The following is a 72,089-nucleotide window of genomic DNA, read 5'->3' on the forward strand; positions in this document are numbered from 1 at the left end:
GCCCACTACCTCAGCTCCTCAAGGCCCCCGCCGGCCGCCATTTTGTCTTCCTTCCCCCGCTTTTTCAGGGGTGCTTTCTCCGGTTTTCTCCTTATCCCACTCCTGGTCCGGACCATAGGACCGTTGGGGTCGACTCCTGACCTCTTCCCCCGTCGGGATTTGCCACCACAGCTCCGTTGGGGGCCCTGAAAAGAGCCCCAAAGTCCGTTCTCAGCGGGAGCTGCTGAATGTGCGGCTTAGATCCTCATTGCCGCCACCGGAAGTCTCACAGATCCCTAATCCCACCCACACGCCATGGGACCCGGTGGGTTACAGATCTCTAACCTCACCCACGCACCGTGGGTGAACTTCCCCAGGGATCAGATCGTCATCCAGAAACTTCCCCCAGGGTTGGATTATCATCCAGAAGCTTCCGCCCAGAATCGGATCATCATCCTGAAACTTTCCCCAAGGATCGGAACGTCATCGAGAAACTTCTCCCAGGAATCGGATCATCATCCTGAAACTGCCCTCAGGGATCGGATCATCATCCAGAAACATCTCCCAGGAATCGGATCATCATCCGGGGATCATCATCCAGAAACTTCTCCCAGGAATCGATCATCATCCAGAAACATTCCCGAGGGATCAGATCATCATCCTGAAACTTGCCCCAGGCATCGGATCATGATCCTGAAACTTTCCCCAGGCATCGGTTCATCATCCAGAAACGTCTCCCAGGAATTGGATCATAATCCTGAAACTTCCCCCAGGCATCGGATCATGATCCTGAAACTTCCCCCAGGAATCGGATCATCATCCTGAAACCTCTCCCAGGGACCCGATCAACATCCTGAAACTTCCCCCAGGAATCAGATCATCATCCAGAAACTTCCTCCAGGGATTGGAATGTCATCCAGAAAAATCCCCCAGGAATCGGATCCTCATCCAGACACGTCCCCCAGGAATCAGATCACTATCCAGAAACTTCCCCCAGGAATCAGATCATCATCCAGAAACGTCCCCTAGGAATCAGATCATCATCCAGAAATGTCCCCTAGGAATCAGATCATCATCCAGAAACTTCCCCCAGGAATCGGATCATCATCCAGAAACTTCCCCCAGGAATCGGATCATCATCCAGAAACTTCCCTCAGGAATCGGATCATCATCCAGAAACTTCCCCCAGGAATCAGATTATCATTCAGAGGCTTCACCTGTGGATCAAATCTTCAGGGTATGGGGTGGCTTGTACAGGTCTGAAGGAGTATGGGGGCACGGGCAGAGGCCTGTGATTGATGTGCTGCACTTTGTCCAGAAAGGTTTTGATGCAGTACCCCCCTGCGTGGTGAGCTCATCCGGATAAAAGGTCAAGGCTCAGAAAAGCATATTAATTGCAGAGCTTGCTGGTGCCCTGAATACCTGAGCCGCTTCCTCCACTCCCTTCCAGCTTGTGAACTCTATGTGGAAGCATGAGGGAGGTATATGGCCTTTCCACCTGCAGAGTGGATGGATTGCAATGAGGTTATGAGACATTAGCATATTGTGTTGCCACTGTGGCCCATGGACCCTGTACCATTCATTGAAATGAGCCTGAGCAGCTGAGGATTCACTTGCCCTTGCGGTGTGGGTGAGAATATTTTCCCTCTTGCGACATTGGAGGGCAGTCCTCTGCTGGAAGCCCTGCACACTGACTGCCCTGGAGACTTACTCCCATATAGAATTTGTCTTCCTGCTCACTCTTTTCCTTCCATCAGCTGGATACAAGATGTCCCTCCTTTCCTCCACCTGATCGAGAATGACGCCCAGTGATGAGTCAGAAAACTTTAGCAATACAGGTTCTGGTCCCCTTCTTGCCATCTTTATTGGATAATTATTAATAAGCTGTTGTCTGGGAACCTTAAATGTTGCCCCAGTATGACAGACTGCCCCACAGCATGATACTTCAGTAAACCCCCAGCGATATAATTAACAAGGCCAGGGTCATACGATATGGCACAAATTCCTGGCAGTCCCTGCGGCAGGAAATGCTCCTTGTCCCCATCCCACCACGGGACTTGGTCCAGGGTGGAAAAATTCTGCCCAAGGTTCTCAATATGCTAAAATATCAGGGCGTTGACATAATGTTTCATAGAACAGTACAGCACAGAATAGGCCCTTCGGCCCTCAATGTTGTGCCGAGCAATGATCACCCTACTCAAACCCACGTATCCACCCTATACCCGTAACCCAACAACCCCCCCCCCCCCCCCACCCCAACCTTACTTCTTAGGACACTACGGGCAATTTAGCCTGGCCAATCCACCTAACCCGCACATCTTTGGACTGTGGGAGGAAACCGGAGCACCCGGAGGAAACCCACGCACACACGGGGAGGACATGCAGACTCCGCACAGACAGTGACCCAGCCGGGAATCAAACCTGGGACCCTGGAGCTGTGAAGCATTTATGCTAACCACCATGCTACCGTGCTGCCCCCATGCCACCGTGCTGCCCCCCATGCTACCGTGCTGCCCATGCTTTTCATGCTTTTCAACAGTGGTTTTTGTACATCTTGAGAAGTTATAAAAATTATAACTGTGTTACAAGCCTTGTAAGATTCCCATAGGGAACTCGCTATTGACTTTAATGAGAAACAGCAGTTGGGGGATAGAAAAGAGGAGGTTTGTATGCAGGACACATTAGCAGTAAATATGAAATTTCACACTGGGGAAATCTTTGAAGCCTATAGTGATCCTTACTGCTGGCCACAATTCTTTTCTATTTGCTGTGTTTTAAATTGCAAAATTGTTTATTTTTTTGACAAACATGTTCAATTTGCTTTATTACCGATAACGGATGGTTTCTTTACCGTACAAAAGGGTAACAGACTTATATTCTGTGTTTTTATTGTCTCAGTGCATCACCTGTTTGTGTGCATATGCTCTGTTTTCAGTAATTAATCAATTTTAACATGCAATAAAAAGCAGCCCATTAAATTTATAAAACAGATATACCCGTCACATCCATATCAGGAGAGGCTACTTTGGCACAATAACATTCATTTGTGTCTCAGGTCATTTGATCCTGCCTTTCATTCTTTACATGAATGACCTTGATGACCTTCTTCAATTTGTAAAACTTCTTTCAAGCCTCTTGCTAAATCTTTGTGTTACAAATCCTTAATTCACATGGTTTGTTGCGTGAAGCTATACTTGTGTCTCCCGTGTATTGACGTTAACCAACCTGGGATACCACATGCGTCACTTCTGTTCTCAATCACGTTATCTATCATCATCTCTGTGTCCCATAAATAAATCACATTTTACAAATTGGACATCAAGTTAGGGAGTGACAGAGTTCAGCCTACTGTAACTCATCTACACTAGAACATAAGAACTAGGAGCAGGAGCAGGCAATTCAGCCCCTTGAGCCTGCTCCACCATTCAAAACAATCATGGCTGATCTCATCATGGCCTCGATTCCACTTTCCCACCCGTTCTCCGAACCCTTCAACCCATTACTAATTATAAAAATGTATTGACAGATAAACGAACCAAATATGCACCATGAATATTGGCGAGGCGGCAATATTATTACGTGTATAAGGAATAAAAAAGATGCAATTACATTGCTCAGTGGCCTTCAGACCACCAGCTAGTGGAATGGATGTAAAGGAATAAATCACCTGGAAATTACACAGTGGTGCACAAACTTACAGGGTAGTTATAATGGAGGACATTATTATCTGACTAGACTGGGATAGTGCAGTTTAAAGGGCAGTGAGGGACAAGAGTTGCTAGAGAGTGTTCAGGGAAACTTTTTGTAGTCGTACATTTCCAGTGCCACAAGAAAGGAGGCGCGGCTAGACCTAGATCTTGGGCATGACTATGGAAAAGGACAAAGAACAATCGAGGGTAAAAATAATGAACTTGGGGAAAACCAGCTTCAACTGGGCAAAGATGCAGCAGGGACGAACAAATAAAGTGCAGGCAAAGATTGGCAGACTTCGGAACATCAATGGCAACCGACTGGAGCCGAAACGCTTTCATCGGCTGGCTGTGCGAGTGCTCCACCAGTTTCTTCATCGTTTTCCGTTTTTTCTTCTTCTTTATCGTCTTCGTCTCCTCATCATCCTTTGAGAGGGTCTTTGGACTTTGGCGAGGAGGAATGTAATAACCAGCATGGAATATATGATGTGGGACTGATTGTTTCCCCGTGCCCCATGGGGAGTTCGAACTCCCCCTCTAGCAGCGGGGTAGCTTATCTGTACCTGTATAAAATGTCGGCCAGTGTGGGAGGAAGGGTGGGGGGAAAGCACCCGGTGAGATTTAACTGGGCCTCATGTTTATACTGTTGTTCCAATAAATGGTTTTGCTTAAACTCACTCTGGACTCCCCCCCGCCTAATTAAAGATTGGTGGCCATTAAAGTGCAAAAAAAGTATTAAAAAGTTATTTTAACCAGAAGATAAAACTATCCACCAGACCTTTACAAATAATAAGTGATGCAAGTGATAGTTTCATAAACCAAATGGCCCTTTAATCCTTAGAAGGTTGTCGTATATGTCTGTGGTTGTGTTAAATGATGATGGGGTTGTCACCTAGATAAAACTGTTAGGGGTGCGAGATGAAGTTAACTTTTACCCATATCAAATCAGTCTTGTAGAAAAGGTCACGACTTTCTGTCTGGGGCCATTAGAAGTTTTTTCATGTGAAGGTTCAGCATTCATAGACACAATGTAAACCCTCTTTTCTGCTGTCAATCTAAAGACAGCTTCTGGCTCCACTGGTTCCCAAACTCCCAGGGCAATGCACAATATTTTGCACCACAGAACTTTTTCACATGTGCAAAGGCAAACCATACGCTCAATGCCAAATGCAATATTGATATGAGGAAAAACCTTAGGTTGTCTGATTAAATCCATACCTTCAACAGAAGTAGAACTTGGAACATTTTATTGATTAACATTGATTCGTTCTGTGATTGCCACATGCAATGTCTTTTTATTAATTCATTACTGGTTTGTTTTTCTCTTCCTGTCTGACGCTCTGTATTATTGTTTGCATTTAGAATCCTGCGTTCCTTTATCTTGAGTGATCTAAATAAATAATTCTTTCCTCTCTGCCCCTTCCCCACATCCAGTAGGCCTTTGTAAATATTTTCAATAACCGCTGGTCAGTCTTTGTCAGAAATCAAATACAGATGATTATTTTAAAAAAACAATCAATACTCATCCAAGAAAATATTTTAGTTGATTGTCAATCTAATATGAACTGGCATGAATGCACGTCAATAAACAGAATGGAATAAATAAGAACACAACAATTGTTGGCAATCTGAAATAAAGACAGGTATGTCAGGGCTTAACAGTTAGCCATGAGCATCTCCAAATTCTCAGTTTCATGATGGATAGGGGATGATGTAGAGCCACATGAGAGTTAACTATAGATTATGATCAGATATGATAAACAGCATTCTGTTTGATTCTGTGTTCAAAGTGCATGTCCAGAGGGTGCTTTATTAAAATGCTTTTTAAAATAAGGTCAAAGTTTCCCAGTGGTTAAGTTCCTGGTGTGCTAATCAGTTTCAGCACAGGATAATCCAAGACTATTGACCCCATCATTTTTGTACAGATATAGATCAGAGGAGCTAGTGTGGCGATGATCAAGAAGGATGTTGGTCTCTGGTAATTTAGCTACTATCACCCAGGGAGATGGTGGAGCTGCTAAAATTATGCCAAGCAATGTTGGGCTGGAATGTAGGTGTGGGATTGCTCATTTATAGGTATCTGAGCTAATGGATGTTGAATGATGATAGTATTAGACAGAGGTCATGTGCAAAACAGAACAGAATTCATTACATTGGCTGACAAGTTTTTAAAAAATTAATTTACATGATGTGGGCATCCCTGGCGAGGCCAGCATTTATTGCCCATCCCTAAGTGCCCTTGAGAAGGTTTTGGTGAGCTGTCTTTTTGAATTGCTGCAGTTTCTATGATGTAGGTACACCCACAGTGCTGTGAGGGAGGGAGTTCCAGGATTTAAAGTGAAGGAACAGTGATATTTTTCCAGGTCAGGGTGGTGAGTGACTTGGAAGTGATAATGTTCCCTAATGTCCGCTGCCCTTTTCCTTTGAGACGGAAGTGGTCGTTGGTTTGGAAGGTTCTGTCTTTTTTTGGGGCCAAGCAGTTGCCATACCAGGCTGTGATGCAGCCAGATAGAATGCTTTCTTTTTTTTAGAAAATATTTTATTGAAGCATTTGTAATGTTCACAGTTTAGCAAATTTAAGAAATTAACATTCTAAACAACCGAGCAGCCCGACGAACGCAACCGCATCACAATAATATACCTAACTACACTCCCGCCCTAGCTCCTAACTCCCCCTATATTAGATTCCCTGTCCTTATTTTACACTGCCATGCCTCCCATTTTCCACCCCCACCTTTTCCTCTTCCCCCCTGTTCCGCTAACGTTTAGTTTTCCTTAAAGAAGTCGATAAACGGCTGCCACCTCTGAGCAAACACCTGAGTTGAACCTCACGGCGAATTTAATCTTCTCCAGCCTGAGAAACCCTGCCGTGTCGCTGACCCACACCCCTGACTTTGGAGGCTCCGAGTCTCTCCATCCCAGCAAAATCCATCTCCGGGCCACCAGGGAGGAGAATGACAGAACATCGGCCTCCCCCTCACCCTGGACCCCCAGATCTTCTAATACCAAATATATTGCCATTTCTGGACTCGGAGTCACCCTCCCTTCCAGGTTCTCTGACGTGATGTCCGCAAATCCCTGCCAGAATCCCCTCACCTTCGGACACGCCCAGAACATATGCACATGATTCGCTGGGCTTCCCTGCAGCGTCTGCACCTATCATCCACTTCCTCGAAAAACCTACTCATCCGGGCTACCGCCGTGTGGGCCCTATGTACCACCTTGAACTGAATCAGGCTAAGCCTGGCACACAACGAGGATGAATTGACTCGCCTCAAGGCCTTTTCCCATAGTCCGACTTCCAGCTCCCCTCCCAACTCCTCCTCCTACTTCCTGTTCACCTCCCCGATTGGGACCCCTTCTGACTCCATCAATTTCTTGTATATCTCCGGGACCCTCCCTTCCCCAACCCCCGTTTTGACATTACCTTATCCTGTAGTCCCCTCGGGGGCGGGGAGCTTGGAACCTACCTCCGGACAAAGTCCCGTACCTGTAGGTACCGAAACAAGTTCCCGCCCGGCAACTTAAACTCCTCCTCTAAAGCCTCCAGGCTCGGAAAGCCCTCTTCAATGAAGCAACCCCCAAATCTCTCAATTCCTGCCCGCTGCCACTGCCTAAAGCAACCCCCCCCTCCCCCCCCACCCCCCCAGAGCAAACCTGTGATTATTACAGATCAGTGACCACACTGATGCCCCCCTCCAGTCTCATGTACTGTCTCCATTGTCCGAACACGCTCAGGGCTGCCACTACCACTGGGCTTGTGGAGCACTGAGCCAGCGAGAATGGCAGGGGCGCCGTTAGCAAAGCCTCCAAACTTGTACCCTTACAGGATGCCGCCTCTACTTGCTCCCACACCGACCCGTCCCCCACAACCCACTTCCCAACCATCGATATGTTGGCCACTCAGTAAAAGTTCATAAAATTCGGAAGGGCTGAGCCCCCCTCGCCGCGTCCCCGTTCCAAAAGTACCTTCTTCACCTTCAGGGTCTTACCAGCCCATACAAAACCCGAGATTATCGCATTCATCTTCCTGCAAATAGCCTCAGGGATAAAAATTGGAATACATTGAAAAACGAACAGCAACCTCGGGAGGACTGTCATCTTCACAGTCTGCACCCTCCCCGCCAATAACAGCGGGAGCATGTCTCTTTTCATATGCTTGCCTGCCCTGCCCAGATTTAACTTATGGAGCTGACCCCAGTCCCTACCCATCTGGATCCCCAGGTACCTAAAACTCATCCATCACTTTGAACGGTAACTCCCTCAGTCTCCTCCTCTGCCCCCGTGCTTGGATCACGAACACCCCGCTCTTACCCATATTTAACTTGTAGCCTGAGAACCGACCAAATTCTTTCCAGTATCTCCATAATTCCAGCCATCCCCCCAACGGGCCTGTTATATACAGGAGCAAATCATCTGCGTCGAGCGAGACACTATGTTCCACCCCACCTCTCACTATCCCCTGCCAAACATTCGATGACCTAAGGGTCATTGCCAAGGGCTCTATGGCCAGGGCAAAACAATGGTGGGGAGAGCAGACACTCCTGTCTTGTCCCCCTACACAAACTAAAGTACTCTGACTGGACAGGGTTGGTCTTTACATTCACCACCCGTGCCTGGTATAGCAACCGGACTCAGTCCACAGATCCCTGCCCGAACCCAAACCTTCCCAAGATATCCCACAAGTACTTCCACTCCACCGGTCAAAGGCCTTTTCTGCATCCATGGGTACTACCACCTCAACCTCGCGCCCCTCCGGTGGCATTATTATAACATTTAGGAGTCATCAAATGTTGGACAACAGGAGCTGTCCCTTCATAAATCCCATCTGGTCCTCCCCTATTACTCCGGGACACAGTCCTCTATATGTATGGCCAGGATCTTTGCCAGCAACTTCGCATCTACATTCAAAAGAGAGACCGGCCCATACGATCCACAGTTCTCTGGATCCTTATCCTGCTTCAAAATAAGAAAAATCGATGCCTGCGATGCAGCGTGGAGCTCATTCATGCCACCAGAGGGAGTGTGTGTGTGTGTGTGTGTGTGTGTGTGTGTGTGTGCGTGTGCATGTGTGTGTGTGTGTGTGTGTGGGGGGGGGGGGGTAGGGCAGTGTTTGGGGCATGATATTAAGGTTGGTGCCCTGCATCGATCCCGATTTTGCTCCGATGCCCAATTCACTGTCGCATCGGGAACGTATTCTGGGCTGTCATGGCACGGAGAATCCAGCCCATTGTGTTTAGCTTAGTCAGATGATGTAGTTGGGAGGAGCCAGGGGTTGAAGCAGTCAGGTGTTGAGTTTTCAGTTTTAAAAATCAGTTTTAGATTGGGATGTGGACAGAGAAGCAGCTACTCTGAAAACACAGAGTTTTTACCACTGTGATCAAGAGCATTTTCTCTCAAAGCAGTGAGTTAAAGATGTGCCTGTGAACAGGACAGGAACAGTTTCTCAAACGTTGGCAGTTTGAACAGTACTCTGTGCTACTGACACCTGGTCAAATCCCTACAGTGGCTAAAATACTGGCCCAGAACCGTAAGGGTTTTTTTACATTTTTAAGACTGTGCGGAAAGATCGATTCTCTCCAGGAGTGATTGCATAAGAAATAGGGTTTGGTTATTTTAACAAACAAAACTTTATTAAAACAAAATAAAAACAATATTTAAACTTTTAAACTTCAATACCTAACAAGAACAGTTTACATGCATGTTTTAATCCGAACACAATTTCCCATTAAACAGCATGTAAAATGAACATACAGCTCTCAACTCCACTTATGCCGGTAGGCAAAAATGATACTTGCATTTACAGAACATTTCCTACTGATGGTGCAGCACTTTCCGACCACTTTCCGAAAGCCTGTCTCTGTGGCAGTTTCTCATGACCTCTCCCGGTAGCTTTCCAAACGCTTCTCCCTCCACCTGTTGGAACAGAATTCTTTTATCTCTCTGAGCTCCGCCCAGCCCCTGAAAGATAGTTCTGTCCAGGCATGTCCAGACTTAACACATGAGCGTTATCTAAAATTCCGATTGCCCACTCCTGTTTGTGCAAGCAACCTCTAATTTATGGGCAAAAGACGACATTAAAGTTTGTAATGGGCCATGGCTGGTCATACCAGAGTGTCCCGGAGGACATTGTCCCTGATGGATCTTGAGTAAATCACTCCGGCTGAACAGGAGTATCCTGTTTATTCCTATTAACAAATTTAACATTTAAAGTTTAAATAGTACATTGTAACGCAGGCCAGATATGGACGTATTCTCTGATTCAGCAATAGCAGTTTTACCCTCAGTCAATCAGATTCCGATGCCAAAACCGAGGCGGGCGCCAATTTGACACAAAATCACAATTCACCGTCACCTTGACAGCGGCGTCAATGCATTCTGGAATGAATTTACAGTAATGCATACAGCATGCACAGCATGTCATTAGCAGGCCTGGCCCGGTATTCTCTGGGACCTCCGCAATTCTCAGACTCCAATGGGCTGAGTCCCCATATGGTTCACTTGCACTTTTAACGCGCCATGGCTAATGAGAGTGAGAGAGAGAGAGAGAGAGAGGAGGTAGGACACAGAGAGTCGCAACTATGGGCTGCTGGGTTGGACACTGGCCGGGCTGGCCACTTGGCTCTGCCAAGGCCAGAGGAGGGGGGTTGATGGGGAGAGGACTGAGTAGCCAAGGTGACCCCCCACGGGACTGGGGTAGTGTCCAGTCATGGACCGCCATTACCGTGGCAGCCATCTTACTGTACACCCCACTGACCACCCACCTTGGCCCTTGGTTCTGTGGAGTGACACCGGTCGTATGGGTGCACCCAACCCTCACTCCCGCATCCAAATCTCTGCCATATCCCTCACCCTGCCATCACCCACCGGCAGGGCATCAAGTGACCCACCCAGGGGCATCGGCCATTGTAGCCCATACAGGGGTGCTGGGCGGGGACGTGGTGCAAACCGTTGGCAAGGGCAGCACCAGCTGACGGTACACCTGGCATCAGGGGCGAGTGACAGGGCCAGACGCCCCCATGGTGCCGACTACCAATGGGGCTAGGGCTGCGGAGATGGGGGGAGAGAGGGGAGCGGGGGCATGGGGGGGGGGGGGGGTGCGAAGCACGCAGTGCAAACCGGTGCCACTGTGTAGCCTTTTGGACCTGGTTGGACACGATGGTGCACACCATGCCAATATGACAGTCTTTCACCCTCTATAGACAATGGATATTGAAATTGAACGATCAAAGGTGGCCTTCCTCCTAGTTGTCGCAGCCCAGGGGGAAGCCATCTGGCTCTACAAGCTGAGGCTGCTCAAGGAGGAGGAGGAACAGGTGGCAGCCATCCAGGGTGGAGAACTGGCTGCCCAACAGTCTGAGGAGGGGAGGTGCCAAGGGACACCGCATGAGGCCTCGTGTGTACAGGCAGGTGCCTATCATTCGAGGACCTGCCGGACCGGGCATGTCTTGGAAGACTCCGGCTGAGCGGAGAGAGACAGTGCGACACATCTGCCAGATCATGGTGCACCTGGCACTGCAGTGGTATGGGGGAGGACACCCGCTCCCAGTGCCCGTCAAGGTGACTGCTGTCCTGACCTTTTACGACTCAGTGTCCTTCCAGGTGCCGAGTGGGGACCTGTCCAGGATCTCACAGACCTCGGTGCACAGGTGCATTTGCGTCTTTACAGAGGCCCTATATGCCCAGGTGGATCAGTACATCCACTTCAATGTGGATCAGGCCCACCAAGATGCCCGGGCAGCAGGGTTCGCTGCCACCGCCAACATGCCCGTGTCCGGGTGGTGATCGGCGGGCTGCATGTCTCCCTCCGAGCACTTGCAGATGACAGGCCGCTCTATACAAATTGAAAGGGGTTCCACACAATGAACTGATATCTGACCATCAGCTGTGCATCCTACATGTTTGCATCCAATACCCAGGCAGTGTGCACAACGCCTACACCCTGGCACACTCGAGGATTCCTGACATGTTTGAGACGCCACCACCCGACGGCCCTCTCCCTCCCACCCCCGGGTCAGGGGTTAGCTCCTGGGTGGCAGTGCTCATCCACAGCGGCTGTGCCTGATGACACCTATCTAGAAGCCACAGACCGACACAGAGACCTGCAACAACAATGCCCATACAGCGACCAAGTCCATGAAAAAGCAGTGCTTCGGCCCCCTGAAGATGCGGTTCAAGTGCCTGGACCGCTCTGGGGGCCCTCCAGCATGATGCTGAGAGGGTCATCCGCACTGTGACGGTCTGCTGCGTCCTCCACAACATTGCACAGCTGGAGGAGGAGGATGAATGGCAGGCCTCGTCCAACGAGGAGGATGTGGGGAAGCAGGAGGATGGGCTGGACATGGGGCCCAGGTATGCACGGGAGGCCGCATGATGTGTGTCCAAGGGCCAATGCACAAGGGACGCTCTGATCACCTCCAGGTTTACCCACTAGGAGGGGTGGATCCCCAGGGGGAGAGGGAGAATAGGTGGCGAGGAGCGGCCTCCGACGCCGTCGTGAACCTCTCCGGGTTTCACGACGGCGTCGGGCCTTGCGGAGAATTCCGCCCCAGGTGTTTAATGTAACCAAATATATTAAGATACGAGCACAAGCCCCTATAACTAAACTGTGCCTTGTACCTGTGCCGACTAAACTGGTGTCTTACTTTCTAGCCTTACAGGCCCTAACGGTATTTCCAGGTGGATCCCCAGACGGTACAACAGGAGTGGAGGTAGACGGCTGTGATTTCCGTTTGTGACCTGAGTTTCCATTGGTGTGCGTCTCCTGGGGCGACCCGGCCTGGATGGGCCTGGCTAGGCCTGGCTGCTGCCCGGGTGTCCCGGGTTGCATGGTGCCGCCCTGTTCTACTTGCTGCCCACTAGATGCACCAGGAACAGGAGGGGGTGACCGAGGTGCTGCGGTGTTCCGGCCCCTTCCCCACCTCACGGGGATGGCCCCATCACCTCCTCCACTCTCGGGATGCCTGATGCCCCCCCCCCCCCCCTGGGCTACTCCATGGGACAGGGGTGTGAACGGAGCTAATCCCTGAGCCCACCCCCCCCCCCCCCCCCCCCCCCCCCACCTATCGCTGCCAGTTCTGGAGGCCTGCTATGGTCTCGAACAGGGTCTGCCTTCTCACGGCCATGGAGCACAGAGAGTGGAACATCTCCATCTGGTACTGCGTCACATTACCCATTGAGTGTGCCAAAACCTTCTGGCTCTGTGTCACATCAACGAGTGACTGCGCTATGTTGGTCAACGTCTGGGCAATGTCGCCGATGTTCCCAACCATTGCCCGCTGTGACTGGGCTACGCTCAGAAGCACCGCTGCGATGCCCAGGTGGCTCTGGCACATGGTCGCCTGTGAGGTGGCAACCCTGCCCTGGGCCTCGGCCAGCACCTGCTATGAATGTCCCAGGCCTTGGACATGCTGATCCATAGCCAACACTGATGCCCCCCAATGCCTCCACTGCGGATGCCGTCCGTGTGGTGTTGGCCTGGGTGGCATGCATGACCTGCACGCGATTGGACTCCTCCAACTGCATCTGCAGGTACTGGGTGCTCGGCGACAACCCTCAAGTAGTCCCAGGCTCTGTGACTGCATCCCCACAATCGATGGGACTGTCCGTTCCAGAACCCAAAACTCATCTGGACGGCAGCTAGACTCTGGGGTCGGCCTGCCTCTGACCGTCCGTCCCCTCAGGTGTTCCTGCCTCCACCTGATGCACTGGAGCAGCTGTGTGCACCTGATAGTGTCCCAGGATCCTCTTCACTAAAGTGTTCGACCGAGATGCATGTCTTTGGAATGGTGGAGGGTGTTGGAGACAGCTGTGACGGAAAATCACTGTCATCCTCTGACCCGAGCTCCGGAGTCTCCTTAGTCTCGGATGGAGTGCTCGGCTCACGCTGCGGGCTCTGGCTGTGGCACTGGCTGGGGGCAGGGGACATCGGATGGACCCACCCCGTTTCCAGTTGCTCCTTCAAGACACAAGACAAGATGCATAATTAGGCCATGTGCTGTGGGGTGGTGGATGTAAGCCTGTGGGTGGGGAGTGGTGAGGTTGGGGGAGGGTGTTGGGTGAAGGGGTGAGGTTGGTGTGGGGTGAGGGTGCTCGGAGGTGTAATAATATGTATAATCTAAGGAGAGTAAAGGGTTAACAAGATGATGTTCATGTACATCAACGCTAGATGGCATCACTGAGTAGTCTTATAAAAGGCTGCGTCTCTAAGCATTCTGGGAGAAGCTTATGGTGAAGGATAGTGTGAGGTTGAGTTAGAGTGTTGGTTGTATTAGAGAGATAATTAATTGCTGTAACATAGATTCAATGCTATTATTTTGTTGGCTGTTACTCAGTAGAATGTGCAAACCATTTTAAGTAGTGTAAAATAAACTAGCTTCGGTTTAAATATATAGCTCAATGTTCTTTGTAAACATTGTGACTTTGGCTAACTTTGGCTATCCGATTGTATTTCTTTTTTCAAAAATAATTTTTATTGGAATTTTTTACAGAAAATATAACAAAAAGTATAGCAAAAAGCAGTAATATGCAACTAACAGCCCCATAACACCCACAATTCCCCCCCATACCGTAACATCACATGTATCACATTCCCCCCCCCAAACAAGAGAACTTAACCATAAATTAAAATTAGATAAATCAAATTTAAATAAAATAAGCTAACATAATCAACGCCCCCCCCCCCCCCCCCCCCCCGGGCTGCTGCTGCTACTGTCCCAGTACCCTATCGTTGAGCCAGAAAGTCGAGGAAAGGTTGCCACCGTTTAAAGAACCCTTGCACCGATCCTCTCAGGGCGAATTTAACCTTCTCAAGCTTAATGAAGCCCGCCATGTCATTGATCCAGGTCTCCACGCTTGGGGGCCTCGCGTCCTTCCACTGTAGCAAAATCCTTCGCCGGGCTACTAGGGACGCAAAGGCCAGCACACCGGCCTCTTTCGCCTCCTGCACTCCCGGCTCTACCCCAACCCCAAAGATCGCGAGTCCCCATCCTGGCTTGACCCTGGATCCCACCACCCTTGACACCGTCCTCGCCACCCCCTTCCAGAACTCCTCCAATGCCGGGCATGCCCAGAACATATGGGCATGGTTCGCTGGACTCCCCGAGCACCTGGCACACCTATCTTCAGCCCCAAAGAACCTACTCATCCTCGTCCCAGTCATGTGGGCCCTATGCAGCACCTTGAATTGGATGAGGCTAAGCCGCGCACACGAGGAGGAAGAATTTACCCTCTCCAGGGCATCAGCCCATGTCCCGTCTTCGATCTGTTCCCCCAGTTCCCCCTCCCACTTCGTTTTCAGCTCCTCTACTGACGCCTCTTCCTTCTCCTGCATAAGCTTGTAGATATCGGATATCTTCCCCTCCCCGACCCAGACCCCCGAGAGCACCCTGTCACTCACCCCCTTCGCGGGAAGCGCAGGGAATCCCTCCACCTGCCGTCTAGCAAATGCCTTTACCTGCAGATATCTAAACATGTTTCCCGGCGGGAGCCCAAATTTCTCCTCCAACTCCCCCAGGCTCGCAAACCTTCCGTCGATAAACAGGTCCTTCAGCTGTCTAATGCCCGCTCTATACCATCCCCGAAATCCCCCATCCATGTTCCCCGGGACGAACCTATGGTTCCCCCTTAACGGAGCCTCCATCGAGCCCCCCACTTATCCGATTGTATTTCTGAGGGTAGTCCATATCTAGTAAATAATTTTAGTAACTCCTCCACAATCTTTTTTAGCTGTAATATTATGTACTGAAATGGTCTCTGGAAACCTAGTAGATACATCCATTATAGTCAAAAGGTATTGATTCCCACTTTTCATTTTAGGAAGCGGTCCTACGCAATCAATTAAGACTCTAGTAAAAGGTTACCCAAATGCTGGAATGGGTATTAAGGGGGCTGGTTTTATCACCGCTTGAGGCTTCCCTATCACCTGACATGTGTGACCTGATCGACAAAATTTAACACATTTTTTAAAGGGAGAATGCCAGGACAGTTGGCTGGAATGGTGTGTGTGGGGAGTGAAGTGTGTATACTTCACTTCCCACTTGTCTGGAGATTGTCCGCTTCCTGAGTGTCAATCATGAAACCGGTGAGTTCGGCACCATTTCTCAGTGGAATTGATTGTGTTCCACGTGGCGCCGGTGCTAGCCCTTCAACAGTAGCAGAATCGGTCCAGATGCAGCGCCAGTTTTGCTGTTGGCAATCTCCACAAATTCTGTGTTGGTGTCAACACATGGTTTCAGAAACGGAGAATCCAGCCCTATATCTTTGAGCCATTGCTGGATCCACTTTCCTAACATCTCCCATTCGTCACATCTAAGACAGGCAAAATTCTGCAGGTTGTTTCCTGACCAGGTTTTTCTCTTTACAACCAGTTTTTTTTAAAGGATCTCTATGAAGCAGGTATTCCTGGGTCTGCTAACTGTATTTAAAAGTGGATTTTGACCTGAGATGAGTGTTGTTAGAGTGGAGATAACGATAGCAGTTAGGAGTTGTTATTTCATTGTATTGTTAAGCTTTTTTTGACTGGTAATTATAAGCTATTGTCTTTATTATATCAAAGTTAATAACACTGTTATTATTAAAGTTTGTTGGAATACACCATATTCCTATTTGTTTATGGAATCATCCTGGAGTGAAGTATCCTTTCCTCACCGTTCTTACAAATTAAATAAGATATTGTGATTTGTGTCCAGTATCCTAGCAACTGTTGGGGCCTGTATATACACCCTTTTTGGCAGCTGGTAGCTTATCCAGTGTAAATCATCCATCTAAAAAATTTGACCAATGGATACAGGACAGGTACTCCAAATGTTAGGGTGGTTAATACCCCCCCATTTTTGCCACTGTTATAACCTGCCTGCTTACCACTGGCTGGGGACTAATGGCAATCCCACAATCCTTTGGGAGTATGAGCTTCCACAATGGGGGGGGGGGGGGGGGGGGGGGGGAGAAATCATTAGCAGGTCCCTGCATAAATAAAGCTGGCCAGTATGGAACCAGCTAGAGAGGATTGAGCAGCAAGGGTGTACTGCTGCTATTGTATGTGTGTAGGGAGTACTGGTGCTATTGTATGTGTGTATATATATATGTTATTGTAAATAAATGTTATTTCCTTCGATTCTACAACTTGTGCTGGATTCTTCGTGGCCCTCACAAGGGTTAAAGTGAATAGCTGTCTATTCTGCTGAAACCACCTCTCTGGATTTTTGTTGGATACAGGTTGGAAGTTGTTTTCTGTTACCCCATGCCTCTGTATGGACATTTGGATGTCTTTGATGCTGCCCTGGAAAGTTGGAACCAGTACACACAACGGATGCGTTACTATTTCCGAGCAAACAAAATCACCGAAAATGAGCGGCAAGTGGTCATTTTGCTCATCGCCTGCAACCCATATACGTTTGGGGTGATAAGGATCCTGACATACCTAGCTGTGCCAGACACCAAGACGTTTGATGAACTTGTGACCTTGGTGGGGCAACATTTTAACCCAACCCCGTCCACGATAGTCCAGCGTTACCGGTTTAATACCGCTGAGAGGACCCCAGGAGAATCCCTTGCAGAGTTTCTATCCAGGCAACGCAAGATTACGGAGTACTGTGACTGTGGTGAGACCTTGTCAGAAATATTGCACGAACGTTTGCTTTGCGGTATTAACAATGCGGCCACCCAGAGAAAGTTGTTAGCTGAGCCAACATTGACTTTTCAACAGGCCATTCAAATAGTATTGTCCCGAGAGTGTGCAGAACGAGGAGTGCAGGAGCTACAGGGAATGGAGGTGCACGCCTTGGGGCGCCACACCTTCCATTCAAAAGCGTCTCCCCGCACGCCTGCGGTACCTTGGGTGGGGCGGCGTCCGGATTGACGCCAGTGGCCACCGGACGTTCCTCCCCGAAGGGAGCCTTCTCCAGAATCAATGGATGAGGAGCCATGTCAGTGTCCGACCTGTGGATGCCAACCCTGTCGCGTACGCCATTTCTGGGGGCGCCAGAGGCGCCGTCGTTTTGACAGAAACTAAGGCCAGCCCAGGGCCGTACCTTCCATTTGGATGAACCTGCAGCGACTACTCCCGAGGACGTGGAGACGGAGGACGACTGCCTGCCTGCAGCTGCATTGTGTGGCAGCTCCCCATGTGGCCCCCATTCAGGTGATAGTACGGGTCAATGGTCACCCGCTTGAGATGGAGTTGGACACTGGTGCAGCGGTCTCTGTGATCGCCCAGAGGACATTCGACCGCATCAAGCCGGGTATACAGCGCGGGCGGGGGTGCTTGAAGAGGCCACAAAAATAGCAACGGGGCCCCGCTAGTTTGTCAGAGCGACCTGCAGCGCAGGCCTGGGGGGGTTCGGGGTCCATGGAGGACGGGGGTGGCGCGTGCCATGAAGTCCAGGGGGTTGCTGCGCGGCCATGGGCGTATGCGTGGGCGTTTAGGTCAGCAACCTCCAGGGAGGTTGCGAGGGTCCGTGCCTCAGCTAGGCTGAGGGCGTTCTTCTCCAGCAATCGTTGGCGGATAGAGGAGGATTGCATGCCGGCAACATAAGCGTCTCTAATTAAAAGTTCCATGTGCTCAGTCGCCGAAACTTGGGGACAGGCGCACATTCTCCCTAGAGCTGTGAGGGCCTGGTAAAACTCGTCGAGTGACTCAACAGGGAACTGTTGTCTAGTCGTCAGGAGATGACGTGCGTATACTTCGTTGACCGGCCGGAGAAAGTGTCCTTTGAGAATCTCCATGGCCGCATCATAATTGCTTTCGTCCTCAATCATTGAATATACCGCCGTGCCCACGCATGAGTGGAGGATGTGGAGTTTCTGCTCCTTGGTGGGCTTGCTGGCTGCAGTTGTCAGGTAACTGTTAAAACACGCCTGCCAGTGTTTAAAGATTGCAGACGCATTTGAGGCATGCGGGCTGGTGCGGAGGCAGTCAGGCTTGATGCATAGCTCCATTCCAAAATTCCAGCTGATTAAATTGATGTACCATCAATTGGACTCGAGACACGATGAAGATCCAAACTGTGGCTTTAATCAGCTCGTTGTTAGCCCGGTGGTCGACTACAGAGAAAGGCCGACCGCCGGGAAACCTGGGTACTTATACCCCGCCTCCGTACTTGCCTCTCGACCAATTGGTGAGCAGTCACATGACTAGTCCCAGCCAATCGGACGAGAGGCACATGGCCAGCCAGAGCCAACGGGAAACCAATGCTCTGCACCAATGGCAGTGCTCACATTCATACCACCACACCACCTCCGGGTGAACCCCTGTACAGAGCCCCTCAAGGCGAACTTAATTTTTTCCATACCCAGGAAACTCGACATGTCCGCAAGCCACAACTCAGTCTTCAGGGGCTTTGAGTCCCTCCACGCCAATAGTATTCGTCGCCGGGCTATCAGGGAAGCAAAGGCCAAAACATCGGCCTCTTTCTCCCCCTGGACGCCCGGGTCTTCCGAAACCCCAATAATTGCCACCCCTGGACTCATCACCACCTTTGTTTTTAGCACCCGGGACATGACGCCCGCAAATCCATCCCAGTACCCCCTGAGCTTAGGGCATGCCCAAAACATGTGAACGTGGTTCACTGGTCCTCCTAGCGCATTTGTCCTCTATCCCAAAGAATTTGCTCATCCGAGCCACCGTCATGTGGGCCCGGTGAACGACCTTTAATTGAATCAGCCCGAGCCTGGCACATGTCGCGGTCGCATTTACCCCTACTCAGGGCCTCTGCCCACAGCCCGTCTTCCATTTCCCCGCCTAGCTCCTCCTCCCATTTAAGTTTCAGTTCCTCCGTCTGGGACCCTTCCTCCCTCATAAGCACTTTATAAATATCTACCCTCCCCTTCTTCCTCCCTAGAGACTATTCTGTCTTGGATCGCCATTGGCGGGAGGCGTGGGAAAGATGGGACCTGTCTATGAACAAAGTCCCGCAACTGTAGGTACCTAAAATCATTTCCCCTTATCAGCCCAAATTTCTCCTCCAAGCTCCTCAAACTCGCAAAGCTCCCTTCCAGGAACATATCGCCCACCCTTCCCACCCCCGCCCGCCGCCATGCTCGAAACTCCCCATCCATACTTCCGGGGGCAAACCGATGGTTGTCGCAGATTGGCGCCCAAACCGACGCCCCCGTCTCCCCTACATGCCTCCTCCACTGGCCCCATATCCGCAGGGTCGCCACCACTACCGGGCTGGTGGAGTACCTGGCCAGCGGCAGCGGTAGAGGAGCCGTGACCAGGGCTGCCAAGCTGGAGCCCCTGCATGAAGCTGCCTCCACCCGCTCCCAGATAGACCCCGTACCCACCATCCACTTCCTTATCATAGCGATGTTGGCCGCCCAGTAATAATTAATCAGACTCGGCAAAGCCAGCCCTCCCTCGCTGCGGTTCCTCTCCAACATCGCCTTCTTCACCCACGGGGATTTTCCCGCCCAGACAAAGCTTTTTTTTTATAAATGTTTTTATTCAGTTTTCATATTTTATATTGAACAAATTACAAATTGTTAGGAGAGAGAAAAAAAAACAAACACGCAAAAATTAACATACATATTTACAGGTAAGCATCTTCGTAGTAGTAACTGCGCCCCCCCCCCCCCCCCTCAACATGTTTATTTAGTTTGGTTTTGGGCCTTAGCTAGCCATCGAACCCCCGTACCGAACCTGTAGCCCCCCCCCTCCCGCTACCCTTCCCCCGACTATTCTTCCTCTTGTACATTGGCCACAAATAGGTCCCGGAACAGTTGCATGAATGGCTCCCACGTTCTGTGGAAGCCGTCGTCCGACCCTCGGATGGCAAATTTGATTTTCTCCATTTGGAGAGATTCCGAGAGGTCGGACAGCCAGTCCGCAGCTCTGGGCGGTGCTGCTGACCGCCAGCCAAACAGGATTCTACGGCGGGCGATCAGGGAGGCAAAGGCAAGGGCGTCCGCCCTCCTCCCCAGGAATAGATCTGGCTGTTCTGAAACCCCGAAGACCGCCACTATCGGGCATGGCTCCACCCTCACTCCCACCACTTTGGACATAGCCTCGAAGAAGGCTGTCCAGTACTCCACAAGTCTGGGGCAAGACCAGAACATGTGGGCGTGGTTGGCCGGGCCTCTTTGGCACCGCTCACATCTGTCCTCCACCTCCGGGAAGAACCTACCCATACGGTTTCTCGTTAAGTGGGCTCTATGTACCACTTTTAGTTGCGTCAGGCTGAGCCTTGCGCACGTGGAGGTGGAGTTGACCCTATGCAGTGCTTCGCTCCAGAGTCCCCACCCTATCTCCATCCCCAGGTCGTCCTCCCATTTCCTTCTTGTTGCGTCCAGTACGGTGTCGTCCCTATCTACCAGTCGGTCATACATGTCACTACAGTTCCCTTTCTCTAGGATACTTGCGTCCAGTAGGTCTTCCAGTAGTGTCTGTCGTGGCGGTTGTGGGTACGTCCTTGTCTCCTTTCGTAGGAAGTTTTTTGAGCTGCAGGTACCGTAGCTCGTTCCCCCCAGCTAGCTGAAATTTCTCTGTCAGTTCGTCCAGTGTTGCGATCCTGTCGTCCGTGTATAGGTCCCTGACTGTCAGTGTCCCCCCGTCCTGCCTCCACCTTTTGAAGGTGGCGTCAGTCAGTGCTGGTGTGAACCTATGGTTGTTGCAGATGGGAGCCCTGTTCGACATTTTGGTCAGGCCAAGTTGCTGCCGCAGTTGGTTCCAGGATTGGAGGGTGGCTGTCACCACTGGGCTGCTGGAGTGTTTTTTGGGTGGGGATGGGAGTGCTGCCGTGGCGAGGGCCCGGAGGGAGGTTCCCATGCAGGAGGCCTCCTCCGCACCCACCCACTCAGCTTCTGGCTCCTGGATCCATCCCCTTACTCGCTCGGCTGTTGCTGCCCAGTGGTAGAATTGTAGATTCGGGAGGGCTAGCCCTCCCCTGGTTTTTGTTTTTTGTAAGACCTTCTTTGGGATCCTAGCATTTTTACCCCCCCATATGAACGCCATGATGAGTTTGTCCAGCGCTTTGAAAAAGGCCCTGGGGATGTAGATCGGAATGGATCTAAACAGGAAGAGGAACCTGGCAGTACGTTCATTTTGATCGTCTGAACTCTCCCCGCGAGGGAGAGCGGGAGTGTGTTCCATCTTTGCAGGTCCTTTTTAACTTCCTCCGTCAGGCTGGTGAGGTTCCATTTGTGGATCCCTTTCCAGTCATGGGCTATTTGGATCCCCAGGTAGCGGAATTTATGTCGGGCTTGTTTGAACGGCAGCCCCTTTAGTGCTGCCCCCCCCCCCCCCCCCCCACCCCCCCACCCCCCCCCCCCCCCCCCCCCCCCCCCCCCCCCTTGCGGGTGTACTGGGAAGATCTCACTTTTGCTCATGTTGTGTTTGTAGCCCGAGAAGGCTCCAAACTCTTTCAGGAGCGCGATGATTCCGTCCATGCTGCTTTGTGGGTCCGAGATATAGAGGAGCAGATCATCCGCATAGAGTGAGACTCTGTGCTCTCTACCTCCCCTTCGGATCCCCCTCCAATTTTTTGCTGCCCTGAGCGCGATTGCGCCCAGACAAAGCTGATGATCATCCTGTTAACTCTTTTGAAGAAGGATTGTGGGACAAAGATCGGGAGGCACTGAAAAATAAACAGAAATCTAGGGAGGATTGTCATCTTTACAGTCTGCACCCTCCCTGCCAGCGACAGCGGGAGTGCATCCCATCTCCGAAACTCTCCCTTCATTTGCTCCACCACCCTGGCCAAATTTAACTTGTGCAGCCTGCCCCAGTCTCATGCCACCTGGATTCCCAAATACCGGAAATTTTCCTCAACCAGCCTAAACGGTAGCCCTCTCAATCTGTTCTCCTGGCCCCTTGCCTGTACCACAAACATTTCACTCTTGGCCGTATTTAATTTGTATCCTGAAAACTGGCAGAATTTCCTCAACATTCCCAGTATATTTCCCATCCTGGCCACTGGGTCCGACACGTACAGGAGCAGGTCGTCTGCGTAAAGAGAGACCCTATGTTCTACCCCGCCCCACACCATCCCCTTCCATCCCTCTGCGGCTCTCAGCGCAATCACCAGTGGCTCTATGGCCAGCGCAAACAGCAGCGGGGAGAGTGGGCAGCCCTGTCTGGTCTCTCGGTACAGCCTAAAGTACTCCGACACTTCTCTGTTAGTCCTGATGCTGGCCTTTGGGGCCTGATATAATAATTTGATCCAATCCACCAATCCCTCCCCGAACCCAAACCATCCGAGCACCTCCCATAGATAGTCCCACTCCACCCGGTCAAAGGCCTTCTCGGCGTCCATCCACCTCCTCTATCCACTACCTCCACCTCCCTGCCCACCGGGGGCATCATTATCACATTAAGTAATCTTCTCAGGTTGGCCGCCAGCTGCCTACCTTTCACGAACCCAGTTTGGTCCTCCCCAATCACCTCCGGTACGCAGTCCTCCATTCTAACCGCCAGTACCTTTGCCAGGAGCTTGGCGTCAACATTAATCAGGGAGATTGGCCTGTAGGACCCGCACGCCTCCGGGTCTTTACCCCGCTTCAATATCAGAGATATAGTGGTTTGCGACATTGTTGGCAGCAGGGTCCCTCTGTCCCTTGCCTCATTGAAAACCCTCACCAAAACCGGGCCCACCAGCTCAGAAAACTTCCTATAGAACTCTACTGGGTATCCATCCGGCCCCGGGGCTTTCCCCGACTGCATGGCCTTTAGGCCCCCCAATACCTCCTCCACTCTAATCGGGGCCCCCAGCTCATCCTCTCGCCCCCCACCCGATTGCCTTTGTTGAGCGGCCCATGTCGACCCTTACAACCAGTGAGATGTTTGCAACCCTAAATTTTATGGACACCTTGCCTGTCACGGCATCACAGATCCGTGAGTGGACCCAGACAGATCCAGTCCTGTCAAAGGTTCGGCACATAGTCCTGTATGGTGGGCAGCATAGACAGCTTCCTGGCGGGTTGCGGGCATTTTCCTTCAAACTGTCAGAATTTAGCGTGGAAGATGGTATCCTCTTGTGCGAGTGATTGTCCTGGAAAAAGGACAGGAGCTGATACTGAGAGACTTGCACAATGGGCATCCAGGTGTGACCAAAATGAAAATGTTGGCCCGGAGTTATGTCTGTGGCCAGGCCTTGACACCAACGTTGAGAAGGTGGCCCAAAACTGCTCCATTTGCCAGGAGCATCAGAAGCTTCCGCCGGCCGCGCCCCTACATCACTGGGAATGGCCAGGGCGGCCTTGGGCGCGTTTGCATGCGGATTTCGCCGGCCCTTTTCAAGGATCCATATTCCTTCTATTAATCGATGCCCAATCTAAATGATTAGAGGTGCATAAGATGGGAGGCACAACGTCCTGCGCAACAATCGAGAAGATGCATTCGTTTTTCAGTACGCATAGCCTCCCCGAGGTGCTCGTCATGGACAACAGCACTCCGTTCACAAGTGAGGAATTTGCGAGGTTCATGAAGATGAATGCCATATGCCATATCCACACCGCTCCATACCATCCGGCTTCAAATGGGTTGGCGGAGTGCGCAGCGCAAACATTCAAACAGGGCCTAAAGAAGCAGTCTTCCGGGTCTATGGACACGAGACTGACTCGTTTTTTGTTTTCATACAGGACCACTCCAGTTGCGGTGACTGGGGTAGCTCCCGCAGAACTCCTAATGGGCCGGAGACTTCGCACCCACCTTAGCATTGTTTTCCCAGACATTGGTGCAAAAGTACGCCGCACACAAGAACGGCAGGGACATGGTTTTTCTCGGCATCGGCCGATTCGGCAGTTTGCGCCCAGTGACCCAGTGTTCGTTCGGAATTTTGCTGGTGGTGCCCAGTAGGTCCCTGGCATTATCTTTCGCCAAATGGGCCCTATCTCTTACGAGGTGCAAGCCCAGCGTCGTCTCCAGCGCAAGCATGTAGACCACGTTCGGTCCAGAAGACCAGCCCTTCCAAATATTCCCCGTCCCCGGAACTCACTTCTACAGTCACAGGGACCAGACACATGGAGAGTATTCCTCACATTCTTCCTCTGGTGCCGCACTCAAAGCCTGCGTAGGTCGTTGCAGAACCGCGTGGAGATAGGGACGCCGAGATAATGGAGGCAGCGGACTCCGACTCCGAGATGGAGACACAGGACACCTCAGAGGGGGAGTCCTCAGGCCCACGGACCGTGGATGTATAACCGTTACACCGTTCATCATGGAAACGCCATTCTCCATCTCGTTACACGCCGCACGATCCGGTGCCTCGTGCAAATGGTGTCCGGCCTGCGGCAAAACGAGTCCAATGCCCTCCTTCGCCAGGGACTTTGGTGGATTCCTTGGACTTTGGGGGGAAGGGATGTTATAACCTGCCTGCTTACCACTGGCTGGGGACTAATGGCAATCCCACAATCCTTAGGGAGTCTGAGCTTCTTCAATGAGGGGGGGCGGAGAAATCATTAGCAGGTCCCAGCATAAATAAAGCTGGCCAGTATGGAACCAGCTAGAGAGGAGTGAGCAGCAAGGAGTTACTTCTGCTGTTGTATGTATATGACATATATATATATATATATGTTATTGTAAATAAATGTTATTTCTTTCTGTTCTAAAACTCCTGCTGGATTCTTCGTGGCCCTCGCAAAAGTCACCCTGCTTTTTAGTTTACATCCTGCTCGAGGGTCTTGTCCTTTCTAAATAATTGCGTAGATACGAGGGTACACAGGACACCACCCTAAAAGCTTAGGAATGTCAACATGGCAGCCTGAACCAAGTAATCTTGTTTCCAAAGACAGTTTTTAAAAATTGCCATTTTCGAAAGGGGGGGGGGGGGGGGGGGGGGGGGGAGTAAAATTAAGTAGCAAATGTCTTTGCATTGAAGACTCTAATTTCTTCCTGTTTCGTTGGGCACTTTTGCTCCTCCTGCACCCCAAGGAATTCTTTCAAATGTGGCTTCTTCTGGTCACTCTACCATCCCTCACCAGTTTTCACTGGCAGCTGTGTGGGCCACTTTAGATTTGAAGTCAGAACTGTGCTGCAGCATTGATAATGTCATTGGTTCATAATGTTCATATTTTTATTTTGAGCAGCCTTCGTCCTACCAGCATCTCGGCAGATATAATGACAGATTAGAGGATGGCTGAAGGAATACAGGTGCCTCCGCCATGGTGCCATTTTAAGCATTGACCATGCTCGCTGTGTGCTCCTCGTTAAAGGAAGTGCAACTTGTCATTACTATTTGTATAAGTGTGGCAAAAACTTAAATTTAATGGCACGATGTTTAATGGCAGGATCTATGGGTAGCCTTCAGTAAGTTTATGCAGGCAGCAGATTAATTTGAGAGGAGCTAGTTTGGTGATTTAATTGGTAAAAATTATGTTCCTGTGTCATACGCGCGCTTTTCCCAGGTCCCTGCGCATGCACGCCACGACCGAGGGGACGATGAGACTGACGACTCGACTGCGCAGGTGCGTATGTCGATCGATCGCACTCCACATGCGCGATGGCACACAGAACGTGCTGACGTTGGCGTCATGACGTGTCCGAATTGTGGATCCTCCCATTTAAAGCGGCAATGTCCGGCAAAAGGATGCCGGTGTCTATGTCTACAGTATGGCAAGCTTGGCCACTGCGCAGCCCTTTGCAGATCTGCTCCACCGCTCAGCAGCCAGCGATCCCAGCTGCGGTGCAGAAGTGTCCGTTCAATACAGCAAGGAATGCCAGATTCCGATCCCAACAGACCCTGATGCTGAGTGCCTCAAATCCCCATACCGGGTGGGCATCAAAACAACGCATGCGTTGCCCTTCACCACGACGGCGAAGCGCCTCTCGATCCGCAGTGTGGATCCCGACGATGAGTGGTGTGCTGTCCTCACAGTTAACAAGGCTCGCATCCGGTTCAAACTGGATACCGGCGCATCGGCGAACCTCATCTCGAAATCCGATCTCGACACCATCCGCGCCAGACCAAGCATTCTTCCACCGGCCTGCCAGCTCCTTGGCTACAATGGCAATGCCATAGCTGCCAGTGGCTCGTACCAACTAGGGGTTTCCAATAAGGTGATCAAGGCGACGCTGTGGTTTGAAATCGTCGGGCCTGACAGAGCATCCCTGCTCGGTGCTCGAGCCTGCAAGCTCCTGAAACTGGTTCAGCGAGTCCACACCATGTCATCGTCACCGGCGACAGCCTCACCTGATGGAAACTTCCAAGCTGACATAGATGACATTATCACGCAGTACCACAGCGTATTGGATGGGATGGGCACGCTCCCACAACGATAGAAAATCCTGCTCAAGCCGAACGCCACCCCTGTAATTCATGCACCACGCCGGATGCCGGCACCCCTCAAGGATCGTCTGAAGAAGCAATTACAGGACCTCCAAGACCAGGGCATCATACCGAAGGTCACAGAGCCCACAGACTGGGTCAGCTCCATGGTCTGCGTCAAGAGGCCGTCAGGGGAGCTTCGAATCTGCATTGACCCCATGGATCTAAACTGCAACATCACACGGGAGCATTACCCGATACCAACACGTGAAGAGTTGACCAGCGAGATGACTCATGCCAAATGCTTTACAAAGCTGGACGTCTCCAAGGGTTTTTGGCAAATACAGCTGGACGAGTCCAGTCGCAAGCTGTGCACGTTCAACACCCCGTTCGGTCGCTACTTCTACAACCGTATGCCTTTTGGCATCATCTCTGCCTCAGAGGTATTTCACCGCATCATGGAACAGATGATGGAGGGCATCGAGGGGGTGCGAGTGTACGTTGATGATGTCATTATCTGGTCCACAACACCCCAGGAACACATCCCTCGCCTCAAGAACGTATTGCAGAGAATCCATGAGCATGGTCTCCAGGTCAACAGGGCCAAGTGCTCATTTGGTCAATTGGATGTTAAGTTCCTAGGTGACCACGTCTCACTGCAGGGCATGCGGCCAGATGCCGACAAGGTCTCGGCGATCAATGCCATGAAGACCCCGGAGGACAAGAAGGCGGTCCTCCGCTTTCTCGGGATGGTCAACTTCCTTGGGAAATTCATTCCCAATATGGCATCCCACACCACGGCACTCCGCTATCTCGTCAAGAAGTCGACGGAATTCCAGTGGCTGCCCGCGCATGAAGAGGAATGGTGTGAGCTGAAAGCGAAGCTCCCCACAGTCCCGGTTCTGCCGTTCTTCGACCCAACCAAGGAAACCAAGATATCAACTGATGCATGCCAGGACGGCATTGGGGCGGTGCTCCTTCAGCGGGATGACTCCTCGTCCTGGGCTTCAGTGGCGTATGCCTCCAGGGCCATGACGCCCACTGAGCAACGGTTCACTCAGATTGAGAAGGAATGTCTGGGCCTCCTAACAGGGACAGTAAAGTTTCACAGCTATGTTTACGGCCAGCCAAAATTAACGGTAGAGATGGACCACAGGTCTCTAGTCCACATTATCCAGAAGGATTTAAATGACATGACGTCTCGGTTACAGCGAATTCTTCTCAAGCTACGCCGCTACGACTTTGAACTTGTCTACACGCCAGGCAAAGAGCTCATTGTTGCAGATGCCCTATCCAGGTCCATTACCACACCGTGTGAACAAACTGACTTCATCTGCCACGTAGAAGCGCAAGTGCAATTGTGTGCCACCAACCTTCCGGTCTCTGACGAGCGGGTGGTCCAAATTTGTGAGGAAATGGCCAAGGATCATCTGTTGCAGCATGTGATACAGCACCTTACCAATGGCTGGCAGAGGGACAATGTCCCCAGTTCTACAATGTAAAGGATGACCTGATGGTGGTGGAAGGCATCCTCCTGAAGCTCGACAGGATCGTAATTCCTCAGAGCATGCGAGCTGTGGTGCTGGTCCAACTCAATGAGGGTCACCTTGGGGTCGAGAAATGCTGACGCGGAGCTCAGGAGGTGGTCTATTGGCCGGGCATCAGCCAGGACATTGCCAACACAGTCCTCAACTGCCCTACCTGTCAGAAGTTTCAGCCAGCTCAATCCAAAGAAACGTTGCAGCAACACAAAACCGTGACCTCCCCATGGTCCAAAGTCGGTGTCGACCTTTTCCACGCCAAGGGGCGTGACTACGTACTCCTGGTCGACTACTTCTTCAGTTACCTAGAAGTGGTGAAACTGTCCGACCTCACGTTGAAGGCGGTCATCAAAGCCTGTAAAGAAATGTTCGCCAGGCATGGGATACTGCTCACGGTAATGAGTGACAACGGTCCTTGCTTTTACAGCCAGGAATGGTCTGATTTTGCACAGTCCTCCAACTTCCGTCACGTAACCTCCAGTCCCCACTACCCGCAGTCAAATGGGAAGGCCGAGAAAGGGTTCCATATTGTAAAGCAGTTGCTGTGCAAAGCTGCAGACTCAGGCTCCGACTTCAACCTGGCAATGTTGGCATACATGGCAACCCCACTGTCCACTGGGTTGTCTCCAGTGCAGATGCTCATGAATCGCACTCTGAGGACCACAGTTCCAGCCATCCATGTTCCAGACCTTGACCACCTCACGGTCTTACAGAAAATGCAGCAGTCACGGGCCCAACAGAAAGCCACATATGATGCTCATGCCACGGATCTACCCGATCTGGCCGCAACTGATCATGTTCGTGTCCAGTTGCCTGAGGGCGGCTGGTCAGCCACAGCTGTTGTGGTCAAATAAGTGGCCCCAAGATCGTTCCTTGTCCGCATGGCTGATGGCTCCCTGCTACGGCGCAACAGACGGGCGCTGCGAAGAGTTCCACGCACGCTACCTGACGGAAGTGCCCCACTGCCCACGATGCTTCCTCCGGATGTACCCTACCACGAGGCCACCGATCTACCAGCAATCCTGCCAGCCCACGCGGCCACCGTGATGGCAGCGATCCCGCCTATCCAAGTGCAGGCGGCCCCTGATCCACCTCTCCGGCGGTCAACAAGAATTCGTCACCCACCACAAAGACTAAATCTATAGACTGAACGTTTGTACATTTTGTGACCTCATCGATTTGACCTCTGTAAATACCATTTCATTTGCCATGTATCTGCACTATCGACACCTTCCGATGTATATACGTTCATTTCGACGCCTTTTGTATATAGTCAGGCACATATATATATATATATGCACGCACACCTTAATATTTATTTATCTAAAAAAAGGGGGGAGATGTCATGATATCCACTCATGTATATAATGAGATGCAGACGGGCAATGATTGACACACAGGATGACCAATAAGCACACAACACAGTGCAGCCAATCACCAGACAGGACACAACCACTATAAAGCCAGAGGACACAAGGTTTCCCACTCTCTCTGGACCCAGCCACTGAGACAGTCAGAGTCCACGAGCTAGCCAGTGCAAACACCATGCGGTAGCTAGTAAGTCAGGTCAGGCTAGTACTAGGTCTCCTGTCAGTTCAGTATAGTGGCAACCCCACAGCTGAGCATGTGTATTAGTTATAATGTTGAATAAAATCGTATTGGATCTTCTCCAGTGTTAGAGGTCTGTCTCTCGCCACACTCCATCAAGTCGAACCAACCTGCCTAACACATCACTGCCCACTTTTTCCAGGCAGTGGGAAGTGTAGATGGAGTCAATGGATGGGAGGCAGGTTCATGTGATGGACTGGGCTGTGTTCACGACTCTCTGAGGTTTCTTGTGGTCTTGGGCGGAGCAGTTGCCATACCAGGCTGTGATGCAGCCAGATAGGATGCTTTCTATGGTGCATCTGTAAAAGTTGGTAAGAGTCAATGTGGACATGGTGAATTTCCTTAGTGTCCTGAGGAAGTATAGGTGCTGTTGTGCTTTCTTGGTGGTGGCTTCGACGTGGGTGGACCGGGACAAAATTTTGGTGTTGTGCACCCCAACGAATTTGAAGCTGTTAACCATCTTATAATAATAATAGTCGCTTATTGTCACAAGTTAACGGCCTCACGGTAGCATGGTGGTTAGCATCAATGCTTCACAGCTCCAGGGTCCCAGGTTCGATTCCCGGCTGGGTCACTGTCTGTGTGGAGTCTGCACGTCCTCCCTGTGTGTGCGTGGGTTTCCTCCGGGTGCTCCGGTTTCCTCCCACAGTCCAAAGATGTGCTGGTTAGGTGGATTGGCCATGCTAAATTGCCCGTAGTGAAAGGTTAATGGGGGGGATTGTTGGGTTACGGGTATGTGGGTTTAAGTAGGGTGATCATTGATCGGCACAACATCGAGGGCCGAAGGGCCTGTTCTGTGCTGTACTGTTCTAAGTCTAGGCTTCAATGAAGTTACTGTGAAAAACCCCTAGTCGCCACATTCCGGTGCTTGTTCGGGGAGGCTGGTATGGAAATTGAACCCGCACTGCTGGCCTTGTTCTGCATTACAAGCCAGCTGTTTAGCCCACTGTGCTAATGGTACACATGACAATAAACACAAATGCAAATCGAGATTCGGGTAGGATTGGGCTAAGCAAAGTTTCTCTCCATAGTCAAACAGTTTTAGTGAGAATTTTGCATTTCTTGAGGTACTGATTGTGCCAATTGTCCTGGTAACCATCCCCTAGCATGAAAGAGTATTTTCAAGAGAGGTGCTGTGAAAATTGGACATGGTTTTAAAAAAAAGCTTCTGTAACTCTACTTGCTGTTGGCTATGATGTGAGTTTTATGGACATTGAGATGTAAAGAATTCGTGCCCCTGGCCATAGCATGGAATAGCACAGAAATCAGGAATCAAGCTATGGTTACATTAACAAATGTTAGAGGGCAATGGGGTAAAGTTCGTGAATGAACATTCCCAGTGGAGAGTTGTCGCTGATGGGGAGCACACATGGAGAATCTAGGCATTGGTTTTGGCACATCCAATTGAATGCTTTCACAATTTTGTATCCTTTCATTTAATGAAAGGAATCTCAGGCGACCATGACAACGCTGTATTGAGCCCCATGGTTACATTCTAATACATGTTCCTTGCTGCAAATTCCAGTCATTCACAAAATTTATCTTATGAAGTTCAAAAATGAGAGCTGACTTACTAAATGTAATGTGGGCCACCAGCTTAAATCTGGTGGGTGCGGACTGAGATTCCCAGTTGTAGCACCTGAGCTATGCCATGTGCTGCCAATCATATTTTAGGTAGGAACGGAGAATTCTACACATTGGTGCTTGCACTCGGGTACAATTTCCCCCACCTGCTGGCAAATTCTGAATACCCCGAGGGCATCCACTTTCTTCAAACATTTGACGAAAAACTGCTTCAGCTTATCAAGTGTGCAGAATACATTTTTGTTGGAAAAACCTGACTGGAATTATACTGTTGTCGAACCCAGGTTGTGTGTGTGGTGTGGGGGGGTGTTGTGTTGTGTGTGTGGTGTGGGGGGTGTTGTGTGTGGTGTGAGAGGTGTTGAGTGTGTGGTGTGGGGGGTGTTGTGTGTGGTGTGGGGGGGTGTTGTGTGTGTGGTGTGGGGGGTGTTGTGTGTGGTGTGGGGGGGTGTTGTGTGTGTGGTGTGGGGGGTGTTGTGTGTGGCGTGGGAGGTGTGTGTGGTGTGGGGGGGGTGTTGTGTTGTGTGTGTGGTGTGGGAGGTGTTGTGTGTGTGGTGTGGGGGGTGTTGTGTGTGTGGTGTGGGGGGTGTTGTGTGTGGCGTGGGAGGTGGTGTGGGGCGGGGGAGGGGGGGAGGCGGCGGTGTGGGGATGGTGTGGTGGCATTGTAGAGTTTGATTGAAATCTGACTCCAGAGTTATGTTAAAAATCAAATACTGCAGATGCTGGAAATCTGAAATGGAAAGAGAAAATTCTGGGAATACTCGGCAGGTCTGGCAGCATCCGTGGAGAGAGAAAAACAGAGTTTACGTTTCAAGCCCAACGTGACTCTTCTTCACATCTACTGAAGTTATATTGTCACTTTTGTATCAAGTTTCAAAATGGAAAGCGAGCGTATATCTGCATTCTAAGCTTGTGGTTCGGTACAATTTCCAGAAATTATGTCATTTATGCCACGGCGAATATTGCTAAGTGGTGTATTTTATTTATGATGTGGAGATGCCGGTGTTGGACTGGGGTGAGCACAGTAAGAAGTCTTACAACTCCAGGTTAAAGTCCAACAGGTTTGTTTCAAACACTAGTCCGAAATCCCACGGATAACTTGCTTTACCGCAAGCCCACGGATAACCTCACGATGCTCCATTTCTCCAGCTTCCATCCTAAACACATTAAAGAAACCATCCCCTATGGACAAGCCCTCTGTATACACAGGATCTGCTCAGACGAGGAGGAGCATAACAGACACCTACAGACGCTGAAAGATGCCCTCGTACGAACGGGATATGGCGCTCGACTCATCGATCGACAGTTCCAACGCGCCACAGCAAAAAACCGCACCGACTCCTCAGAAGACAAACATGGGACACAACCGACAAAGTACCCTTTGTCGTCCAGTACTTTCCCGGAGTGGAGAAACTACGACATCTTCTTCACAGCCTCCAACATGTCATCGATGATGATGAACATCTTGCCAAGGTCATCCCTACACCCCAACTACTTGCCTTCAAACAACCGTGCAACCTCAAACAAACCATTGTTTGCACCAAATTACCCAGCCTTCAGAACAGCGACCACGACACCATTTGGATTGGATTGGATTGGATTTGTTTATTGTCACGTGTACCGAGGTACAGTGAAAAGTATTTTTCTGCAAGCAGCTCAACAGATCATTCAGTACATTGGAAGAAAGGGAATTGAACAGAATTCAAGAAAGTACATGAGAATACATAATAGGGCTACACAATATATACAATGTAACTACATAAGCATTGGCATCGGATGAAGCAGACAGGGTGTAGTATTAATGAGGACAGTCCATAAAAGGGTCGTTTAGGAGTCCGGTGACAGTGGGGAAGAAGCTGTTTTTGAGTCTGTTCGTCCGTGTTCTCAGACTTCTGAATCTCCTGCCCGATGGAAGAAGTTGGAAAAGTGAGTAAGGCGGGTGGGAGGGATCCTTGATTATGCTGCCCGCTTTCCCCCGGCAGCGGGAGGTGTAGATGGAATCGATGGATGGGAGGCAGGTTCGTGTGATGGACTGGGCGGTATTCACGACTCTCTGAAGTTCCTTGCGGTCCTGGGCTGAGCAGTTGCCATACCAGGCTGTGATACAGCCCGAGAGGATGCTCTCTATAGTGCATCTGTAAAAGTTGGTAAGGGTTAATGTGGACATGCCAAATTTCCTTAGTTTCCTGAGGAAGTAAAGGCGCTGTTGTGCTTTCTTGGTGATAGCGTCGACATGAGTGGACCAGGATAGATTTTTGGTGATGTGCACCCCTAGGAATTTGAAGCTGCTCACCATCTCTACCTCAGCTCCGTTGATGCTGATAGGGGTGTGTACAGTACTATGCTGTAAAAGTTGGTAAGGGTGCCAAGTTGGTAACCCTGCCATGGCAATCTCTGCAAGATGTGCCAGATCACTGACATGGACACCACCATTACACGTGAGAACACCACCCGCCAGGTACGCGGTACATACTCGTGCAACTCGGCCAACGTTGTCTACTTCATGCGCTGCAGGAAAAGATGTCCCGAAGCGTGGTACATTGGCGAGACCATGCAGACGCTGTGACAATGAATGAACGGACATCGCGCGTAATCGTCAGGCAGGAATGTTCTCTTCCAGTCGGGGAACACTTCAGCAGTCAAGGGCCTTCAGCCTCTGATCTCCGGGTAAGCGTTCTCCAAGGCGGCCTTCAGGACGCATGACAACGCAGAATCGCCGAGCAGAAATTTAGAACCAAGATCCGCACACATGACTACGGCCTCAGCCGGGTCCTGGGATTCATGTCGCATTACATTCATCCCCCACCATCTGGCCTGGGCTTGCGAAATCCTACCAACTGTCCTGGCTTGAGACATTTCACACCTTTTTAACATGGGGTTACCCCTATCTCTGGATCTGTAAAGACTCAATTACCTGCAAATGCTTGCATTCTAAGCATTGTCTGGCATCTTTGAATTTGTCTATATATATGTTTCTGGAACATACCTCTTCATTCACCTGAGGAAGGAGCAGTGCTCTGAAAGCTAGTGTTTGAAACAAACATGTTGGACTTTAACCTGATGTTGTAAGACTTCTTACTATTTTATTTATGACAGATTTAGCAACAAAATCACCTGGAAATTATCAGATAGGAGACTGTCAGCATGGGTCAAGCAGAACAACGCACACTTTTTGAACAAAGTCCTTGGTTTTGTATCTGTCCTGGATTGCGCCTGTACTTTGCTTTCTTATAGTGGCCCTTGACCTCCTACAAGGTGGGAAAATTCCTTTGCCCATCAGCCTGTGACAGTTGCATGTTCAGCCGAGACAGTTGAGCTGCTGAAGTGACTGCCTGATTGACAGCTGGAGCTCTGACTGTTTGTTATTTGATCTACGCGAGCGTCACACTATCCAGGCTGTAACAATCACTATTGTGAGGTGCGAATGTCAATATGCATTATGGGAAATGCATTGCTTGAAGCGTTACGTGTTGAAAATAAACCAGCAGATTTAATGCCTGAGTGGGCTTGTAAGTTATTTTCCGACATCTTCCACTTTGGACATTAGGGCCAATTTACCGGAACTGCAGCTCTCTATCCTGCTGAGCATGACACTGAAGTGGTTCTGACTGGGCTGCTCTCATTTCTGTACAGTAGTCAACTGAAAATTTAAATGTGAATTTTAATTTGCTTGGAGATAAATTTAAGTGCCAACTCCATGGCTCATTGCTGAATCAAAGGATATTTGGGTTTGAAACAGCCACTGCAAACTCAATACTTTATCATTGCTTTGGCAAGTTAGCAGCTGGTCACCTCTGTAGAGAGAGGAGAGATCGCTCCTGTTCAAGGGGAGTATTAAAGTACCATCTGCTCGGAAGAAGCCTTTTCAACAGCAACTATAAATGTTATATGAGTTTTATCTTAAAATGTAATGTTCGAGGATTGACCTCAGTGATGTAACCTAGGGTAATCTATGGACAGCCACATCAGGTGCATTTCCTTCGTACTTTTGGACTAACAGACACCTGCTCACTTGGCCAGCTCACACTCTGGCAAGGGCTGTACAGGGCTGTAAGGAGTACACATTCTATATGAATGCTGCCCCCAACATCCCCTATCCGCAGTGTACTCTTACAGTTGTTACCTGCGGGGAGAGGGAAATGGTACGTCCTGTCGGTACAGGCTTGGAGGGCCGAAGGGCCTGTTCCTGTGCTGTATTGTTCTTTGTTCTTTGTTGTTCTTTGAGAAAATCATTTTACTTCACAAATTAAATATTTTTAATCTGCAACAAAAATAAGAACAAAATTATTTTCCCCATATTCAGCAGACGGTTTTACCCAAACCATCTCTTCTCCAAAATCTACCTCAATGGTCACTGTCCCGCAATCGATCTGCCTTCATAAAGGCTACCTTCCTGGGGGCTTGCGATCTTTGGGGTCGGGGTAGAACCGGGGGTACAGGAGGCCAGGGAGGCCGGAATACTGGCCTTTGCGTCCCTAGTGGCTCGACGAAGGATATTAATTCAATGGAAGGACGCGAGGCCTCCAAGCGTTGAAACTTGGATTAACGATATGGCTAACTATATTCAGCTAGAAAGGATCAAATTTGCCCTGAGAGGGTCGGTACAGGGATTCTCCAGGCGGTGGCAACCTTTCCTTGACTTTTTAGATCAGAGATAGGCGTACGGGGTCGTGGCAGCAGCAACCCGGGGGGGGGGGGGGAGGGGGGGAGGGGGGAGGAGGGGAGGGGGGGGGGGGGGGAGGAGGGGAGGGGGGGGAGGGGAGGGGGGGAGGGGGGGAGGGGGGGAGGGGGGGGGGGGGGAGGGGGGGAGGGGGGAGGAGGGGAGGGGGGGGAGGGGAGGGGGGGAGGGGGGAGGAGGGGAGGGGGGGGAGGGGAGGGGGGGAGGGGGGGAGGGGGGGAGGGGGGGAGGGGGGGAGGGGGGAGGGGGGGAGGGGAGGAGGGGGGAGGAGGGGAGGGGGGGAGGGGGGGGAGGGGAGGGGGGGAGGGGGGGGGGGGGAGGGGGGGGAGGGGGGGAGGGGGGGAGGGGGGGAGGGGGGGAGGGGGGAGGAGGGGAGGGGGGGGAGGGGAGGGGGGGAGGGGGGGGAGGGGAAGGGGGGGGCAGCAATGGTCGTGGGGGGACATGCACGACTGTAACGCGGGCAAGTCTGCTCGCTGCTCATGTCTGAAACTGTAGGCTGCCTTGTTTGTTAAGTTGTTGCTTGGGGGGGGGGGAGGACTGGTGCGCGCGAGAGGGCGGGCGAGGGAGGGATATTTGCCTAGAGGGATTGTGTTGTAAATAATTTAAAAATTAGTAGGAGTAAATGTCTGTATGGAAAAACTCTTTCAATAAAAATTATTTAAAAAAAAAAATAAAGGCTACCTTCCTCTTTTATCCTGCCCAAGATAATGACTGAGGTGGTGGAAAAATCCCTTTTGATATGGGAGCAATGTGCACTAGGCAAGCTGAGGGCGTTATTAAAGATACATGACATGAAAGTGAATGAAGGGAGATATTAACTTAAGGCAGGAATTGCTCAGCCTCACCTATACTCACAAGGCAACCATTTTTGATTAGTTTGCTCTCCAAAGAGTATCAGTTTATTATTGATATGGATCGGATTGGATTTTGTTTATTGTCACATGTACCGAGGTACAATGAAATTTCTGCGAGCAGCTCAACAGGTCATTAAGTACATGAAAATAAATGAAAATACATTATAGGGCTGATGGAACCATCAATTCACCAGACACGTGTTTCCGATATGAATCTAGGCTTTAATCGACTTACTTCAGAGCCAGCCTGTTACCCGTTGATGACTTTTTAGTGAACTCAGGCTGACTCTGGACAGGGGTATTTAAACAGCTGCACTAGGGGGAGGAGTCGTGGGCGGAGCCAAGGGTGGAGCCCAGTACAAGTTCCTGAGTACTCCCAGAGCTACTCCCCCTAGTGGTAGGATAGCGCTACTGCGCTTACAAAGACAGTGTGAATTATCATATATACATATATATATTACATTCAACACATTCACCCCCTGCAAAAAAATCAAGTCCGGCGGGGGTGGTGGCCAACAACGTCAGTCTGTCCGGTGGTCGAATTGTCCATTGTGATCTGCGAAGCACCGGGGTTGCAGCCTCTTGCGGTGGCTGGATGGGTGTTGTGTGCTGGGGTACGATGGCGGACTCCAGGGAGGGTTGTATCCGAGCTTCATACTCTCCTGGTTCGACCGTGGACTGGGGGCGCTGGGGGCTGGCCGGCGCGGGGGCGCGGAACTGGTGGAGCAAGCTCGTGTGCTCGGGAGCGCAAGGGGGCGGAAGCATGAGGTGTAGTGTGAGAGGTCCTTCTGTGGGGGTAGAGGCGGTGCTGGATCCGGCGGGTGCCAGATCCCAGAGGGATACTGTGTCCTGACGGCCGTCAGGGAACTCGACGAATGCGTACTGGGGGTTGGAGTGGAGCAGGCGCACCTTCTCAACAAGAGGGTCGGTTTTGTGCGCCCTGACGTGTTTCCTCAGAAGTACGGGGCCCGGTGTCCTCAGCCATGCCGGAAGTGAGACCCCCGTGGTAGTGCCCCTGGAAAAAATGAAGAGCCTCTCGTGAGGGGTCTGGTTGGTCGCCGTACACAAAAGGGACCTAATAGCGTGGAGCGCGTCTGGGAGGACTTCCTGCCACTGGGAGACTTGGAGCTTTCTAGACCGGAGGGTCAGTAGGACGGTCTTCCAGACCGTCGCGTTCTCCCTTTCCACATGCCCGTTCCCCCTGGGGTTGTAGCTGGTAGCCCTGCTCGAGGCAATGCCCTTGTCGAGCAGGTACTGACAGCTGTGTACGTAGCTGGGGAAACCAAACAGGGTGAAGATGCTATGCAGGGCCGTAATGACTGTGTGGGAGGTCATGTCGGGACACGGGATAGTGAATTGGAAACGGGAGAACTCGTCTACGATGTTTAAGAAGTAAACGTTCTTGTTAGTTGATGGGAGTGGCCCTTTGAAATCAATCGCGAGGCGTTCAAAGGGCCTAGAAGCCTTGACCAGGTGGGCCCTGTCTGGTCTATAGAAGTGCGGTTTGCACTCCGCACAGATCGGGCAGTCCCTGGTGACCGCTTTTACCTCCTCGTTGGAGAAAGGCAGGTTCCGGGCCCTGCTGTAGTGGGCGAGCCGGGTGACCCCCGGGTGGCAGAGGTCATTGTGGATGACTTTTGATCGGTCGATCTGTGCGATGGTGCATGTCTCGCGGGATAGGGCATCCGGAGGCTCGTTGAGCTTCCCAGGTCGATATTTGATATCGTAATTGTAGGTGGAGAGTTCGATCCTCCACCTCAGAATTTTGTTGTTTTTAATTTTGCCCCTTTGCGAGTTGTCAAACATTAAGGCAACCGATCTTTGGTCGGTGATAAGGGTGAACCTCCTACCTGCGAGGTAGTGCCTCCAGTGACGGATAGCCTCCACAATGGCTTGTGCTTCTTTCTCAACTGAAGAGTGTCGGAGTTCTGAAGCGGAGAGGGTACGGGAGAGAAATGCAACTGGTTTCCCTGCCTGATTTAACGTGGCTGCAAGAGCTACCTCTGAGGCATCGCTCTCTACCTGAAATGGGGTGGATTCATCCACCGCCCACATGGCCGCTTTGGCGATGTCCTCCTTGATGCCGTCGAAGGCCTGGCGTGCCTCGGCTGACAGGGGAAATTGTGTGGTCCTAAAGAGTGGGCGGGCTTTGTCCGCATATTGAGAGACCCACTGGGCGTAGTAGGAAAAAATTCCCAAGCACCGTTTGAGGGCCTTGGGACAATGAGGGAGAGGGAGTTCTACGGTCCGGGTCGGGGCCCAGGACTCCGTTTTCCACGACATAGCCGAGGGTGGCTAGTCTGGTTGTACGGAAAACGCATTTCTCCTTGTTGTATGTGAGATTCAGTTTCTGTGCCGTCTGGAGAAAACGGTGGAGGTTGGCGTCGTGGTCCTGCTGGTCATAGCCGCAGATGGTGACATTGTCCAAGTACGGAAACGTGGCCCGCAGCCCGTACTGGTCCACCATTCGGTCCATTGCTCGTTGGAACACCGAGACCCCATTAGTGACGCCGAAAGGGACCCGGAGGAAATGGAAGAGGCGGCCATCGGCCTCGAATGCCATGTAGTGGCGGTCCTCCAGGCGGATTGGAAGCTGGTGGTATGCAGACTTCAGATCCACCGTGGAAAAGAGCCGGTACTGGGCGATCTGGTTTACCATGTCTGCAATCCTGGGGAGGGGATACGCGTCGAGGAGCGTAAATCTATTTATGGTCTGACTGTAGTCGACCACCATACGGAATTTTCCCCCGGTCTTAACGACCACCACCTGAGCTCTCCAGGGATTAATGCTGGCCTCTATAACCCCCTCACTGAGTAGCCTTCGGACCTCTGCTCTGACAAATACCCTATCCTGCAGGCTATACCGCCTGCTACGAGTGGCTACGGGTGTACAGTCCTTAGTGAGATTGGTGAAGAAAGGAGGGGGGGTAATTCGCAGCGTAGCGAGGCTGCAGATCGTGAGTGGGGGCAGATGCCCTCCAAAGCTGAGGGTGAGGCTCTTGAGGTTTCATTGGAAGTCTAGGCCTAATAAGAGTGGCGCGCAGAATTCAGGCAAAACGTAGAGTTGGAATTTTGAGTAGCTAGAGCCTCGGATTGTGAGTGTCGCAGTGGTGCGCCCCTGGATCTGGACCGAGTGGGAGCCTGAAGCGAGCGAGATAGTTTGCTGCACGGGGAAAACGGGGAGCGAACAGCGTCTTACCAGGTCTGGATGCATGAAGCTCTCCGTGCTCCCGGAGTCGAAGAGGCATGACGTTTTGTACCCGTTGATATGGACCTCTGCCATCGAGGTTCGTAGATTCTTTGTTCGTGATTGGTCCAGGGTGACCGCGCTGAGATGCGAGTAGTCGGCGGCTCGATCAGCTGTGCTGGAGTGGCCCCGTGATGACTGCCCTCTGAGTTCATAGTCGAATTCGAATTCTTCCGCATAATTGTCCGAGCGTGGAGATGCCGATCGGGCCTGTGGATCGCACGTGGCGGGCGGTGACGAAGATGGCGTCCAAGATGGCGGCCCCCATGAGTCGCACGTGGCCGGCTGCGTGGTGGAGGTTTTCCAAGATGGCGGCTCCCATGGATCGTACGTGGCTGGAGGAGGCTGAGTCGGGGCATAGGCCGCAGCGGTTCGGGCCCCGCGGGCTTGCGAGTGAGGGGAGCTATTACTTCGAGTCGCTGGGGAGTTGGAAGCTGCGGCCCTTTTAGCGAGGCACACTCTTGCGTAATGGCCTTTTTGCCCGCAGCTACTGCAGGTCGCGTTGCGGGCCGGGCAGTGCTGCCGCGGGTGCTGTTTCTGGCCGCAGAAATGGCAGGCTGGAGCAGCATAGTGGCTGGCTGGGGCAGCATGGTGGCTGGGCGGCCGCGTGGCACAGGCCTGGGGGAGTCGCTGGTCGGGCGCCCATGATTGGGTCGCGGGGTCCATGGGGAACGAGTTAAGGATGCGGAAGGAGACCTCCATCGTGGTAGCAGCTTCCACAGTCATTTCTAAGTCCTGGGCCCCATTTTCCAGCAGTCGTTGGCGCACATAGTTAGACCTGAGGCCCGCTACAAAAACATCGTGTACTGCCAATTCCCTGTGTTCAGCCACGGTAACTGCTTGGTAATTACAGTCATTGGACAAATTATTGAGTTCCCTCAGAAATTCGGCGAGTGATTCTGTAGGCCGCTGGCGGCGAGTCGTGAACACATGGCGAGCGTAAACTTCATTAATAGGCCTTACATAAATTTTATCAAGAACTGCTAGCGCCGCAGTATATGAACTGGCCGAGTTTAGTTGCGTAGAGATTCTGTGGCTCACCCTCTCATGCAGTAGACTTAGCTTCTGATCCTCTGTCATTTCGGCTGTGCTCGCTTCTGCCAGGTAGGCCTTGAAGCACCGGATCCAGTGGGAGAAGATTTCTTTAGCCTCTGCATCCTGCGGGTCGAGCTCCAGACGTCCAGTCTTGAGGGCCGATTCCATAATCGATCTTTACTGTTCTTAAATCGATTAAATTGATGGAACCATCAATTCACCAGACACGTGTTTCCGATATGAATCTAGGCTTTAATTGACTTACTTCAGAGCCAGCCTGTTACCCTTTGATGAACTCTTAGTGAACTCAGGCTGACTCTGGACAAGGGTATTTATACAGCTGCACTAGGGGGAGGAGTCGTGGGCGGAGCCAAGGGTGGAGCCCAGAACATATTCCTGAGTACTCCCAGAGCTACTCCCCCTAGTGGTAGGACAGCACTAATGCGCTTACAAAGACAGTGTGAATTATCATATATACATATATATATTACATTCACCACAAGGGCAACACCAGGTACACAATGTAACTACATAACACCGGCATCGGGTGAAGCATACAGAGGTGTCGTGTTAATCAGGTCAGTCCATAGAGGGTCGTTTAGGAGTCTGGTAACAGTGGGGAAGAAGCTGATTTTTAACTTTGTACGTGCGTATTCTCAGACTTTTGTATCTCCTGCCCGATGGAAGAAGTTTGAAGAGTGAGGAAGCCGGGTGGGATGGGTCTTTGATTATGTTGCCCGCTTTCCCCAGGTAGTGGGAGGTGTAGATGGAGTCAATGGATGGGAGGCAGGTTTGTATGAGGGACTGGGCTGTGTTTACGACTCTGAAGTTTCTTGCAGTCTTGGGCCGAGCAGTTGTCATACCAGGCTATGTTGCAGCCAGATAGGATGCTTTCTATGGTGCATTTGTACAAGTTGGTAAGAGTGAATGTGGACATGACGAATTTTGTCACCAAATTTTGTCACATAGTCGTGTGTGTACAGGGAGTATAGTAGGGGGCTAAGTACGCAGCCTTGCAACGCCCTGGTATTGAGGACTATTGTGGAAATGTTGTTGTTTATTCTTACTGATTGTGGTCTGTGGGTCAGAAAGTCGAGGATCCAGTTGCAGAGAGAGGAGCCAAGTCCTAGGTTTTGGAGCTTTGATATGAGCTTGGCTGGGATTATGATGTTGAAGGCAGTGCTATAGTCAATAAATAGGAGTCTGATGTACGAGTCCTTGTTGTCGAGATGCTCTAGGGATGAGTGTAGGGCCAGGGAGATGGCGTCTGCTGTGGGCCAGTTGCGACAGTTTGCGGATTGCACTGGATCAAGGCGTTCTGGGAGTATGGAGTTGATGTGCCTCATGACCAACCTCTCGAAGTACTTCATTAAGACTGAAGTCAGGGTCACCGGATGATGGTCATTGAGGCACGTTGCCTGGTTCTTCTTTGGCACCGGTATGATGGTGGTCTTCTTGAACCAGGTGGGGACCTCGGAGCAGAGTAGTGACAGGTTAAAGATGTCCACGAACACATCTGCCGGCTGGTCTGTGAAGGCTCATAATGCACGACCAGGGATCCCGTCCGGACCTGTCGCCTTCCCAGGGTTCACTTTCAGGGAGGCTGATCTGATTTCGGAAGCTGTGATGGTGTTTGTGTGTTATGGGCTGCTGGGGTACTCAACAACGGATCCTGCTTGAACGAGCATAGAATGCATTGAGTTTATCGTGGAGGGTTGCGCTGCTGCTGGAGATACTGCTCGGTTCGCTTTGTAGCTCGTTATGTTGTTTAGGCCTTGCCACAACCGCCGAGTGTCTGTAACACTAGTCTGTGACTCTAGCTTGATTTGATATTCTTTCTTGGCATCTCAGATGGCTTTAAGGAGGTCATACCTGGAATTTCTGTATAGGTCAGGGTCGCCTGACTGAGCGCCTCAGACCTGCCAGGGGCAGCATGGTAGCATTGTGGATAGCACAATTGCTTCACAGCTCCAGGGTCCCAGGTTCGATTCCGGCTTGGGTCACTGTCTGTGCGGAGTCTAAACATCCTCGCCGTGTGTGCGTGGGTTTCCTCCGGGTGCTCCGGGTTTCTCCCACAGTCCAAAGATGTGCAGGTTAGGTGGATTGGCCATGATAAATTGCCTTAGTGTCCAAAATTTCCCTTAGTGTTGGGTGGGGTTACTGGGTTATGGGGATAGGGTGGAGGTGTTGACCTTGGGTAGGGTGCTCTTTCCAAGAGCCGGTGCAGACTCGGTGGGCCGAATGGCTTCCTGCTGCACTGTAAATTCTATGATAATCTATGAAATAGGGAGTCAATCTCGCGATTGAGCCATGGTTTCCGATTGGGGAATGTACGTACTTCTTTCTTTGTCACACAGTTGTCCACACATTTGCTGATGAAGTCTGTGACGGTGTGGCATACTCATTTAAGTTGGCTGCTGAGTTCTTAAATATGAACCAGTCTGCAGTCTCGTAGGCGCTCTTCTGTTTCCGCGGACCAGCACAGCACAAACTTCTTAGCTGGATTGTCCCGCTTGCGTTTTTGCTTGTATGCCGGGAGAAGGAGCACAGTCTTATGGTCTGGTTTTCCAAAGTGCGATCGGGAGATGGAACGGTAGGCGCCCTTGATTTTTGAGTAGCAGTGGTCATGAGTGTTGTTGCCCCTGGTAGGACAGAAGATGTGCTGGTGGAATTTTGGCAGTACACTCTTGAGGTTGGCCTTGTTGATGTTTTGTTGATATGGCAATGTTCCATGTGAACTTCCAGGACCTGACAATGTTATGAAGGTTAATCTTTCCAGGATCAGTGCTGTAAAATATTACAGTATTGCAGTTTCACTCTGATGTGTTTAAGTGATACATCTTTTGCTCAGTATTATAAGAACATAAGAACATAAGAACTAGGAGCAGGAGTAGGCCATCTGGCCCCTCGAGCCTGCTCCACCATTGAATGAGATCATGGCTGATCTTTTGTGGACTCAGGTCCACTTTCCGGCCCGAACACCATAACCCTTAATCCCTTTATTCTTCAAAAAACTATCTATCTTTACCTTAAAAACATGTAATGAAGGAGCCTCAACTGCTTCACTGGGCAAGGAATTCCATAGATTCACAACCCTTTGGGTGAAGAAGTTTCTCCTAAACTCAGTCCTAAATCTACTTCCCCTTATTTTGAGGCTATTCCCCCTAGTTCTGCTTTCACCCGCCAGTGGAAACAACCTGCCCGCATCTATCCTATCTATTCCCGTCATAATTTTATATGTTTCTATAAGATCCCCCTTCATCCTTCTAAATTCCAATGAGTACAGTCCCAGTCTACTCAACCTCTCCTCGTAATCCAACCCCTTCAGCTCTGGGATTAACCTAGTGAATCTCCTCTGCACACCCTCCAGTGCCAGTACGTCCTTTCTCAAGTAAGAAGACCAAAACTGAACACAATACTCCAGGTGTGGCCTCACTAACACCTTATACAATTGCAGCATAACCTCCCTAGTCTTAAACTCCATCTCTCTAGCAATGATGGACAAAATTCCATTTGCCTTCATAATCACCTGTAAACCAACTTTCTGTGACTCATGCACTAGCACACCCGGTCTCTCTGCACAGCAGCATGCTTTAATATTTTATTCTTAAAATAATAATCCCGTTTGCTGTTATTCCTCAGTATCCTCTGCACTTTTCACTTTACCACTCATTTTAGTGTCATCTGCAAACTTGGACACATTGCCCTTGGTCCCCAACCCCAAATCATCTATGTAAATTGTGAACAATTGTGGGCCCAACACGGATCCCTGAGGGACACCACTAGCTATTGATTGCCAATCAGAGAAACACCCATTAATCCCCACTCTTTGCTTTCTATTAATTAACCAATCCTCTATCCATGCTACAACTTTACCCTTAATGTCATGCATCTTTATCTTATGCAGCAACCTTTTGTGTGGCACCTTGTCAAAGGCTTTCTGGAAATCCAGATATACCACATCCATTGGCTCCCCGTTATCTACTGCACTGGTAATGTCCTCAAAAAATTCCACTAAATTAGTTAGGCACGACCTGCCCTTTATGAACCCATGCTGCGTCTGCCCAATGGGACAATTTCTATCCAGATGCCTCGCTATTTCTTCCTTGATGATAGATTCCAGCATCTTCCCTACTACCGAAGTTAAGCTCACTGGCCTATAATTTCCCGCTCTCTGCCTACCTCCTTTTTTAAACAGTGGTGTCACGTTTGCTAATTTCCAATCCACCGGGACCACCCCAGAGTCTAGTGAATTTTGGTAAATCATCATTAGTGCATCTGCAATTTCCCTAGCCATCTCGTTTAGCACTCTGGGGTGCATTCCATCAGGGCCAGGAGACTTGTCTACCTTTCGCCCCATTAGCTTGCCCATCACTACTTCCTTAGTGATAACAATCCTCTCAAGGTCCTGACCTGTCATAGCCTCATTTCTATCAGTCACTGGCATGTTATTTGTGTCTTCCACTGTGAAGACCGACCCAAAAAACCTGTTCAGTTCCTCAGTCATTTCCTCATCTCCCATTATTAAAACTCCCTTCTCAGCCTCTAAAGGACCAATATTTACCTTAGCCACTCTTTTTTGTTTTATATATTTGTTAAAACTTTTACTGTCTGTTTTTATATTCTTGAGCAAGTTTACTCTCATACTATATCTTACTTTTCTTTATAGCTTTTTTAGTAGCTTTCTGTTGCCCCCTAAAGATTTCCCAGTCCTCTAGTCTCCCACCAATCTTTGCCACTTTGTATGCTTCCAATCTTTGCCACTTTGTATCATGGGCCAGAATGTTCCGGACGCAGGCTGTAATGAAATGGCAGGAAAATTAACAGGTTGGGAACCTGTTTGATTAATTAGTGGGCTTTAATTGAGTCACAATATCATCATCATACCTTCATAGGGAATCAGGTGCAGGAGTTACCAAGGGCACCAGGTCATGATTCTGTCTCCAGTTTACACAGGATGAAACAAAACATTGCCTTGGTGGTTGAAGACCATGCGTTCATTCAGCTTAGTTTTTCCAGTTTTTGGGAAGTTGGCGATGAGGGAAAATACAGAGAGAGGGCAGTGGAGGCTCTGCTCAAGGCACCCCCACTTTATAGCCCTTGCCTCCACCAATGCTCAGATACAACCACACAAGTTACCTCCAGGCTCGATGAGAGAACTTGTTTCTTCACTGTTTCAGGTGCGCCAGTCTTGAAATGAAAATTGCTTATTGTCACGAGTAGGCTTCAATGAAGTTACTGTGAAAAGCCCCTAGTCGCCACATTCCGGCGCCTGTCCGGGGAGGCTGGTACGGGAATCGAACCGTGCTGCTGGCCTGCTTGGTCTGCTTTAAAAGCCAGCGATTTAGCTGAGTGAGCTAAACCAGCCCCTGGGCAGGGATCTTAGGAATCTCAGAACCCAGAGGACCTCTGCCACGGTATCTCATGTATTAGAGAAGAAGAATAAACAGCCTGCCTCTAGCTCAGCTGAAGCCACAGGAGTAGCAGCACAAAGAAGTGATAGAAAATGAAAGAGGAAAACCCATTTGCACAACCCATTTCAGCCCTGGGATATCACTTCAGGAGTTCCGCAGGATATGTCCAACCATCTTCAGCTGCTTCATCAATTAACTTCCCTATTATAATCAGGTCAGAATTGGGATATTTGATGACTGGGCAATGTTCAGTATAATTCACAACTCTTCATTTACTGAGGCAGTCCATGTCCATCTCTAGTAAGACCTGAGCAACATTCAGGTTTAGCTGTTAAGTGGAAAGTAACATTTACGTCATGCATGTGCCAGGCATTGACCATCTCCAACAAGAAAGAATGTAGCCACCTCCCCAAGGCATTCAATGGCATTGCCATTGTTGAACCCACCACTATTAACTATTGATCAGAATCTTACTTGGACCGGCCATATAAATACTGCAACTAAAGCGCAGGTCAAAGTCTGGGAACTCTGAGGTGAGAACTCAGCTCCTGACTTCCCAAAGCCTGTTCACCATCTACAACGCACAAATCAGGGGTGGAATGGAATAATTTACATTTACCTGGATGAGTGCAGCTCTGGCAACACTCAAGAAGCTCAACGCCATCCAGGACAAAGTAATAGAACATAGAACACTACAGCGCAGTACGGGCCCTTGGGCCCTCGATGTTGCGCCGACCTGTGAAACCATCTGAAGCCTATCTGACCTACACTATTCCATTTTCATCCATATGTCTATCCAGTGACCACTTAAATGCCCTTAAAGTTGGCGAGTCTACTACTGTTGCAGGCAGGGCGTTCCACACCCCTACTACTCTCTGAGTAAAGAAACTGCCTCTGATATCTGTCCTATATCTATCACCCCTCAATTTAAAGCTATGTCCCCTCGTGTTGGTCATCACCATCCGAGGAAAAAGACTCTCACTGTCCACCCTATCTAACCCTCTGACTATCTTATATGTCTCTATTAAGTCACCTCTCAGCCTTCTCCTCTCTAACGAAAACAACCTCAATTCCCTGAGCCATTCCTCGTAAGACCTTCCCTCCATACCAGGCAACATCCTAGTAAATCTCCTCTGAACCCTTTCCAAAGCTTCCACATCCTTCCTATAATGTGGTGACCAGAACTGCACGCAGTACTCCAGGTGCGGCCGCACCAGAGTTATGTACAGCTGCAGCATGACCTTGTGGTTCCAAAACTCAATCCCCCTGCTTATAAAGGCTAGCACACCATATGCCTTCTTAACAGCCCTATTAACCTGGGTGGCAACTTTCAGGGATTTATGTATCTGGATGCCGAGATCTCTCTGTTCATCTACACTACCAAGAATCTTGCCATTAGCCCAGTACTCTGCATTCCTGTTACTCCTTCCAAAGTGAACCACCTCACACTTTTCCGCATTAAACTCCATCTGCCACCTCTCAGCCCAGCTCTGCAGCTTATCTATGTCCCTCTGTATCCTATAACATCCTTCAGCACTATCCACAACTCCACCGACCTTCGTGTCATCTGCAAATTTACTAACCCATCCTTCTACACCCTCTTCCAGGTCATTTATAAAAATGACAAACAGCAGTGGCCCCAAAACAGATCCTTGCGGTACACCACTAGTAACTGAACTCCAGGATGAACATTTGCCATCAACCACCACCCTCTGTCTTCTTTCAGCTAGCCAATTACTGATCCAAACCGCTAAATATGCTTGACTGGCTCCCCAACCACCACCTTCAACTTTACTCCCTCCACCACTGGCACACAGTGGCAATTACAAGATACACCATTATACAATCCCCTGTTTCGGACTGTAAGGGACCTACATTTGTCTTCACCAATCTTTTTCCTTCCACCTACTTATAGAAACTTTTACAGTCAATTTTTATGTTCACTGCAAGCTTCCTCTCATACTCTACTTTCCCCTTCTTAATCAATCCCTTTGTCCTTCTTTGCTGAATTATAAACTGCTCCCAATCCTCAGACCTGTTGTTTCTCTTGGACAATTTGTATGCTTATTCCTTGAATCGAATACTGCTATCTTGTCAGTCATGGATTGCTGTTTTACTTTTGTGCCAGACAGGAATAAACAATTGATGCAGTTTGCCCATGAGCTCCTTGAATGCTTGCCATTGCCTATCCACCATCATCCCTTTAAGTAACGATTCCCAATCTGTCATAGCCAGCTTGTGCCTCATACCATTTGTCGTTTCCTTTATTAAGGTTCAGGACTCTAATCTCAGAATCAACTACTTCACTCTCTATCTTGATAAAAAATTCTACCATATTCAACTGCGCCTTGAGCCCCAGAGGCATATGTGGACGCTAGGATTTGGTTCTGATGAGATTGGGCCATGTGGGAGGGCCTGCACAGATGTGGCTCCAGGATGGAGAATGGCACTGATACATGGAACAAGTCACACATTGATGGACAGATCATTTCTGTGGCAAAGTAGACATGATAACATTCTCAGGCTTATTCCCATTTCTGTTTAGGCTCTGTTGAGGGTTGATACCATGTGGGTTTTTTTGTGAAAGTAAGCAGATATTGCTTTGTATTGGAACCAATATGGAACAGTTACGTTTCCTTGTTCGTTAATGGTTTGTGTGATATGTGAAATGTTACATCGTTGATTTTCAAATCGTTGACTGTTTTTGCCAATAAAATATTCTCAAGTGGCTTCTCGTGGGTACACATATGTCTCAGACGATGATTATTGCATCACATTTCAATCAAACTTTGAAGCCTGAACAGTTTGCCTGATTTCTCAAAGCATCAACACCATAGAGGCAGCAGCCAACAATCAAACACTCCAGAGCTGGGTCTCAGCACTGGGGATATCCTCGTGACCAAAGTGGGGAGTGTGTGGATCAGAGAAGCACAGTCTCGGCAGGTGCTTGGGGTCCAGGGGCTCCTGATGAGGCTGCGGGGTGAGTGTGCAGAGTGAGATTCTCCAGCACAACTGGCTCGCTGGATGGCACTCTGACAGAAGGCAGGACACATAACAATAGGGTATGCTTGGGGGATTTGAGGGTCCCAGGGTGGAAGCACTAACTGATTGTCAGTCTCTCTCTTTCTCCAATTACTTCCAGATACCAAAATGGATGGTGATGTAAGTCCCGCAGAGGATGCCCTCACGGTGCTGGTGGCAGCCCAGATGGCCAGATGCTGGAGAAGGCAGCAACACAGCGCAGGCTGGAGGTGGTACCCCATGTGCAGAGGGCCGCCACACACCCTGGTGACCCAGCTGCCCATCAGGCTGAGAATGAACTCAGAGGGGGATGCCAGTGACAGCCCAAGGTGCACAGGCATCATTGCTCTTTCAAGGAGCTGACAAACAGCGTGTGCTGCAGGAGACTATCTCAACAAAGAGATAGTGTGGTACCTGTGCCATTTGCTTGTGGACTTGACATCCCAGGGAGGAAGGAGATATCCGCTCCTGGTGGTGGCGGAGGTCTGACTCCACTATTCAACGGCTGGATATTTGTGGCCTCAGCGAGGAAGGCACTGTCAAGGTCACACTTTTGTCACTTCCTGCACTGTGTGAGGGTCCTGTATTTATTGCTAATCAGAGAATCATTACAGTGCAGGAGGACGCTATTTGGCCAAGCAAATCTTCACCGACCCTCTAAAGAAAGAGGCCCTTACCCCCGCCCTATCCCTATAACCACACCTAGCCTGTACACACCAGGACACTAAGGAGCAATTCTATCATGGCCAATCCACCTAACCTGCCTGTCTTTGGACTGTGAGAGGAAACCGGAGCACCCGATGGAAACCCACACAGACACTGGGAGAAAGTACAAACTTCACATAGACAGTAACCTAAGGCCGGAATTAAACACGGTCACTGGCACTGTGAGGCAGCAGTGCTAACAACTATGCTACCGGGCTGCCCGAAAATATCTCTGCTTCTACTGAGCAATAGCCATTTTGAACTTTTGTGCAAAAACATTTAAACTGAGGGTATTAGTTGTGCAGCATTCAATAAAGTTGCGTCAATATTTTGCAGCGATTTGCGGACAGCATTAATTCTTTCACAGAATGACAGAATCACATATGATACAGTAAGAAGTCTTACAACACCAGGTTAAAGTCCAACAGGTTTGTTTCAAGCACTAGTTTTCGGAGCACTGCTCCTTCCTCAAGTGATTCCCCCGAGGAAGGAGCTATGCTCCGAAAGCTAGTGTTTGAAACAAACCTGTTGGACTTTAACCTGGTGTTGTAAGACTTCTTACTGTGCTCACCCCAGTCCAACGCCGGCATCTCCACATCATCACATATAATACGGTTCTGAAGAGGCCCTTTGGCTCCCAAGTCTGCACCAACGCATGGAGAACACTTGATCTGCCTACCTAATCCCATAGCCTTCAATATTATGAAGTGCCTGCAGGTAAGCCAATTTTGAATCCACCTTATCAAGTTCCTCTGTTTCCCATGTGCATTTGCCCTCTTTATAAGTCTCCCATGTGGGACTGTGTCAAAGGTTTTGCTGAAATCCATGTCAATTACATCAACTGCACTACCCTCATCTACACACGGAACACATGCTCAAAAAATTCCAATTTGTTGGGCATGACCTCCCTTTGACAAAGCCATGCTGACTATTCCAGATCAAACCTTACCTCTCCAAGCAGAGATAGATTATCTTCTTAAGAATTTTCTCCAGTAGTTCTCCCACCACTGAATTGAGACTCACTGGTTTGTATAAAAGAAAATTACTGCCGATGCTGGAATCTGAAACCAAAGAGAAAATGCTGGAAAATCGCAGCAGGTCTGGCAGCATCTGTAGGGGAGAAAAGAGCAAACGTTTCGAGTCCAGATGACCCTTTGTCAAAGCTGAAAGACATAGAAAGTGGGAGATATGTATACTGTAGGGTGGGGGAATGAAAGATGAGTCATAACCACAGATACCAAGGGAAAAGAGTGCTAATAGCTACAGATACCAAGGGGAAAGAGTGCTAATAGCTACAGATACCAAGGGGAAAGAGTGCTAATAGCTACAGATACCAAGGGGAAAGAGTGCTAATGGCAGTCCCCAGAGAGAACAAAGGTGTGAAAGGCCAACCAGCAGAGAAACTAACACCTATGGTGGGTGGCTGATTCATTTCACTGATCGGCTGCCCAGAATTTAATATATCTCCCTTGTTGTCTTCTATGGGACAGAATGTTTTAAATATTTTTATTAGTTATTCATGAGTTATGGTCCTTGCTGGCAAGGCCAGCATTTATTATCCATCCCGAATTGCCCATAAGTTGAAATATGTTAGGACCCAATCGTTATTAAGAATAATTAAATGGCATTTCTCCAAAAATGGACATTTAGAATGTTAAAGGCAGCAATAAAAATGATGAAATGGAGAAGTGACGAAAACATTTTTTCATTTTCCCCATGTTTGCACGGGTTTCGTCCCCACAACCCAAAGATGCACAGGCCAGGTGGATTGGCCACACTAAAATGCCCCTTAATTGGGAAAAATTAATTGGGTACTCTAAATTTATTTATTTTTAAAAAGAGAAAGAAAAGATATTAACAAAATTAGTTTCACAGAATCACAGAATACTACCGTGCAGAAGAGGCCTATTAGTCCATCATGTTTGCACCGATGCATGAAAGGCCCTGACCTGCCCACCTAATCCCACTTGCCAGCACCTGGCCCCTAGCCTTGAATGTTATGGCATGCCAAGTACTCATCCAGGTACTTTTTAAAGCATATGAGGCATCGCGCCTCCACCAGGCAGTAAATCCAGAACATCACCACCCTCTGTGTAAAAGGTTTCCCCCTCAAATCCTTCCTAAACCTCCCACCCCTCACTTGAACTTGCCTCCCTTCCTAACTCAATCTGCTCACTCTTCTCTGCTCCAGAGAAAACAATCCAAGCCTATCCAAACTCTCTTTATAACTTAATTGTTCCATCCCAGGCAACGTTCTGGCAAATCTTCTCTGCACCTCCTCCAGTACAATTCCATCCTTCCTACCTTCCTATAATGTGGCAACCAGAATTGCACACAGTACTCCAGCTGTGGCCTCACTAAAGTTCTATACAGCTCCATCATGACCTCCCTGCTTTTGTGACCTATGCCTCGATTGATAAAAGCGAGTGTCCCATATGCCTTTTTCACCACCCTATTAACCTGACCTTCTGCCTTCGGAGATGCATGTGCAAACATGCCAAGATCCCTTTGTTCTTTCGAACTTCCCAGTGTCAGACATTTCATGGTATGTTTCCTTGTCACATTACTCCTTCCAAACTGTATCACCTCACACTTTTCAGGGTTAAATTCCACCAGCAACTTAATCACCCATTTGACCATCCCATCTCTATCTTCCTGTAACCCAAGACACTCAACCTCACTGTTAACCACCCACCCAAGCTTTGTGTCTTCCGCAAACATACTGATCCTACCCCCCACATAGTCATCTCTGTCATTAATCACTATTAACTTGGATTTGACACCTACTCCTTAAGAATACACAGTTAATTAATAACATCTAAACTATAATCATATACAGCTAATCTCACTACTGGTTTAAACTATGATCTGCACTCACTTACACTATCTGTTCTTCTCACCTTCACTAGCTAACAGCTGCACACTCCTCCCCTAAGGTCTAGCATTCCTGCCTTATATAGTTGTAAATGTAGCTCCCTCTAGTGGCTACTCTCGACACTACATTAACCCTTGTAATGCTGATAGTTATGATAATAACACACCACCAAGGTGTATGTATCTGCTCTGGTGGAGGTTGGGGATGACAGCGATGCCCGACCACAGTGGCATCCTCGGAGCTCTCCTCCGAAGTGTTCTCTTCAGAGTCAGATGAGGGGTCCACCCGGGATGGGCCGGCGCCCTTGGCTGGAGGACCAGCGGGAGAATGGACATGTGATCAGTGAGGGGGGATGGATCATTCAGTAAGGCAATCACTACTCACATTTTACAGGTCCCCCAGGTGGTGCCCAGTGGTTTCTCACCTCTGCGGCATCTGCCAGCCTCCGCTGTCCTTGGCCATACCAGTCACTTCTAGGTCCCGCTCCTCGAAGGAGGTGGGGAGTGTTATGTCTGTCACCCCTCCGCCAGTCTGGGCCCTCTACCGCCGATTGTAGGAGAGATTTTCCTGAGGAGACACAGAGAGGGCATCGTTAGTGTAGTTCAGTGATGGGAATGGGGGTGTGAGGATGGGGTTGGGGGGGTGGTGAGGGGGGAGGGAGGGAGGGGTGGATGTTCCCTCAATGGGGAGGTGGGGTGGGGGCGTTGTTGTCTACTCACTCGTGCTGCCTGGTGTAGGTCGTTGACCTTCTTCCTGCACTGCTGGCCAGTCCTCCTGGTCATACTGTTGGAACTAACAGCTGCCACCACCTCATCCAGGCAGCGCCGGCTGCCCTTGTGGCTGAACCTCCGGGATTCCCAGGGGTACAGGACAACCCCCCAGGTCTCCACCACATCCAGGAGACTCCCCAGGTCAGCATCCCCGAATCTTAGGCTGGCCTCCTCGGTGTCATTATTGCGAGCTGGCTGGAGTTGGCTGATCAAGTGCAGTTTATGTGCTGCTCGACCTTGTTAGCAGGGGGCTGGCGAGCTGTGCTGAGACATGGCCTCCTCCACTTCCTTCATTTTCTCACCCTGCTCCCGCACCTCGGCCGATGCCTTCACCTGGCAATTACCTTCTCCACCAGCACCTTCAGCGCCGCCATCACCTGTTCCTCATCACCTCCAGTTCCAATGCCATCACCTGGGTCATATTTTCTGTCGTATGCAGTGCGGCCTCTCCAGCAACCCAGCCTCCGCCATCTTTCCAGCTACCAAGCTAACCCTTTCGCTCGACGGCAAACCTTCATTCACTCCAATCTTCATGGTGGCTTTCTTTTGGTTTAATTAAACATTCTGTTCTAAGAAGTTAGGGTATTAATGTCCTTGCTTGCCTCATGTCCATTCCCCAGCTCCATGCTCTCTCTTCCCATATCTCACCCTTCCCCTTACTCCCACTGTCCTAGGAGTTCAGGGTGTGCGTTAAGGGGAAAAGGAAGCCAAGGCCTAACACTCAAGCCACTAGTTGGCAGGGACTAACCTGAGAGGTTGGGGAGCTGAGGGGGGAACAGTGAGATACGCCAGCGGAGGGGAGAGTGGACCACAATGGTGATAAGATGTTGCGTGTACAGGGAATGCACCAGTTGGGAATGGGAACTGTGGGGAGGGCTGAAAAAGTATACAAAGTTTATGATTTATCTTTTCCCTGAAAAACTTGAAATGCCGAAAGCAGCACCTCCTCAACTAAAAACTGCCATGGTTCAAAGATAAGTAGGCAACAGTGACATCTACCATGGAGACCAAGTAATGCAGGGTGCTTGAGTTGAAAACAAATAGAAAAGCAGCAGAAAAAAATTGACAAAAAAGTGACAGAGGAGAAAAGGGCTGACAGAAATAGCTTGGCAGGTAGGTGTGACTGAGACAGAAAATGGGACAATTACTGGAAGTAACGCATCTCTTAATATGTTATTTTCTTTGGAACAGAGAAGGCTGAGGGATGACATAAGGCTATAAGACATAGGAGCAGAATTAGGCGACATGATTGAGGTTCACAGGAGACTTCCGGTGACGGCGGGAGGGAAGTAGCCGCACACTGGAGGACTCCCACTCGGGAATAGAAATTTTGGAGTTTTAACGCCCAGTCCCGGGGGCAACGGAGGCTGAAAAGGCTGTAAGAAGGCACAGAGAGGAGGAATGTCCAGGTTTGGGAGAAAAACGGCCGTGAAAAAGGGGGTTAACGAAAGTGCGCTGGTGAGTGGAAAAGTAAGTACAGGAACTGTAAGGAAAGCGGAGGCTGGAGCACCAGGGGAGGCCGCATCGCTCAGAGCAGAAGAAATGACCAAGGTGATGGCTGTGGAACTTGTAAAACAGTTCACAAAGCACATGGAAGCGATGAAGAAGGAGATGGGGGCGGTATTGAAAGTGCTGGTGGAGGAGGCGATTGCCCCAGTGAGGGCGGCGGAATCAAGCGCAGAGGCAGAGGTGCAGGAGCAGGGTGAGACACTGAAGGAAGTGGAAGAAGCATTATCACAGCACAGTGATCAACTCACCTCAATGGGGAAGGAGTTGCGGAAGGTGATAGAGACCAACAAGGTCTGCAAGCCAAAATGGACGACCTGAAAAACAGATCCAGGCAACAGAATCTGAGGATTGTGGGTCCGCCCAAAGGGGTGGAGGGTCCGAGGCCAACGGAGTACTTTGCCAAGATGTTGGCGAAGCTATTGGGGGAGGGGGACGATCCCTCTCAATACGAACTGGATCGAGCTCATCGGTTGTGGAGGCCTATACCAAAGGAGAGTGAGCTGCCAAGAGTAGTAACTGTGTGTTTCCGTAGGTATAGTGTGAAGGAGAAAGTCCTGTGCTGGGCAAAGCAGAAGCAGGTGGTGCAGTGGGCTGGAGCTGGTATACGCATATACCAGGACTTTATGGTTGATCTGGCGAGGAGGCAGGCTGCCTTCAGCCGGGTGAGGCACTGTACATCAGCAAGGTGCAGTGCGGCATAGTATGTCCAGCTAAGTTGCAGATGACCTACGAATCCAAGGACTTTTATGATGGGACGACGGAAGCAGCGGAGGAGTTTGCGAATGCAGAAGGACTGTAGCAGAATTGAGAAATGGGTGTGTACCGATGTAGCCTCATGTACCTGTGGTGAATGTATAAATACTGTTAATTCACCAGTATACTGTATTACGCTGTTATAAACCCTGTTAATAACTATAACAACTATAATAACTATGTTATTAACTCTGTGGGCTCCATCTATGGGCCATTGTGTGGCTTCACCCACAGGGGGAGATGTTGGAGCATGTACGGGCTCCTCCCATGGCACCGCCCTTTAGAGGAAGTATAAGAGCAGCTGACCTGCGGGACCGCCTTCAGTATTGTACCAGTCGCAGGCAGGCAAAGTTGTAAGTTGATGAAAACCACTGTTTACTTCGAGACGTGTCTTCGAGTGAATTGATGGTCGCATCAATTTAATCAACTTAAAGAACTACTATGGAGGCAGCCCTCAAACCTGACAGACTGGCGCTCGAGCCACAGGCCACGGAGGCGAAATAAATTTTTTCACATTGGCTTCGGTGTTTCAAGGCCAACCTGGCCACGTTGTCGACCTCAGGCGTCACGGATGAACAGAAATTGAGTCTCCTCCACGCACGGGTGAGCCATCGCATTCCTGCCCAACTCAACGAAGCCACCTCCTATGCAGAGGCCCTCGCAATACTCGAACGCATCTACGTGAGGCCTGTGAACGAGGTCTATGCGCGACGTATCTTCACCACTTGCCGCCAGCGCCCCGGGGAGTCGCTGGTGACTATCTGCGCGACCTCAAAGCCCTCGTGCGTGACTGTAACTATCAGGCCATTACAGCCACTCAGCACATGGAGCTCGCCGTCCGAGATGTTTACGTTGCGGGGGTCAGATCGAACTATGTGAGGCAGCGCCTGCTCGAAAAAGGAGCCCAGGACTTGGATGACATGGTAAAACTGGCAACCTCGCTGGAGGTCGCTTTTCAGAGTCTCACTGCGTTCCCAGCCGATCACGCGACTCCCTTGTGGGCCCCCGACCAGAGACTACCCTAGGCCTACGCCGCGCGGAAGCCCGCTCATCATGGGGGCTACCTTGCTATTTTTGCTGCCAGCCTCAACACCCCCGGCAACACTGCCCGACCCCGCAACGCGAACTTCAGCAGCTGCGGGCGAATAGCACACTTCGCAAAGGTCTGCCTGACCAAGCCTAAACACTCAAATTCACAGGCCTGATCCACCGACTCTCAGGCCCGCAGACCCCGTAATGTGGCAGTATGTCGGCACAACACGTGCGACTCACGGGGGCCGCCATCATGGCCACCCTCCCCCACGCAGCCGGAAACGTGTGATCCATGAGGGCCGCAATCTTGGCCACCATCTGCTACGCCACTCGACGCGTACGACCTACAAGGACAGTCATCGCGGGGTCGCCCCAGCACTGCCGATGACGCCGCCGATTACCCTCAACTCAGTACAATCACCTTGGACCAGTCGCGACCCAAACACCTCAGGCGCTCCATGATGGCCGTCCGGGTTAACGGGTACGAGACACCTTGCCTGTTCGACTCCGGGAACACCGAGAGTTTTATTCACCCGGATCTGGTAAGACATTGCTCGCTCCCGATATTTCCGACGCAACAAACAATCTCCCTCGCTTCTGGGTCGCACTCAGTACAAATTGAAGGGCGCACTTCTGCAACGTTAGCGATACAGGGCGCCGAGTATACTAATTTTCAATTGTATGTGCTCCCAGACCTCTGCGCCCCTCTCCTTTTAGGACTCGACTTTCAGTGCAATCTCAGGAGCCTAACTCTTACTTTGGCGGACCCCTGCCCCCACTCACCACATGCAGCCTCGCAACCCTAAAAGTCGACCCTCCTCCCCTCTTCGCTAACCTCACCGCGGACTGCTAGGCAGGAGCCACTCGAAGCAGGAGGTATAGTCTGCAGGACAGGATGTTTATTAGGTCCGAGGTCCAGCATCTCTTGCGGGAAGGAGTCATAGAAGCCAGCAATAGCCCCTGGAGAGCTCAGGTGCTGGTCGTCAAGACCGGGGAAAAGTTCCGGATGGTAGTTGATTACAGCCAGACCATTAACCGGTTTACGCACCTTGATGCGTACCCCCTTCCTCGGATTGCAAACATGGTGAATCAGATTGCGCACTACCGCGTGTTCTCCACGGTGGATCTGAAGTCTGCATACCACCAGCTCCCAATTCACCCGGAGGATGGCCACTACACGCTGTTTGAGGCAGTCGGCCGCCTTTTCCATTTCCTCCGGGTCCCCTTTGGCATCACGAGCGAGCCACGAGCGATGGACCGAATGGTGGACCAGTACGGGCTGCTGGCCACGTTTCCGTATTTGGACAACATCACCATCTGCGGCCATGATCAGCAGGACCACGATGCCAACCTCCACCGATTTCTCCAAACCATCCAAAAACTTAACCTCATTTATAACAAGGAGAAATGCGTTTCCCGCACAACCAGGCTAGCCATCCTCGGCTACGTCGTGGAAAACGGCGTTCTAGGAACCGGCCCTGACCGTATGCGCCCCCTCCTACAACTTCCCCTCCCTCACTACCCCAAAGCCATCAAGAGGTGCCTTGGATTTTTTTCCTATTACGCCCAGTGGGTCCCCCAGTATGCGGACAAAGGACTATTTCAGGCCACCCTTTTCCCACTGGCAGCCGAGGCTCGCCAGACCATCAACTGCATCAAGGCGGACATCGCCAAAGCCGCCATGCATGCGGTGGACGAGTTTGTCCCCTTCCAGGTGGAAAGCGACGCATCAGAGGTCACTTTTGCCGCCACCCTTAACCAAGCAGGCAGGCCGGTAGCATTCTTTTCACGCACCCTCACCATCTCTGAACTTCGACACACCTCGGTCGAAAAAGAAGCCCAAGCCATCGTGGAAGCCGTGCGGCACTGGAGGCACTACCTCGCTGGTAGGAGGTTTACCCTCATCACCGACCAACGATCGGTAACCTTCATGTTCGATAATACGCAGCGGGGCAAGATCAAGAATGATAAGATCTTGAGGTGGAGGATCGAACTCTCCACCTACAATTACGATATAGTGTATCGTCCTGGGAAGCTCAACGAGCCCCCAGGTGCCCTGTCCCGCGGCACATGCGCCAGCGCGCAAGATGACCGACAACATCAAGGCCCGAAACCTACCTTTCTCCACCGAGAAGGTCAAAGCTGTAACCAGGGACTGCCAAATCTGTGCGGAGTGTAAACCACACTTCTATCGACCAGATAAGGCACACTTGGTAAAGGCATCCTGGCCCTTTGAACGCCTCAGTATTGATTTCAAAGGGCCCCTCCCCTCAAATAATCGCAATACCTATTTCCTCAACATTATAGATGAGATCTCCCGTTTCCCGTTTGCCATCCCATGCCCCGATATGACCACCCCCACTGTTATCAGAGCCCTGCACAGCGTCTTCACTCTGTTTGGTTTCCCCAATTATGTCCACAGTGGCAGGGGCTCGTCATTCATGAGCAACGAACTGCGTCAGTACCTGCTCAGTAAGGGCATCGCCTCGAGCTGGACTACCAGCTACAACCCCAGGGGAAACGGGCAGGTGGAGAGGGAGAACACGACGATCTGGAAGACCATCCTACTGACCCTACGGTCCAGGAATGTCCCGGTTTCCCACTGGCAGGAGGTCCTCCCCGTATGCTCCACGCTATTAGGTCCGTCCTTTGCACGGCCACAAACCAGACTCCTCACGACCGCTTGTTTATCTTCCCTAGGGGAACTACCACAGGGGCCTCGCTTCCGCTCTGGCTGAGGACACCAGGCCATGTCCTCCTCCGGATACATGTTCGGACCCATAAGACCGACCCCCTGGTAGAGAGGGTCCAGCTCCTGCACTCTAACCCACACTATGCATACGTCGAGCACCCCGATGGCCGGCAGGATACCGTCTCGCTCCGAGACCTGGCACCCGCAGGCTCCTCCACCAATACCACTACTGTACCCCCCACACTATACCCCGCCCAACCTCCCATGTCCAGTGCCCCTACACATATTTGGTTCCCGCGCTCCCTTCCACCCAGCACACCAGTCCGCAGGAATGAAGCTCCGGAAGAGCCGCCCCCGGAGTCCACCCTTGGACCCGCATGGACCCACTTCCACAGCCATCCGAAACGGCTGCGATACCAGTGCTTCGGCAGTCGCAACGTACGATCCGGGCGCCGGACCGACTGATTTTGTGAACCTGTCTCCCCCGCCGGACTTTATTTTTTTTTTTACAGGGGGTGAATGTGGTGAATGTATAAATACTGTTAATTCACCAGTATACTGTATTAAGTTATACTATGTTATTAACCCTGTGGGCTCCATCTATGGGCCATTGTGTGGTTTCCCCCACAGGGGGAGATATGGAGCATGTGCGGGCTCCGCCCATGGCTCCGCCCCTTGTAGGAAGTATAAGAGCAACAGACCTGCGGGACCGCCTTCAGTATTGTGCTGTTCGCAGGCAGGCAAAGTTGTAAGTTGATTAAAACCACTGTTTACTTCGAGACGTGTCTTCGAGTGAATTGATGGTCGCATCAGTAACATTATTTTTTCACTGCGTGTTAGTGTATGTACTAAATGAGTCGACGCTGTAAATATTTGGACAAGGGAAGAGATGGGACTTTCATTTGCAATGATGGTTCTTTGGGGCTTGGGTATGTATGCTGGGGTTGTGTGCTAAAGGGGATTTCTTGGTTTTCCTGGGGCCGGGCAAGGGGGAAGGAGACCTGGGCGTTGGCCTCCATGCTGGCCGGTTTAAGCCGGCCAGTGAACGGGAGCGAGGTGGGGGGCGGGCTGCGGCCATCGGAGCCTGGTAGAACAGGTTTTGGTGAGTCGAGCTGGGGTGAAAAGTTGGGGGAAGGAACTGAGGTTGGGGGGAGGAGTTTACAAGAGGAAGTGAAGGGGAGGAGTCTGGAAAGGTGGGGGGTGGGTGGGTTGTGTCTACAATTCATGGGTGTCATTCACGGTACTCTTTCGGAGATTGGATAGCGTTGAAAAGGTTGGGGGTGTGGACTGTATATGTCAATGGTGACCATAGGCGATTCCTGATTCCTTTTTCTTTTTTCCTTTTTTTTTCCACCTTGGGAGGTTTAGTTTTATTTGATGCTAATATTGTCAGGCGGGCTGTTGTTTGGGGGGTGGTGGGAGGATGGAGTTGTTGTTGATAAGGGGTTTGACATTGTATTCATTACCGTTTACTGTTTGTTGGTGGGGTGTAAATTCTGAAGAAAATGTGAAAATGGAGAATAAAAATATTTAAAGAAAAATGATTGAGGTTCACAAAATTGTGAGGGTTAGAGATAGAGTAGACAGGAGGAACCTGTTTTCCTTGGCAGTGAGTTCAAAATCCAGGGGTCATTGAATCAAGCTAATTGGCAGAAGAATTTGAGGGGTCATGAGGAAAATGTATTTTACGTGGTGGGTGTCTGGAATTCACTGCCTGAGTTGGTGGTGGAGGCAGAAACCCGAAGCTCTTTTAAAAAGTACCTGGATCTACACGTACGTGCTGTAAGCTGCAGGGCTGTAGACCTGGTGCAGGAATCATAGAATTTTTTTTTATAATGCAGAAGGAGGGCATTCGGCCCATCGAGTCTGCAATGGTCCTTGGAAAGAGCACCCTACCTAAGCCCTGTGCACCCTGAGTATGTCTATTCCCAGCAGAAAGCAGACATGTGGAAATCTGTTGTGTCGCATAACAGTCTCATCTGTGCTTCTACTCTTAAGGTTTTCCCATTGCAGGGGAAGAAACCTTCAATCATTAAGGCAGGAAGAGGATCAACACTGGCCCCCACTTCAGTGTGGATCTTCTCCCTGCCTCAGCCAATAGCCCTGCAGCTTGCAATACTGGGCGAGATCCACATCAGCATATTTAAATGAGCCATACGGTCTACTTAAATATACGTTCACTGGATTCACCCTCAACGGCAAGGTCATTCAGTACTGGTCAATGCAAATGTGGACCAGTCATAATGGCAGCTGGAGTTGGGGGGGGGGGGTCCAAGGCCATTGGAGATGCCCGGGTGGTCGGGGACAGGGCAGGGTGGCACCCTGGCTGTTCCCCTAGCTCCTGAACACCTTCGCAATGCCAGCCGATCACCCTGGCAGTACAACTCTGGAACTGCCAGGGTGGGTGCCTGATGCAACTGGCAGGATGCTGTGGGCACTGCCAGGGTGCAAGGCTCGGGCCTAGAGCAGAGCCTTTCCAAGTGGGGAGGGTGAGGTGGGGGGGGGGGGGGGGGCTGTTCCCAGGTTGGGGGGAGGGTGAGGGGGTTTTCAAAAATAGGGTGGGGAAAGATCAACGCAGCCATCCATAATGATGTCCCAATCTGCGAGCAGCCTTTCCTGCTGGCGAGCTGAAGCAGGAAATGCCTCTAAGTGCAGCCTCAGTTGAAAGAATCTCCCAAGACCTAAAAACCAGCAAAGTGTCGCAGAATAACAGGATGTTTCTTGGTGCTGCTGGTGCTGAGAAACACCCCCATAAATGCACCGTCTAGCAGACTTTAACTCAAGTTCGCTGAATCACGTCCTTGGAGTTTAACTCCATGGTATGCATGTATTACTTTTAATAGATTCCCATCCAAAGTCAGCCTAGTTAACAGCCTTAGCTCATTATCAAGCAGGATTCGCTGCAGGGGCTGGTTTAGCTCACCAGGCTAAACCGCTGGCTTTTAAAGCAGACCAAGCAGTCCAGCAGCACGGTTCGATTCCCGTACCAGCCTCCCCGGACAGGCGCCGGAATGTGGCGACTAAGGGCTTTTCACAGTAACTTCATTGAAGCCTACTCGTGACAATAAGCGATTTTCATTTCAAGTTCGAGATGAGGAATATATCGGTTTCCTCATGTTAGAGATCACCAGGTGGAATAGGAGGTGAGGGATGGAGGTGTTGAAAGCAGTGTGAAGGGTTGAAAGAACGGCCACAAAGGGTTGGGAAGAGATCAAGGGCAGAAATCGGAGATTCTGAAAAAGATTGGATGGTGGGATGAGGAATCTGGTGGATTTCCACGGATCACAGTGAGTCAGTAATACTGAGGAGCTGAATCATTTTGCTGGGGAGCTTTGATGCCCACCTGGACGTTTTCAATGGCCTTGGGCGCCTCCAACTCCAGGTGCCATTTATTTACACAGAATAAATACAGTCCAAAGTTACAGTTTGTTAGGCTGAGGCGGACCACTCCTGCTGCCTTCTGGCCCACAAGCAGTGCTGGAAAAGTACTACATGTTCCATGCAGCAATCCTTGTATTCCTTTATTGCTGGGTTTCCCAAGGCCAAGAAATCAGGCGAACCAGCTTAAAACTTGAAACACAATAAAATCATTAGCTGCAGTCTGCTTTAACTATTTCAATGTGTGATCCACCTTCTGTCTGGTTTCCCACTTGCATTAAAAGTGAAAGTAGATGGGTTTATTACAACATACATTGGTTGAGTGAAAGATCATTGAGCACACTATCCCTCATGAGAGGTGGCAGCACCTTGGATAATGCAGTACACCCTCAACATTGTACTGAATGTCAGCCCTAGACTATGTGCCCTAGATTGGGGCTTGAACCCACTACTTTCTGATTCAGGGGCAAGAGTGTTTCCAATGTCAAGTTGACACTCATGACAAGAATTGTACCGTGACTGTTGAATATTGCCATGCTGTAAGTAATCTCTGGTCCTGTTGTATTTAACAGATGGTATTCTGTCAGTTCCTTGGTATAAATAAAGCACATTGAATAAATTAATATTCAAATATCATGTTAATGACTTGACCTGATAAATCTTTGAATAAGTGAATCTCACCCATGGATCAATGAGCTTTTCAATGACAAAATGTCCAAAGCACTTTAACCCTTTCAGAACTATGCCATTTATTTACACAGAAGAAATACAGTCCAAAGTTACAATTTGTATGCAAGAAAATACTTCTTGGAAAATTTTTCTCAGAAAAAAAGGGAGATTCGAACTGCAACATTCAAACTAATAAATTCTGAACAGTTTAGAGAGGATGAAAGCTGCTGTTTCTATTTTCCTGGGTTATTCCTGAGTCTAATATGGGAGAAAAAGACACGCTCCCACTGGTCAGAGGAACTATAGCTCATGGTCATGGCAATGGTAGGCTGCTATTAACTGCAACTTTCATGAATTGAATGAATGAATTGAATACATAGAATGTACTGATCCCGCAGCTCCATTATTGGTGGAATCCCCAGAAAAAAGCGATAAACAACTGATTTCACTGTTTGTATGGGTTTGCGAGGTGTTCCACTGACGGGATAGTTGCCGTCAAGAAAACTTTCACCCAATATCCAAGCCATTACAATGTTTTCTCCATGGGTTCTGTTCTGGTTGAATGGGAAAACTATCCTTTTTTTTTGGTCAAATTTACAACCTTTTCATCCTTTCTCTTTTGGAAGCACTGACACTGACACCAACTGCCTCTAGTACCTTGCACAAGTGTCCATACTTGAAGTTGAGCCCTGGTAATTGAGTCGACTATTCGGCTGTTGATGACATCGTAGCTGAGCTGAAACCTATTCTCATTTGATGGCCATACAAAACAACTCTCCAGCAGAGGTCACTGGATCGTTCTACTAGCTAGTCATTGAGTCACTGAGATGAAGGCCACCTTTTCATGCAACACACGAACAATCCTCTGCAGCAATTTTCTCTGTTAAAAATTCATAAAATTTCAAAGCACTTTCATTAAATTAATTTTACACAACAATTTGCTCTTGTGTATTGAATAATTTTTTGTTCAGTTGCTGATGATCACATATATTTATATAACTTATTTGAAATGTCTCAAGGTGCTTCTTGGAGGCATTTTAAACCTAATTTGACACTGAGCTACATACAGCGATATTAGGGCAGGTCACTAAAAGCTTGGACAAAAAGGTAGGTTTTAAGGAGCATCTTAAAGGGCGAAAGTGCAGTAGAAAGTATCACTAAACAAGCTGGTGCTATCTGCGAGGGTATCCCAACTTGTAACACCATTTAATGAGGGTGTATAGTTTTGTTTTGTTTTGGTGTGAGGAGGCAAGTGAAACTCCAGTGAGAATAAACAGCCCAGTTGTGTAACAAATATTAAAGACTATTTATTAAGGTAAAGAAAATACAAAGACACACAAACAGCTCTCCTTCACCCTCAGCCAATGAAAGTGTATGAATTACTAAACACACACACAGTTTATGTAGAATTTACCCCTTATTGCAAAATATATCTACGATACCTGAACTTCATAAGACTTATCCCTGTTCTCCAAACAACATTCAAATTAAATTACCAGTTTTTAACCACACAATACAGGGATGATAATCAAATCTGGGAAACATCTTTTCCTGGCCTCGGTGAAGATGTTGAAATTACCTTCACAAAGGTTTTCTGCACTGCCTTGGCTCTAAAACGTTCAAGGCTGTGAGCTTCAAAACGTGACCGTCAGGCTTGGTGGCTGGAAACTGGCTTGTCTGCTTTCTGAGACTGCTAGGTGTTAACTGGCCTGTCTAGCTTCTGAGGGCCTGGCCAATTATACCCTATTTCCTCTTTGATTATGGCCCCTATGTATTTGCCTATTTGCCCCCATCAACTTCCTTGAATCTAGACATCAATATATGTATATCTCATTGATTTTCCCAATTGTCCACGTGAACTTTTTCTACTCATAAGGGATTAACATCTGATTCTTATCTAAACTGCCTTTTGATCTCGTTATTCAGCATCTCATCTGTCCTTTTGAATACTGGCTACTGCTGTCTCTAGGCAGATTCCTAACTGTTGCTGGCCATCTCACATCCTATTATGTCTTGTTGAATTTGTTTGAGTGTTGTTGCTAGGCACATTCATAACAAAAGGCAGAGAGTTTTTTGGGGGGTGAAGCATTGGGGGTGGGGGTGGGGGTGGGGGGGGGGGGGAGTGTTCCATGGGTTAGAGCCTAGGCAGCTAAAGGCATAGCCACCAATGTCAGAACAATTAAAAATGGGGATTATCAAGAAGCCAGAATCAGAGGAGTACAGATATCTCAGAGAGTTGTGAGAATACAGAGGGGCAGTACCACAAAGGATTTGAAACAAGAGTGAGAATTTCAAAATCAAGGCATTGCTTGACCAGGAGCCAATGTGGATCACCGAGCATAGGGGCAATAGGAGAATAGGACTTGATGAAAGTAAGGACACAAGCAGCCATTTTGGATATCTCAATTTTAAAAAGTAGAAAGCTGGGCATAGCTGCATCATATCAGGGCAGCACAGTGGTGCAGTGGTTAGCACTGCTGCTCAACAGTGCTGAGGTCCCGGCTTCGATCCTGGCCCCGGGTCACTGTCCGGGTGGAGTTTGCATATTATCCCTGTGTCTGCTTGGGTCTCACACCACACAACCCAAAGATGGTGGATTGGCCATGCCAAATTGCCCCTTCATTGGAATTTTGTTTTAAAAATCTACATCGTACCTAGAGACAGCGAAGTACTGGATTAGATTTCAGCAGCAGAACAGCTGAGGCAGAGATGGAGTTGATCAATGTTACGGAGGTAAAAATAGGCAGGTTTAGTGATAGCATGGATATGTGGTTGGCAACTCATCTCAGAGGCAAATATGATATCAAGGTTGCAAACAGACTTGTTTATTCTCAGCCAAGGAGAGATATGGAGCCTGCAGTTAAAACATGGAATTTGTAACAGGGCCTGAAGACAATGGCTTCAATCCTCCTAATATTTAATTCAAGGATATTTTTGCTCATCTAGTACTAAATGTAGGAGAAGCTGATGATAATTTAGAATCAGTGGAGGAATCAAGAGAGGTGGCAGTGAGCTCGAGCTGAATGTTTTCAGTACAGATGTGAAAATTAACACTGCGCCTTCAGATGATGTAATTAAGGAGCAGGATTGGGTGAGAAACAGGAGGGGCCAAGAATTAATCCTTGGGGAACATCAGTTGTAACAATACTGGAAGAAAAAACATTGCTAGTCACACTGCTGCGACACTTAGATTGAGAAGAATCGAAGCAGGTGAGAGCAGTCCCACATAGCTGTACGACAGTGGAGAGGCATTGGAGGGAATGGTGTAGTCAGCTGTATCAAAGGCTAAGACAGGGTGAAAATGATGAGGAAGAATAGTTTACCTATGCCTCAGTCACACAGGATATCATTTGTCACTTTGATAATAGCTGTTGCTACTGTGCTGGGCGTGGAAACCCATTTGGAGACGTTCAAACATGGTGTTCTGGGAAGATGGACTCCTGACCTGTCATTTGTAAGTAGTTCAGCCCAAGTTCTTTTCACATGATTCATGGACTTTGGCAGAGAAAAGTTGGAGATGTTGTGAAAGTTTGCAAGGGAGCAAAGTGTCAAGGAGAGAGGTGATGACAGTATATTTAAAGGAGAGAGCGACAGCACTTGAAGGCAGTAAATTGTTAATATATCAGTTAACATAAGGGCCAGGAAAGGGAAGTTAAGCGATTCAAAGTTTAGAGAGAATAGGACCAAGGGAGCAGGAGATAGGTTTCAAGGGCAGAATGAATGCAAAGTGGACATAGGAGAGAATAATGTAAGTGCAGGACTGAGTGTGGGAAATTTTGGAGGAAATTTAGCGATGTGGACTTGCGGAACAGAGAAAAGCAGCAGTAGCAACTGATCAGATGGTTTCATTCTTAGTGACAAATAAATCTATGAGCTCCCTCTATTTACTGTTAGAGGTGAAATTGGAGGAAATGGAAAGGGGTGTTTAAGAAAATGGTTCGCAATAGAGGAAATACACCAGGGTTCTTTGCATTCCAGGATGATGAACCATGGACAGTTTCAGAGTACGGGAGCAGATCCAATGGTGTTATATATGCTGTACATTTAAAAATCATTGACATGATCACAGAGTGAGGTTCAGTATTATGATACCCTCTGCACAATGATAGAAAGTGAGATTTATATAGTGGATCTCAATGGTCAGGGACCTGATTCTAGTGACTAATATTAATCTTCAGCCAGAGACATCAATAACCTTCTCATTGGCCTTGTTGCTCAACCTTCCTGATCTGCCACTTGTAAGTGATTCAGCCCAAGTTCTTTTCACCTGAAATGAAATGAAAATTGCTTATTGTCACAAGTAGGCTTCAAATGAAGTTACTGTGAAAAGCCCCTAGTCGCCACATTCCAGCGCCTGATCGGGGAGGCTGGTATGGGAATTGAACCGTGCTGCTGGCCTGCCTTGGTCTGCTTTCAAAGCCAGCGATTTAGCCCTGTGCTAAATCAGCCCCCAACACCCCATCTTGATTCTTGTGATTTATGGGGATGGTGTCAATCTCCCGGCCAGCCATTGGCAGCAGAAACATATCCAACCAGATGTTGAAGAATAGTGCTGTATGATGGGTCTGCCCACCGATATCTGCATAAGGTGCAACATTGGACAGCTGTTTAGATGAAACCAATAGGCCTCCCATGTCGAAACCCAGGGAATTGTTATCTGCGACCCAGAAATGCTAGATGAATTTTGTGTCCCCCTCCCCATTCCCCAGGACTTAGCCGAGGATCACAGCTGGTTATGTGGCTGTCTCAAATTTCATCTCTGACTTCGGGTAGGTTGCTGCTGGAAGTACGACTTTATTCAAGGGCACAAATATTTTTTTTTAATTAACTTTGCTCTTATAATTTCCATAGTGTATCTCATACATTGATTGATTTCTTATCACATGTACCGAAGTACAGTGAAAAGTATTTTTCTGCGGCCAAGGGAACGTGCACAGTACGTATATAGGAGACAAAAAGAATAATCAACGGAGTACATTGACAAATATTACATCGACAAATAGTGATTGGCTACAGTGCGGAACAAGGGCCAAACAAAGCAAACACGTGCAAGAGCAGCCTAGGGTGTCGTGAATAGCATTCTTACAGGGAACAGATCAGTCTGAGGGAGAGTCGTTGAGGAGTCTAGTAGCTGTGGGGAAGAAGCTGTTCCTATGTCTGGATGTGCGTGTCTTCAGATTTCTGTATCTTCTGCCTGATGGAAGGATCTGGAAGAGGGCAAAGTCTTAGTGGGAGGGGTCTCTGACAATGCTGCCAGCCTTTCGGGAAGTGTAGACAGATCCTATATAACTATACTGCACAATTATAAAGGTAATTTTAATCCATTCGATGTAATAATTCTAAAATTTGCAAACTGAACTCTACCTTACCTCTAACCCATTTACTTCTGGGTTTAATGGAGATGGAAAAGGAATGGATGGAGGGCAGCGAACCTGTTCTCATGGGCAGATTGAACATTTAAATATTAATGCTCCGTGGGATGTTTTATTTTATGAAAGGCATTCTATGTATACAAGTCTTTGTTATTGTTTAAAGAGGCCCCCACAAATTTGGTGTGAGTGTTCTTGGGCTCGATAGTTTAAAATGTGAGCCAGCTAGATTGAGGCTGATGAACGCCCAGGCAGGTCTCACACTCCATTTCCAGTTGTTGAGTTTCATTTCTACTTCAGAGTAGATTTTACAACGAGGGCTTGGGTATATTCTCAGCACCCTATCCTACCCCAGGACAAAATGTTTGTGGTCTTTCCACACACTCAAAACCTGGCTACTCCGTAGCAACACCATGTTGGAGACAGTCTTATTTGAGTCATAGTGGCTTAAAGGGGGGGGGGGGGGGGCAATCTTAGGGAGGGGTGGGGCAGAATGCTTCCATTGGGCACAGGGACCCCCTAAAAGAGGTAAACCCCTTCCTGTCTGACAGCAGTCTGTGCAGTGATAGCTGCCAGGCTGCCCTCTTGCCTCTGCCTTCAGCCCCTGGCACAAGTACTTTACTGGGAGAGATGGAATGAAGCCCTCGAATAGCCATGAATTGACCACTTAGGAGCCTTGTCCACCCACTGTAACATGGGAGGCTGGTCGGGGTGGGTGGGAAGGTGGTGGGCAGGCCACCCATTTTATTTAATGAGTGTCCCTCATCTTCAAATACATTGGCAGGGGCCAAAAGGTCCATCCTTTTGTTTCTATTTTTGATGGCATTGCATTTTACTGTCAGTTGAATGTATGTTGTTCTAAACTCAGGTTTTGTTAGGTAGACTCCAGCTTTAAGCCTTTACTCTGATGCAAAGCCCAGCTATGTTAAATATTTGTTTGTATGTTAGGCATTAAAAAAACCCATTACATTGAAAGAAGACACCGACAATTTTAGACGTGGATTTTTGTTCTACTTCCATTTAAATTGTCAGTTTCCTTCGTAAACATTGCTGGTTTGCTTTTACCTATTCCGAAGTTTTGTGAGTTTAATTAAGGAAGCCGTTCCATAAATTGGCACGCATATTACAGGCCATGAGACTGCCCATCTTAAATTGAACAAGCATTGTCAAAAGATACTGTAAAGGGCAGCTAACTCCTGATTCCTTTTTTCTAAATTTAGAGTACCTAATTCATTTTTTTCCAGGGCAACTTAGCGTGGCCGATCCACCTAGCTTGCACATATTTTGGGTTGTGGGGGCGAAACCCATACAAACTTGGGGAGAATGTGTAAACTCCACACGGACAGTGGCGCAGAGCCGGGATCGAACCTGGGACCTTGGCGCCGTGAGGCCACAGTGCTAACCCACTGCGCCACCGTACTGCCCTTAACTCCTGATTTCTAATGGCTAATGATAGATGGACCCACCGGGACATAGCCACTTTAAAGCAGTTAGCACCAACGTACCTAAGGGACCAGCCAACCACAACCACAAGCACTTACTGATGTACTACAGAGACAGCACAGGCACAGAAAACAGCACCTATTGTTCATGTTAATGGTGGGCTCTTGTAACAGAGGAAGGTAAACGGAGGAGCAGATTTAAGCTGCTGGTTGCTGTGCTGAAACAAACTTTTCAATGGATGCAGCAGCCAGTCAGTCAGCCATCCAGATGTGCTGTCTGTACTCTGCCTCTGACCGGCATTCAATTCTGCCCAGCACAGCTGGTCCATGTAAATGTGCCATATTGCATCCCATCTGCTGCAAGGGAGCGCGCTGCCATATCTCCCTTTGACAGTGAAACATTTTATTGAATGCTATAAATATTGAAATTCACGGACGTGATGTAGCAGATTTTTAATGTTACTCACAGAGGCATCTGGGGCCCAACCTTTGGCAGTGGTATACATGTTCTAATCCTCAGTTCATAATGTAACATTTGTTACCGCCTCCAGAGCAGTTTTTTTGGAGAGAAATTTCACGACTCCCTCAAACAGTACTGAGGCTGAGCGCGTACCCTGAGGGAATAAATGAAGCCGAGATATTACTATGCTTGGAGATGTCTTTAGTGCATTGTGGCCTGAACTTTGTTGTATTTTTTTTCGTTATCCCTCTGCTATGTTTAACCATATGTTAGTCTTTCCGAGTAGATTGGGTGCAATTTTAATGAAGCTGATTAAACACGTTCAAAGACAAAATGGTGGAGGAGGAGAGGGGCGAATATTCTTTCCAGAATCTTCCATACTCATATTCTCAGAATGTACCATTGTGAATTCTGCTTCCGAAGTAACATTTGAGAGCACTCACAGAAATTATGGTGAAATATTTTAATAGGAATAATTATAATATCACATCAAGAAGATGTGTCATCATTTAAAGAGTTCCCTGGGTTCCCAATCAGCACTGTTATGTAAGCCGGCAGGCTTCTAAATGCAATACACTGAAATCGTTTGT

Source organism: Scyliorhinus canicula, chromosome 6 (assembly GCF_902713615.1).
Source record: "Scyliorhinus canicula chromosome 6, sScyCan1.1, whole genome shotgun sequence".
Classification (NCBI taxonomy): Eukaryota; Metazoa; Chordata; class Chondrichthyes; order Carcharhiniformes; family Scyliorhinidae; genus Scyliorhinus; species Scyliorhinus canicula.